Below are 72,089 nucleotides of genomic sequence, written 5' to 3'. Positions count from 1 at the left end.
ATAATATAATAGACCACAAGATACTCATAATTAGAAAACAATCTGTGCAGGTCTATTCCTGCTGTAAAATTATTCATATGAAGAACACCAGAACCTTTCAAACAACTCACCAACGATAGCTAATGCGTAGTGCAATGACAAAATCATCTCACCGTGGTAGTTAATACAATATAATTCTTACAACGAGGGCTAATGCGTACGCAATACAAAATCATCCCTCTGAGGGTAGCTGAAACGGGGGCTAATGCGTACGCAATGCAAAATCATCCCTCCGTTACCAACTACAAAGTCGACTATAATACAATACAATACATCGGGGGCTAGTGCGTGCGTGCAATGCAAAATCATCCCGCCGATGGTAGTTAAAACGGGAGCTAATGCGTACGCAATGCAAAATTATCTCTCCGTTAACTACTAAATCGAACCTCTGAATCCAAATAATTCTATCATAGAATGTAGTTTTGAATATTTGTGTCTACTTTGTCAATCATTTATAAAAGCAGTTCATGTATTCTCAGTTCAAAAATATATCTCAAAAGCATTTAGGAAACAGTTATAAAAACAGCGCATGTATTCTCAGTCCCAAAAATGTAAAGAGTAAAAGGGAATCAAATGAACTCACATATTGTATTTTGTAGTAAAAATGCATATAACGATATTGAATAATGCAGGGTTGGCCTCGGATTCACGAACCTATATCATTCATATATATATATATATATATATATATATATATATATATATATATATATATATATATATATATATATATATTAATACATATACTTGTAATCAAATAACTATGTATATTATTAGTAATATAAGTTTTAATATCCATAACTTATATGTTTCATTATATTTATTTTATTTATTTTAATAAATAAGATCTTAATATAGTTTACTTTTGTTTATTAAATATATTGTTATATGGATATCATTTGTTAGTTAATTTAATGAAAATATTAAGATATGGGTAATAATACTATTAGATTAAATAATAATAATAATAATAATAATAATAATAATAATAATAATAATAATGCAAATTTTATATAATATGACAAGTTTAATAATATTTATAATGTTAACGATAATGATACTACTTAGTTTTTAATAAAATTATAATAATGATACTTATAATGTTAATAATAGTGATTACCTCTAATATTAATGATAATGGTAATAATACTGATATTAATAATAACTATAAAAAAATAACCATTTTGTTACTAAAGATAATAATTTTAGTGGTAGTTCATTAAATAATACTTATGTTAATAATAATAATAATAATAATAATAATAATAATAATAATAATAATAATAATAATAATAATAATAATAACTTGATACTAATACAAATATTAATGATAATAATAATATTTTGCATTATTTTTGTAATAACAATATTCATAACAATCATATTCATAATAATCACGCTTATATCAATGATAATAATAATACTATTAATACTTAATGATATTACATAATAATAACTAAAATGATAATAATAACAATAATCTTATTAATCACATTAATAGTAATTATAATAATATTCATAATAATATTAATAACAAAGATATTAATAATTATAAAATGATATTAACTCTATTAATAATAATAATTTGAGTTTATAATAGTAATTATAACAATTAGCACAACAATAATAATAACTAATAATAATAATAACAATAATAATAATAATAATCAAATTAAAAATTGAAAACTACCTCCAATATTAGGAATAAAAAGAAACTCCTCAGCCGGGTCTCGAACCCGAGACCTCTCGCTTACCCATTCCAACACTTAACCATTACTCTGTTCTTAATTTTTTGATTTAATCTGACTCCATATAATTATAACCCGTAATATTTAACTCCCCATTTCTTCTCCTTCATCAAGCCGTTTGATCAGAGATCCAGAAGGATAAATTCCTTTGTCTTAAACGTTTGTTTTAATATTTATTATTAAAATGGAAAAAACTTATAAAACATAATTTTAATTTAACAGCAATGAAAAAAAAATTAAAAAAAAAATAAACAGATACAACACCTGTTATCTGCTCGATGAACTCTCACATTGATTTTAAATTTAAAACGGTTTTAGCTTATGATTTCTTCATGAATTACATTCTAAATCACTCCTAGAAACTATTTGGATCCTTAGTTTAACTCCAAACATCAAATTGATTTCGAATTTTATCAAGAACAGATTTGTTGACATTTGAAATCGAAACTTTGACTCTAAGATTGAAACTCAATAGGAAAAATTAGACCTTGAAACCTTCCAGATAGTTTAATCACATGATTTCTAACAAAACTGCATTTAAGGATTTTAAATTTTGTTAAGAAATCAAGCCTTTGGAAAGTGGAAGTAAAAACAGGACAGTCGACCTGTTTCTTTAAAAATTGAAACTGAATTTTTATCTTTTTACTCGATTTGTGTTAACAGAAGATCATATATAGGTGAAGTATTATTATTACAGTTTAATTGACTCCATTGACGTTTGTTTTCTAGCTTGATTTGCTCGAAAATATCAGTATTCTGTCAGAACTTAATTAAATAAATAAAGTCGACGAATTTGTTTGGTTCTGATGATTGAGTTCCTAATTTGTATGACTTAAAAGGCATAAAGCAAATTCCCTACAGCAAAGAAAACGATTGAGAACAGAATGTGAATTTTATTTGTATCAATATTTGTATAACACAGTTTTCATATATATAATGAATCGTATTTACGTTTTTATGTATATATATATTCTATATATCTGTATTATATATATATATATATATATATATATATATATATACATACATATATATATATATATACATATATATATACATATATATATATATACATATATATATATACATATATATATACATATATATATATACATATATATATACATATATATATATATGTGTATATATATATCTGTTTATATATATTTGATTATATATATATAATTCATAAATATTAATATTGATAATGTTTTTAATAATAAATATTAATACTAATAATAATAGTAAAAATAATTTATTAAAAATAATATCGAAATACTACTAATAATACTAATAATTATATTGGTAATCAAAATAAATAACAGTAATAATACATATATGGTAATATTAATAAATTTAATAATAACTAATAATAATGTTGACAATAAAAATATAATACTAATCTTATTAATGATACTAATAATAATGTTAATATTATTAATGATAATAATAACATTAAAAATTAATACAACTCAAATTTTATATATGTATATATTTTATATTAGAAGTAATAATTTTACTATTACAAATATTAATATTAATATTAACAATGATAATGAAATTAATGATAATAATATTAATACATCAATTATAATCAAACTTGTAATTTAATATAATATCATTTATTATTTATCTAATATTATACTAAGTGATGACTTTTACTGAATAGTTAATATTTATATATTTTATATATGCTTTATAACAACATATATATATTATTAACAGTAACGTAATTATTCTAATTATTATTTTACATTTTAATTCTAATGATTCATTTATATTATATTATTTCCAATACCCACCTTTATTTTATATATATATATATATATATATATATATATATATATATATATATATATATATATATATATATATATATATATATATATATATATATATATATATATATATATATATATATATATATATATTTATAATCGAGTGTTCGTGAATCGTCGGAACTGGTCGAAGGGCAAATGATTTCATAAAATAGTCCAAAATTTTGAAATTCAATTTACTAGACTTTGCTTATCATGTTGAAATCAATTAAAGATTAAGTTTAAATTTGGTCGAAAATTTCCGGGTCGTCACAGTACCTACCCGTTAAAGAACGTCATGGCTAACAATAAAAATGTTTTCATGATGAATATGAACTGATAAATAGAGTTTTATTACTGTTGAGTAATATGAATATGATAATTCGATTACTCGAAGAGTACAAGTGAAGTTATCACAAAAGAGTGATATAAAGAAGTAAAGATTCTTCTTAGCTTTTGACGTAGTCAGGGTTGAATTTAGAAAATAAGGTGTGTCTTAGCTTTTGACATTGTCTTGGTTGAATTCCGGATTTCAAGGGATTTAAAGAAAATCTTCGAAATCTATAAGATTTGATTCCTCGGCTAATAAGGAAATTAGGATCCCTATAATTAAATACGGTGATCTGCCTTGATTACCCTGTCTGATATTTCCATTATAAATTAAACTCTTCCGTTCCATTATTCTCACCATTCCTATACCTTCTTTCTTAGTTCATACATCCAAAAGATTATGAAAATGCCTAATCCATTCTAATCCTTGATAATTTTCTAATTATCATTTCTGTCATCCTTCTTTTAAATCTTCCACCAGAAAAATCTGTTTACTTCTACTATTACCTTGGGGTGATACTATTCTTAATTCTACCATGTCTTTATATTGCTATTCGTATTAATATCCACGGTTTATAACCTCTGTGTTGTTATTGGGCTTTATATTTTCTCTTATATTTCGAAGTTCTTTACCTTTTTATTCTCCTCTCGACCTCTAGTAAAGCGAGTAATGGTCCAGAATTCGTAAGTATGGAGTTTCGAATGAACTTAATGTTCTAAACAAGAAAGAACGTAATAGCACGATTTGATTTGTCAAACTACCAGAATCACTGAGAATAGAACTATCAAGAATATACTTCCTTGATATGTTCATAAGTTAAGCAGAATGAAAGAGTTATGTAACATGGCACATGTTGACGTTATGATCTGTGAATCATCACGTTCCATTAGAAACTCAGCATGACTTACTGTAATATAATCACGTTGATCAAGTGTCATTATATTATACTAATTCATGCATCAATTTCTTTACATTTCTCTAGAATTCATTCATAAATTAAACTTAAATTTTACAGAAGTTTCCAATATAATGAAACACAGGAAACACGAAGAGGTATATAATTTCGGACGAGAATATTTATGAAAATATCCTCAGAAATATCGAAGATATTTATGATGATATTTGGAATTTCCAAGTTCGAAGGTTGATTAAGAAAAAATTTTCGCAAGATTTTAACATGACTTCGGAGCAAGATATTCTCTAAAGATTTCAACGGATCCAGAATTACTTGGATTCTTTGAATATAGGTTATGGTCCTTGTATTTGTCCTTGGTCTCCTTCGTGGTTAGCTCAATCCGTTTTCCAGTTCCAACTTTATGAACTTTTCCAACATACTATTCTTTATCATCAAACTTCCGATGATTAAGGTCGTTTACGGTTGCCAACAGTTTCTGCTGCTTCATTCATCTTTTTCAGAATTCAGGGTATTGATTCGTAGACTGGGTGCTTTTCAAAATTTCTGAATGGAAGATCATAATTCTAAGAGATAAATGTTATATGTATACATATAACTATTGATGTAGAAACGTTGCGAGATTCAAAAACTTATTGTTGATTTCCGGTAATTGGTATGACAATTCTCGTTACAAGGTGCAGATGAGTATATGATAAGGTTTCTATAAAGATAACGATTTTTCAGAAAGTTAAAGATCAACAAAATTATTGGTAAGTTTATTGCTAATGTGGTGGGATATAAACGGTTTCCCGATAACAATGACATATAGGGCAACATATATATCAAGGTTATATTAAAGTTGTTTCGAACAAAAAGTCGAAGTTGACTTGCTGGAGCTGTGACAAAACTGGCTATCTCGAACAGGAGTTGCAAAGTTATTTTTGGTAATAATAACGCTAAAGGAATTTGCACAGCTACGTGTTAAACGTTTACTCAGGTTCCGAGTGTTTTCAGGTGCATAACTATATGCATATATCTTTCCTTCCGTAGATGAAGTACGGTTGGATCATCCTCTCGATTGAGGTGTTTTCAAGAATCATGAAAGGTTTGAACGCAGATTATAATCGTCAAGATACAAACGAGGTTTAAGATGAAATCAAGTGCCAAACTTGAAGAGATGTTTAGTTTCATATGTTATAATCAATATTTTAATTCATTTTAATTGTCCAATGTCATTAGTCCACAGTTCGTAGTCCACAATTAGTAATTCAACAATTCATATATAGTTTAATATATAATATTCAAATTAATTAGTACGTATTTGTGACCCATTGTATACATGTCTCAGACTCGATCACAACTCAAAGTATATATATTATTATAGAATCAACATCAACCATGTATAGCTAACTCGATCATTACTGCATATAGAGTGTCTATGATTATTCCAAATAATATATATAGATGCGTCGATATGATATGTCAAAACCTTGTATACGTGTCCCGATATTTAAAGTGTGTAAAATAAATAACAGAAATTAAATGACGATAAATAAAATTGCGAGAATATAAATTGCGATAAATAAATTGCGATAAATAAAATGTAATCAGTTAGCTAGGAACAGTTAGCGTGGATTCTTAACAAAATTTTTCTCATAGTTAATTTGTTTGTTTCTAACAAATTTTATTTTGTCCAATGTTTTTTTCTTCATTATGCCACTTGTTGGATTCTTATAGGTCAAAATCCAGATATGGAATTGAATGAAAATGGTTATTGTAGTGACCCGAACTTTTTCATGTTTATATATATTAAATGAAATTGATATTTACATGATTAAGTGTTTCCAACATGTTAAGCAATCAAACTTGTTAAGACTTGATTAATTGAAATAAGTTTCATATAGACAATTGACCACCCAAGTTGACCGGTGATTCACGGACGTTAAAACTTCTAAAAACTATATGATGACATATATATGATTATATATATAATTAACATGATATTATGATAAGTAAGTATCTCATTAGGTATTTTAACAATGAGTTATATACATAAAATTGTGTTTATTGAATTAAGAAACTCGAAACGATATATATAACGATTATCGTTATAACAACGTCTTACTAATTACATATGAATCATATTAAGATATTGTTACACTATGTTTAATAATGATAAATTATAAGTAAACATATCATTAAGTGTATTAACAATGAACTACATATGAAAAATAAGACTACTAACTTAATGATTTCGAAACGAGACATATATGTAACGATTATCGTTGTAACGACATTTAACTGTATATATATCATACTAAGATATATTATATATCATAATATCATGATAATGTAACAATTTAACATCTCTTTAGATATAATAAACAATGGGTTAACAACATTTAACAAGATCGTTAACCTAAAGGTTTCAAAACAACATTTACATGTAACGACTAACGATGACTTAACGACTCAGTTAAAATGTATATACATGTAGTGTTTTAATATGTATTCATACACTTTTGAAAGACTTTAAGACACTTATCAAAATACTTCTACATAACAAAAATGCTTACAATTACATCCTCGTTCAGTTTCATCAACAATTCTACTCGTATGCACCCGTATTCGTACTCGTACAATACACAGCTTTTAGATGTATGTACTATTGGTATATACACTCCAATTATCAGCTCTTAGTAGCCCATGTGAGTCACCTAACACATGTGAGAACCATCATTTGGCAACTAGCATGAAATATCTCATAAAATTACAAAAATATGAGTAATCATTCATGACTTATTTACATGTAAATAAAATTACACATCCTTTATATCTAATCCATATACCAATGACCAAAAACACCTACAAACACTTTCATTCTTCATTTTTCTTCATCTAATTGATCTCTCTCAAGTTCTATCTTCAAGTTCTAAGTGTTCTTCATAAATTCTATAAGTTCTAGTTTCATAAAATCAAGAATACTTCCAAGTTTGCTAGCTTACTTCCAATCTTGTAAAGTGATCATCCAACCTCAAGAAATCTTTCTTATTTACAGTAAGATATCTTTCTAATACAAGGTAATACTCATATTCAAACTTTGATTCAATTTCTATAACTATAACAATCTTATTTCGAGTGGAAATCTTACTTGAACTTGTTTTCGTGTCATGATTCTGCTTCAAGAACTTTCAAGCCATCCAAGGATCCTTTGAATCTAGATCTATTTTTCTCATTTCTAGTACGTTTATCCATAAAACCTGAGATAGTAATGATGTTCATAACATCATTCAATTCATATATATAAAACTACCTAATTCGAAGGTTTAAACTTGAAATCACTAGAACATAGTTTAGTTAATTTTAAACTTGTTCGCAAACAAAAGTTAATCCATATAACTTGACTTTTAAAATTAACTAAACACATGTTCTATATCTATATGATATGCTAACTTACGCCGTAGTAGTAACACCGCGGGCTGTTTTGGGTTAGTTAATTAAAAACTATGTTAAACTTTGATTTAAAAGTTGTTCTTCTGGGAAAATTAATTTTCTTATGAACATAAAACTATATCCAAAAATCATGGTTAAACTCAAAGTGGAAGTATGTTTTCTAAAATGGTCATCTAGACGTCATTTTTTTCGACTGAAATGACTACCTTTACAAAAATGACTTGTAACTTATATTTCCGACTATAAACCTATACTTTTTATATTTTTATTCATAAAATAGAGTTTAATATGAAACCATAGAAATTTGATTCACTCAAAACGGATTTAAAACGAAGAAGTTATGGGTAAAACAAGATTGAATTTTTTTTTTGATTGTTGTAGCTACAGAAAATATTGTAACAATTCTATACAAATCATATCCTAGCTAACTTATATTGTATTATACATGTATTCTAATATATTATGTAATCTTGGGATACCATAGACACGTATGCAAATGTTTTGACATATCATATCGACCCATGTATATATATTATTTAGAACAACCATATACACTCTATATGCAGTAATGTTGGAGTTAGCTATACAGGGTTGAGGTTGATTCCAAAAATATATATACTTTGAGTTGTGATCTAGCCTGAGACGTGTATACACTGGGTCATGGATTGGGTCAAGATAATATATATCAATTTATTTTCTGTACATCTAACTATGGACAACTAGTTGTAGGTTACTAACGAGGACAGCTGACTTAATAAACTTAAAACATTAAAACGTATTAAAAATGTTGTAAATATATTTTGAACATACTTTGATATATATGTACATATTTGTTATAGGTTCGTAAATTGACCAGTGGCCAAGTCTTACTTCCCGACGAAGTAAAAATCTGTGAAAGTGAGTTATAGTCCCACTTTTAAAATCTAATATTTTGGGATGAGAATACATGCAGTTTTATAAATGTTTTACGAAATACACACAAGTAAATGAAACTACATTATATGGGTGAATGATTGAAGCCGAATATGCCCCTTTTGCTTGGTGACCTAAGAATTAGTAAACCGATCTGCTAATTGACGTGAATCCTAAAGATAGATCTATTGGGCCTAACGAACCCCATCCAAAGTACCGGATGCTTTAGTACTTTGAATTCGTTTTTATCATGTCCGAAGGATTTCCCGGAATGATAGGGGATATTCTTATATGCATCTTGTTAATGTCGGTTACCAGGTGTTCACCATATGAATGAATTTTTATCTCTATGTATGGGATGTATATTGAAATATGAAATCTTGTGGTCTATTATTATGATTTGATAATATATAGGTTAAACTTATAACTCACCGACATTTTTGTTGACGTTTTAAGCATGTTTATTCTCAGGTGATTATTAAGAGCTTCCGCTGTTGTATACTAAAATAAGGACAAGATTTGGAGTCCATGCTTGTATGATATTATGTAAAAACTGCATTCAAGAAACTTATTTTTGATGTAATATATTCTTATTGTAAACCATTATGTAATGGTCATGTGTAAATGGTATATTTTAGATTATCATTATTTGATAATCTACGTAATGCTTTTAAACCTTTATAGATAAAATAAAGGTTATGATTGTTTTAAAAAATGAATGCAGTCTTTGAAAAACGTCTCATATAGAGGTCAAAACCTCGCGACGAAATCAATTAATATGGAACGTTTATAATCAATATGAACGGGACATTTCAGTTATTCTGCGGTGAACGGATACGTATATCCATGGATGTAAGTAGGATAGTAAATGACTGTTAAATCAGATTCGAAGAATGTACAGTGTAACTTATTAATGTGAAATCTAAATATTCCTCGGGTATTACCTACCCGTTAAAATATTTTCACCATTAACAGTTTGTACAAAAGAATTTTTAATTGCAATCTTTATGAAAACATATATACATATATATTTTATTCAGATGTAATCATGGATTTAATGAGTTAACATGATATTAATCTCATTTTCTTTTCAGTTTGAGCTAGAATAAATAATATCTAAAACTTTTAAAAACCACATATTCTTTGCATAATATTTCTTCAATGAAGTTATGGATCAATACTTCATCGTTCATTGTTGTTGGTACTCCTTGGTATCTATGGTGCGTAGGACGTTGATGTTCGTGAGACAGATTGTAAAGTTGAGGTTTACGATGCGGTTGTGGTTGGAGGTGGTAATGGTACTGTTGGTGTTGATGATGGTGGTACTGGTTATGCTGCTGGTGCTGCTGCTGTTGTTTGTAACCTTCGCACCATATTCTCCAAAGCCACTACTCGAGCGCGAAGTTCGTTAACTTCTTCTATTACGCTGGGGTGATTGTCGGTTCGGACAAGCGGATAAATAAGATCTAGAATTTGATATAGTATATAATCGTGACGGGATACTCTGGAAATGAGAGAGAAAATGGTGTTTCGGACAGGTTCGCCGGTAAGTGCTTCAGGTTCTTCATTAAGAGGGCAATGTGGTGGATGGAAGGGATCGCCTTATTCTTGTCTCCAATGATTAAGGAGGCTACGAACCCATCCCCAATTCATCCAAAATAGATGATGGCTGATTGGTTGATCCATTCCAGTCACACTGCTTTCGGAACTTGAGTGGGATTCCATTTCGGAATCCGAGGGACTTGAACTAATGACAAATTTCATTTCGTATGATTGATTAAAGGGTTTTTCGATAAAACAGATTTTCGACTATCGGATGGTATTCTAATTACATAGAATATCCATATATATAGAACAAAAGATTTCGTAGATTACAGAGGAATTTAAGGAATATGCCAGACAAAGTTTACAGTAACAGATACGCTAAGATACGAATTAGCAGATACGCTAAGATATGAATTTTATCTATACACTATTCATGCAATCAGAGTAGTAAGATGTGTCTAGAAGGTGAATGATAAGCAGGTAATTTTCGACAAGAAATGATAAGCAAAACTTTTTGACATGCAGCTAAGGTCGAAGTCCAGACTCACTAATGCATCCTAACAACTATCAGTTAACACACTAGTGCAAGACCTGGTTCGCTAAGACCACTGCTCTGATACCAACTTTCATGACCCGTCCTAATCCATCTGGACGAATATATTACATTTGGTTACATCGCGAGGTACTTGACCTCTATATGATACGTTTTACAAACATTGCATTCGTTTTTAAAAGATAAACTTTCATTACATCGACAGTTGACGGCATGCATACCATTCATAATATATCTAACTATAATTGACTTAGTAATAATCTTGATGAACTCGACGACTCGAATGCAACGTCATTTGAAATATGTCATGAATGACTCCCAGTAATACCTCTATAATGAGCGAATGCACAGCGGAAGATTTCTTTAATACCTGTGAATAAACAAGCTTTCAAGTGTCAACTAAAAGGCTGGTGAGTTCATTAGTTTTTTATAATCAATCATTTTCAATAATATAATAGACCACAAGATACTCATAATTAGAAAACAATCTGTGCAGTTCTATTCCTGCTGTAAAATCATTCATATGAAGAACACCAGAACCTTTCAAACAGCTCACCAACGGTAGCTAATGCGTAGTTCAATGACAAAATCATCTCACCGTGGTAGTTAATACAATATAATTCTTACAACGGGGGCTAATGCGTACGCAATGCAAAATCATCCCTCCGAGGGTAGCTGAAACGGGGGCTAATGCGTACGGAATGCAAAATCATCCCTCCGTTACCAACTACAAAGTCGACTATAATACAATACAATACATCGGGGGCTAGTGCGTGCGTGCAATGCAAAATCATCCCGCCGATGGTAGTTAAAACGGGAGCTAATGTGTAAGCAATGCAAAATCATCTCTCCGTTAACTACTAAATCGAACCACTGAATCCAAATAATTTTATCATAGAATGTAGTTTTGAATATTTTTGTCTATTTCGTCAATCATTTATAAAAGCATTTCATGTATTCTCAGTTCAAAAATATATCTCAAAAATATATCTCGTCTAGATTTAAGTACTGCCTATCATCCACAAACTGATGGGCAGAGTGAAAGGACGATTTAGACACTCGAAGACATGCTACGAGCATATGTTATTGATTTTGGAAGCAGTTGGGATCGACATCTACCGTTAGCGGAGTTTTCCTACAACAACAGCTATCATTCTAGTATTGAGGCGGCACCATTCGAGGCACTTTATGGGAGGAAGTGCAGGTCTCCGATTTGTTGGAGTGATGTGGGAGAAAAATAGATTACAGGTCCGAAAATTATCCAGGAAACTACCGACAAGGTCATTTAGATTCAGCAACGAATGAAAACAGCCCGGTGTCGGCAAAAGAGCTACGCGGATGTTAGAAGGAAACCTTTAGAGTTTGAGGAGGGTGATATGGTTATGCTTAAGGTATCACCTTAGAAAGGTGTAATTCATTTTGAAAAGCGAGGGAAATTGAGCCCAATATACATTGGGCCATTCAAGTTCGAAAAACACATTGGGCCGGTGGCCTATCGACTTGAACTACCTCCACAATTAGAAAAGATTCACAACACCTTTCATGTTTCGAATCTGAAGAAATGCTTAGCTACCGAAGATCTTATTATCCCTTTAGACGAAATTAAGATTGACGAGAAACTAAATTTCGTCGAAGAACCCATCTAAATTATGGATCGTGAGGTCAAACGACACAAACAAATTAAGATACCAATCGTTAAGGTTCGGTGGAATGCTCGTATAGGACCTGAATTCACTTGGGAACGAGAAGACCAAATGAAGCTGAAGTACCCACATTTGTTTTCCGATATCGCACGTTAACTAGGTACTATTCTAAATTTCGGGACGAAATATATTTAACGGGTGTGTAAGGTAACGACCCGAATTTTTTTGTTAATATATAGAAGATTAATATTTACATAATTAATGTTTCCAACATGTTAAGCAATCAAACTCATTAAGACTTGGTTATTTGAAATGAATTTTATACAAACATTTGGCCACCCCGTCTGTCTGACGATTCACGAACGTCATAATTCGTAATAATTATTTAATGAAGTATATATGAATATAAATATATACTCATGATTGTTAAATGATATTTAAGTATCTCATTACATATATTAACAATTGGTTATATACATAAAATGAGATTACTAACTTAAAGACTTCAAGACTATATACATATATATAACGATTAACGTTGTAATAACTTCTAAATTAAAATGTATGTATATGTATTGTATTAATATGTATTAATACACTTTTGAAGACTTAAACATATATACTAACATACATATACTCAACAAAGATAGCTATACTCATAATCTCATTCAATTCCATCAAGAATTATATTCGTATTCATTCGGTATTTACACCCGTATCATACCCAGCTTCCATACTTAAATACTATGAGTATATACCAATATGATATACCAATTATAGCCTCCTTAGCAGCCCTATGAGTCACAAGACATGGATAAACATGATGGAGACTTGTGGGAACCAACATTTAACTTCTAGTTTGCATTATTATGCTATATTCCAAATTTTGATAAAGTCTGTTAACCATATACATGAACCACGACTTTTAACACTCTTTTTACTCATTTAAATCAGCTATTTAACTTACCTTCACTCTCATAATACTCACACACAAGAACTCCAAGTATTCTCTTCATTTCTTACTCTTTAAACACTCTTTAAACACACATACTTCAAGTACTAGAAAATCTTCATTCACTTTGATCATAAACTAGCTTCAAGAACACTTTGTTAACTCATCTACTCCTCTTTATCAAGGTAAGAATCATATATAAGCTTTGGTTCAATTCATATACTTATAACTATCTTAATTCAAGATAGAAATCTTATTCGAACTTTTGTTCATTCTATGATTCTACTCCAAGGATTACAAGACATCAAGGATATCTTTGATCACAAGATTATCATCTTATTTTATCAGCAACTTTGTTCATTTAATTTGAGGTAGTCACCTTATTCATAGTCTTTTTTTATTCATATCCGTATAGCTATCTTATTATGAGTTTATAACTTACAACAACAAGAACATAGTTTAGGTTAATTCTAAACTTGTTCACAAACAAACTTAATCCTTCTGACTTGACTTTTAAATACTTCAACACATGTATTATGATAGTATATCAAGCTAACATAAGGATATAAAACATGTAAACACGAAGAACACCTTAAAACTGAACATACGCGGTCATAGATCATCGGGGGCTGTTTTGGGTTTGATTTTAAAAACCTATCTTAAACTTTGAATTAAAAGATTTCCTTTGGTGAAAAATCTTATTTTATATGGATATGAAATATATCCAAAATCCATGGTTAAACTCTAATTGGAAGTATGTTTTTCAAAAGAGTCATCAAGATGTCGTCTTACGACGGATATGACTATCTTCTTGTATTTGACACCTAAGCTGTATTTTAGACTATAAACATATACTTTTTCTATTTAGATTAATAAATAACGATTCGATACAAAACTATGGCTAGTCGAATCACTCAAAACGGATTTGTAACGAAGAAATTATGGGTAAAACAAAATTGGATATTTTTGTTTGTTTTTAGCTACGGTTTTGATTAATAAAAATGGATGCTAACCTTATCCTAGCTAACTTACCTTGTATCCTACATGTATTTATACATGTCTTGTTCCCGAACTTATGGAAATACAATTTATAATAGTCGTGATTAAGTTCTACGACAATATATTATAGTCTTAATAAAGATCGTAAGGCACCATATATATATATATATATATATATATTACTTGATCCCCGTGGATTCGTATACAAAGTTTTGATATATCATTTTGACTTCTTCTATATATATTATTGGAACGAACTATAAGACACCATTGGCAGTAATCTCGAGTTAGCTGTGGGTCGAAGTAGATTCCAACATAATATATATACTTTGAGTTGTGATCGAGCCTGAGACATGTATACAATGGGTCGCGGATTGCTTCAGACAATATACATATTATGTGTCTTATTATATTAAGACAATATATTATAGTGTTAGTAAATTCTAACACAATATACGCATTTATATTTATATTTATATATATATATACTGTTGGACTATCGGACTATTGGACTACGAACATTGGACTACTAACAATGGACAATTAAAATTATCACAAGTATCATAAGTATGGAATATTAATTATATATATATATATATATCTTGACACAAGAATATTATTATTAGGTTCGTGAATTTGTCAAAGGCCAAGTCTTATTACCATCTATTCGGAAATCATCACAAGTGAGTTATAGTCCCATTTTTACTATCTAAATTATTTTGGGATGAGAATACATGCAAATTCATAAATGTTTTACAAAATAAGCACAAGTTCATGAAACTACATTCTACGATTGTTTTGTTATACCAGATATCTGTACTTATTATTATTATTATTATGCTTAGTAACCTAAGAATTAGTGAAAAACACTAATTAACGCGAATCCTAAAGGTAGATCTACGGGCACCAACCACCCCCATTTCCGAATAGTGGAAATGCTTTAGTACTTCGAAGGGTTCTTGTCATACATTTAAATAGTGGAATGTATGATGCCAGATATCTTAAGCGCTCTATGTTAAGGTCGGTTACCAGGAAACTCATCGTATGAATGATTTTTGCAATTGTAATGATCCTGCGCATTTAATTAAATGAAATCTTGTGGCTTATTAAATGTTATGATTATTATATAGAAACTAAACCTATGACTCGCCAACAATTTTGTTGACTTTTTAAGCATGTTTATTCTCAGGTGATTATTAGAAAGCTTCCACTGTTGCAAGTTTACTCAACATCAAGATTTGGAGTCATCATGCTTTTCTAAATAAATAAACTTGCATTCGGGAATTGTATTTGTAATATATTGTTGACAAGTATGTAATGGTGTGTGTAAAATACATGTATTTTGAGGAGATTGTCTTTGATCGACAATCAAAACTTATGCTTTTAAACCTTTATTCAATAATAAAGGTTATGGTTATTTTAAAATGAATGCATGCTTTGAAAACGTCTCATATAGAGGTCAAAACCTCGCAAAGAAATCAATTAATATGAAACGTTTATAATTAATATGAACGAGGCATTTCAGTTGATATCCGAGCGTTGGTTTTAGAGAATTAGAAAATTTTTCATTAGTGTGTCTAACTGATTTTTGATGCATTAGTGAGTCTGGACTTCGACCGTAATTGTTTTAAAAATGATTGCTTAATATAATTGTTGGAAACATAAGATTATTAACATATAAATATTATAAGATATATCATTCTCTTAACGTGCATGCTATTATGTGATAGATGACTTCATCCGATCATATAAGCATCTCTAGTGATTCAGATTTCATTTACTTATCAAGTGATTCGGATGTTAAGTCAAAGCATACGACTTATGAACCAACGAAAAAGTTAACTTTTGGTACTACCATTAAAGAGGAAAATTGTTGGGAAAATTGGGAAGATTCACAATTGCCAGAAGAGGTTCCAGAAGAGGATACAGAAGAAGATCCAGAGGAGGAACCCGAAGAAGTGGATCCTGAAGAAGTTGTGGAAATTACCGAACCACAACGTGATTTGGGAAAATCTTTGGCTGTTATACCCAATCCCAAGCCCGATGAACCTATTATGACCCAAAATGTTTGTGACCATCCACATGAACCATATAAGAAAGCAGTTTACAAAATGACCGCTCGTATAACGACTGGTGGTTTTGTTCCTAAGCAATTAGCCGAAAGAACCAATTGGGAGGAATTGGAAAAAGAACTATCCAAACGTTTGACTGAGAAAGAAACAACGTCAACATCTAAGAAACCTCGTCATTCTTAAACTATCGACGACTACCCTATATTCCATGCATTGTATAATATGTATTATATTGTGTGTTTAAGTTTGTAAGAAAATCCTTAATGTAATTTTCCTTATGATTGTATAATAATAAGAATAAGCATGGAAGGTTTATTATTATTATTACAACTTATTATTACGTAGTAACGTAATAACTTACCATAGTTTTTCATATTAGAATTTTAGTAGTTAATTTGTGTGTTAGCTGCTAAGTATGAACATTATTATAGTTATAAAACGCTAATATGAAGAAAAGGCTTTTATAATAATAAGTTCATATTAAGCTACAAAATACTTTTTGGCTACTTCTAAAATTCTATATGATTAAGTCAGTCGGCTATTTTTGAAGGAAATGGCTCCTCCAGCTACTAGACAACAACAATTGAACACATAAGAACTTCAAGCTTTCGCTGCAAATATGGCTGCAGTGGTGAATGCAATGAACAATAATAACCAATCGGGTTCCAGCAGTGGAGGAAATAATGGCAATCAGGTAGGATGTTCCTACAAAGTTTTTATGGCCTGCAAACCCAATGAGTTTGAAGGAACCGAAGGACCCGTTGGACTAAAGCGATGGACAGAGAAGGTTGAAGCCGTGTTTGAAATCAGCAACTGCGCAGAAGAGGATAAAGTTAAGTATGCCACACATACTTTCAGGGGTACTGCTTTGACATGGTGGAATACCTACATGGATTACGTAGGATAGAATACCGCCTACGCACTTCCATGGTCCGCCTTCAAGCACATGATGAAGGAAGAGTACCGTCCCAGAACTGAAATCAACAAGCTCAAGGAAGAGCTTAAAGCACTGACAACCCAAGGGTTAGACGTCATTACCTACGAGCGACGTTTCAATGAACTGGTTTTAATGTGTCCTGGAGTATTTGAGGATGAAGAGGCAAAAATTGAAGCGTTCATAAAAGGGATGCCGGAACGAATCCAAGAGCATGTAGGTGCTAACGACCCTGCAACAATGCAGAAAGCGAGTCGTATAGCCCACAAATTGATAGGCCAAATTACAGGAAGGATAAAGAAAGAGGCGGCCGAGGAGGCCATAATGAAACAGGGAAAGAGAAAGTGGGAGGAAAGCAGTGATCAGGGTCACCAGTCCAACAACAACAATCAAAACAACAACTACAACAACAATCACAACCACCCCAACGACAACAATAATCGCAACAACAACCGCAACAATAACTGCAACAACCATTCCAATAACAATTACAACAACAACCGCAACTAAAACTACAACAACAACAACCCCAATCCTAACAATAACAACAACAACCATCTCAACAACAATAACCCTAACAACAACAATAACAACAACAATAACAACAACAACAACGACAACAAAAATCAAAGAACTATATGCCCAAGGTGTGATACGTTTCATCCGGAGTGGTTTTGTAGAGAGTTATGTACCATGTGCAATAGGAATGGCCATATTGTGGCAAAGTGTGAAGTCTACGGACCAAATAGAAACAAATGAGCAAATAATGCCGGAACAAATAATAACGGCGTTGTTTGCTATGGATGTGGAAAACTGGGCCATACCATAAACCAGTACCGGAATGGAAATAGGCAAGGTCGTGGGAGAGCCGTCAACATTAATGGGGAGAAAGCACAGGAAGACCCGGAGCTTGTTACGGGTACGTTTCTTATCAACAATACACCTGCTTATGTTTTATTTGATTCGGGTGCCGATAGAAGTTATATGAGTAGAGAATTTTGTGCCAAATTAAATTGCCCATTAACGCCTTTGGATAAAAAGTGTATAGTTGAAGTAGAAAACGGTAAACTAATTAAGGTTGATAAAATTTGCCGAAATCAAAAAATTAGTTTAGTTAGCGAAATGTTTGCAATTGATTTAATACCGGTGGAATTGGGAAGCTTCGACGTAATTATTGGAATGGACTGGATGTCCAGGGTGAAAGCCGAAGTTGTTTGTCATGAGAAGGCGATTCACATTCCGAGGGAAGACGGGTTACCCTTAATGGTGTATGGAGAAAAGGGTAATGCCAAATTAAATCTTATCAGTAGTTTGAAGGCGCGCAAACTAATAAGAAAAGATTGTTATGCCGTACTAGCACACGTCGAGAAGGTTGAAAAAGAAGAAAAGAAAATCGATGACGTTTCCATTGCAAGAGAATTTCCTGAGGTGTTTTCGAATGAATTACCAGGACTACCTCCACACCGATCCGTTAAATTCCAAATAGATCTTGTTCCGGGAGCCGCACCAATAGCTCGTGCTCCATATAGACTTGCGCCCACCGAAATGAAAGAATTACAAAGTCAGCTACAAGAATTATTAGAACGTGGTTTCATCCGACCGAGTACGTCACCATGGGGAGCTCCAATTTTGTTCGTTAAAAAGAAAGATGGGTCTTTTCGCATGTGTATCGATTACCGTGAGCTGAACAAAGTCACCATTAAAAACCGATACCCTTTACCCCGAATCGATGACCTATTCGATCAACTCCAAGGTTCGAGCGTATACTCCAAAATTGACCTAAGGTCGGGTTATCATCAACTAAGGGTTAAAGAAGCCGATATACCGAAAACCGCCTTCAGAACTCGTTATGGCCACTACGAATTCATGGTTATGCCATTCGGTTTAACCAATGCACCCGCAGTTTTCATGGATCTCATGCACCGAGTATGTAGTCCATATTTAGATAAATATGTTATTGTCTTTATTGATGACATCCTTATCTATTCGAAGAATAACCAAGAACACGAACAACACTTGAGACTTGTGTTACAATTGTTAAGAAAAGAACAACTTTATGCTAAGTTCTCTAAATGTGCTTTTTGGTTAAATGAAGTACAATTTCTTGGCCACGTAGTCAGTAGTAATGGAATCAAAGTTGATCCCGCCAAGATTGAAGCCATCAAAAATTGGGAGACCCCAAAAACTCCAAAGCAAATACGTCAATTTTTGGGTTTAGCCGGTTACTATAGGAGGTTTATTCAAGATTTCTCCCAAGTAGCCAAACCTTTAACCGCATTGACACATAAGGGGAAGAAGTATGAATGGACTTCCGAATAAGAGAGTGCCTTCCAATTGTTGAAAAAGAAGTTGACTACGACACCTATTTTATCGTTACCTGACGGAATAGAAGATTTTGTTATCTACTGCGATGCATCAAGAATGGGTTTTGGGTGTGTTCTTATGCAACGGAAGAAGGTGATTGCATATGCTTCTCCACAACTCAAAATTCATGAACAAAACTACACCACACACGATCTGGAATTGAGCGCTGTTATTTTTGCATTAAAGATGTGGAGACATTATCTATATGGGGTCAAGTTCATCATATACACTGACCACAAAAGTCTCCAACATATTTTAAATCAAAAGCAACTAAATATGAGGCAGCGTAGGTGGGTTGAGCTGCTAAATGATTATGATTGTGAAATCCGTTACCACCCGGGGAAAGCAAATGTGGTAGCCGATGCCTTGAGTCGAAAGGAAAGAGAATCTATTCGAGTAAAAGCTATGAACATGATTATTCATACTAATCTTACTACTCGAATAAAAGAGGCACAACATGAGGTTTTGAAGGAAGGAATTTTTGGAAGGGAAATACCCAAAGGATTAGAAAAACAGCTTAATATTCGGGAAGACGGAACCAGGTATTTAGCTGAAAGAATTTGGGTACCAAGGAATGGGGATTTGAGAAAAGTGGTACTAGATGAAGCACATAAAACCAGATATTCAATACATCCCGGAGCGGAAAAAATGTACCAAGACCTCAAGAGAAACTTTTGGTGGCCAGGAATGAAGGCCGATATAGCCATATATGTAGGAGCATGTTTGACTTGTTCTAAAGTCAAAGCTGAGCATCAGAAACCATCGGGTCTACTCCAACAACCTGAAATCCCAGAATAGAAATGGGAAAACATTACCATGGATTTCATTGCTAAGTTACCGAGAACCGCAGGTGGTTATGATATGATTTGGGTAATAGTCGATCGTCTTACTAAGTCAGCACACTTTCTGCCAATAAAAGAAGAGGATGGTATAGAGAAATTAGCACGATTATATCTGAAAGAAGTTATTTCTAGACATGGTATACCAATATCTATTATCTCTGATCGTGATAGCAGATTTACTTCTAGATTCTGGAAGGTATTACACGAAGCGTTGGGAACTCGTCAAGATTTAAGTACTGCCTATCATCCACAAACTGATGGGTAGAGTGAAAGGACAATTCAGACACTCAAAGACATGCTACGAGCATGTGTTATTGATTTTGGAAGCAGTTGGGATCGACATCTACCGTTAGCTGAGTTTTCCTACAATAACAGCTATCATTATAGTATTGAGGCGGCACCATTCGAGGCACTTTATGGGAGGAAGTGCAGGTCTCCGATTTGTTGGAGTGATGTGGGGGAAAAATAGATTACAGGTCCGAAAATTATTCAGGAAACTACCGACAAGGTCATTCAGATTCAGCAACGATTGAAAACAGCTCGGAGTCGGCAAAAGAGCTACGCGGATATTAGAAGGAAACCTTTAGAGTTTGAGGAGGGTGATATGGTTATGCTTAAGGTATCACCTTGGAAAGGTGTTATTCATTTTGGAAAGTGAGGGAAATTGAGCCCAAGATACATTGGGCCATTCAAGATCGAAAAACTCATTGGGCCGGTGGCCTATCGACTTGAACTACCTCCACAATTAGAAAAGATTCACAACACCTTTCATGTTTCGAACCTGAAGAAATGCCTAGCTACCAAAGATCTCATTATCCCTTTAGATGAAATTAAGATTGACGAGAAACTAAATGTCGTTGAAGAACCCATCGAAATTATGGATCGTGAGGTCAAACGACTCAAACAATGTAAGATACCAATCGTTAAGGTTCGGTGGAATGCTCGTAGAGGACCTGAATTCACTTGGGAACGAGAAGACCAAATGAAGCTGAAGTACCCACATTTGTTTTCCGATATCGCACGTTAACTAGGTACTATTCTAAATTTCGGGACGAAATTTAATTTAACGGGTGTGTAATGTAATGACCCGAATTTTTCCGTTAATATATAGAAGATTAATATTTACATAATTAATGTTTCCAACATGTTAAGCAATCAAACTCATTAAGACTTGGTTATTTGAAATGAATTTTATACAAACATTAGGCCACCGCGTCTGTCTGACGATTCACGAACGTCATAATTCGTAATAATTATTTAATGACGTATATATGAATATAAATACGTACTCATGATTGTTAAATGATATTTAAATATCTCATTACATATTTAAATAAAATGAGATTACTAACTCAAAGACTTCAAGACTATATACATATATATAACGATTAACGTTGTAATAACTTCTAAATTAAAATGTATGTATATGTATTGTATTAATATGTATTAATACACTTTTTAAGGACTTAAACATATATACTAACATACTTATACTCAACAAAGATAGCTATACTCATAATCTCATTCAATTCCATCAAGAATTCTATTCGTATTCATTCGGTATTTACACCCGTATCAAACCCAGCTTCCATACTTAAATACTATGAGTATATACCAATATGAAATACCAATTATAGCCTCCTTAGCAGCCCTATGAGTCAAAAGACAAGGATAAACATGATGGAGACTTGTGGGAACCAACATTTAACTTCTAGTTTGCATTATTATGCTATATTCCAAATTTTGATAAAGTATGTTAACCATATACATGAACCACGACTTTTAACACTCTTTTTACTCATTCATATCAGCTATTTAACTTACCTTCACTCTCATAATACTCACACACAAGAACTCCAAGTATTCTCTCCATTTCTTACTCTTTAAACACTCTTTAAACACACATACTTCAAGTACTAGAAAATCTTCATTCACTTTGATCATAAACTAGCTTCAAGAACACTTTGTTAACTCATCTACTCCTCTTTATCAAGGTAAGAATCATATATAATCTTTGGTTCAATTCATATACTTATAACTATCTTAATTCAAGATAGAAATCTTATTCGAACTTTTGTTCATTCTATGATTCTACTCCAAGGATTACAAGCCATCAAGGATATCTTTGATCACAAGATTATCATCTTATTTTATCAGGAACTTTGTTCATTTAATTTGAGGTAGTCACCTTATTCATAATCTTTTTCGATTCATATCCATATAGCTATCTTATTATGAGTTTATAACTTACAACAACAAGAACATAGTTTAGGTTAATTCTAAACTTGTTCACAAACAAACTTAATCCTTCTAACTTGACTTTTAAAATACTTTAACACATGTATTATGACAGTATTTCAAGCTAACATAAGGATATAAAACTTGTAAACACGAAGAACACCTTAAAACAGAACATACGCCGTCATAGATCATCGGGGGCTGTTTTGGGTTTGATTTTAAAAACCTATCTTAAACTTTGAATTAAAAGATTTCCTTTGGTGAAAAATCTTATTTTATATGGATATGTAATATATCCAAAATCCATGGTTAAACTCTAATTGGAAGTATGTTTTTCAAAAGAGTCATCAAGATGTCGTTCTTACGATGGATATGACTATCTTCTTGTATTTGACACCTAAGCTGTATTTTTGACTATAAACATATACTTTTTCTGTTTAGATTAATAAATAACGATTCGATACAAAACTATGACAAGTCGAATCACTCAAAACGGATTTGTAACGAAGAAATTATGGGTAAAACAAAATTGGATATTTTTGTTTGTTTTTAGCTACGGTTTTGATTAATAAAAATGGATGATAACCTTATCCTAGCTAACTTACCTTGTATCCTACATGTATTTATACATGTCTTGTTCCCGAACTTATGGAAATACAATTTATAATAGTCATGTTTAAGTTCTACGACAATATATTATAGTCTTAATAAAGATCGTAAGGCACCATATATATATATATATATATATATATATATATATATATATATATATATATATATATATATATATATATATATATATATATATATATATATATATATATATAACTTGATCACCGTGGATTCGTATACAAAGTTTTGACATATCATTTTGACTTCTTCTTTATATATTATTGGAACGAACTATAAGACACCGTTGGCAGTAATCTCGAGTTAGCTGTGGGTCGAAGTGGATTCTAACATAATATATATACTTTGAGTTGTGATCGAGCCTGAGACATGTATACAATGGGTCGCGGATTTCTTCAGACAATATACATATTATGTGTCTTATTATATTAAGACAATATATTATAGTGTTAGTAAATTCTAACACAATATACGCATTTATATTTATATATATATTTATACAGTTGAACTATCGGACTATTGGACTACGAACATTAGACTACTAACAATGGACAATTAAAATTATCACAAGTATCATAAGTATGGAATATTAATTATAAATATATATCTTGACACAAGAATATTATTATTAGGTTCATGAATTTGTCAAAGGCCAAGTCTTATTACCATCTATTCGGAAATCATCACAAGTGAGTTATAGTCCCATTTTTACTATCTAAATTAATTTGGGATGAGAATACATGCAAATTCATAAATGTTTTACAAAATAAGTACAAGTTCATGAAACTACATTCTACGATTGTTTTGTTATACCGGATATCTGTACTTATTATTATTATTATTATTATGCTTGGTAACCTAAGAATTAGTGAAAAACACTAATTGACGTGAATCCTAAAGGTAGATCTACGGGCACCAACCACCCCCATTTTCGAATAGTGGAAATGCTTTAGTACTTCGAAGGGTTCTTGTCATACATTTGAATAGTGGAATGTATGATGCCAGATATCTTAAGCGCTCTATGTTAAGGTCGGTTACCAGGCGACTCATCGTATAAATGATTTTTGCAGTTGTAATGATCCTGCGCATTTAATTAAATGAAATCTTGTGGCTTATTAAATGTTATGATTATTATATAGAAACTAAACCTATGACTCGCCAACAATTTTGTTGACTTTTTAAGCATGTTTATTCTCAGGTGATTATTAGAAAGCTTCCGCTGTTGCATGTTTACTCAACGTCAAGATTGGAGTCATCATGCTTTTCTAAATAAATAAACTTGCATTCGGGAATTGTATTTGTAATATATTATTGACAAGTATGTAATGGTGTGTGTAAAATACATATATTTTGAGGAGATTGTCTTTGATCGACAATCAAAACTTATGCTTTTAAACCTTTATTCAATAATAAAGGTTATGGTTATTTTAAAATGAATGCAAGCTTTGAAAACGTCTCATATAGAGGTCAAAACCTCGCAAAGAAATCAATTAATATGAAACGTTTATAATTAATATGAACGGGGCATTTCATCACGCCTTTGGAAAGTGGAAGTAAAAACAGGACAGTCGACCTGTTTCTTGAAAAATTGAAATTGAATTTTTATCTTTTTACTCGATTTGTGTTAACAGAAGATCATATATAGGTTAAGTATTGTTATTACAGTTTAATTGACTCCATTGACGTTTGTTTTCTAGCTTGATTTGCTCGACAATATCAATATTCTGTCAGAACTTAATTAAATAAATAAATTCGATGAATTTGTTTGGTTCTGATGATTGAGTTCCTAATTTGTACGACTTAAAAGGCATAAAGCAAATTCCCTACAACAAAGAAAACGATTGAGAATAGAATGTGAATTTTATTTGTATCAATATTTGTATAACACAGTTTTCATATATATAATGAATCGTTTTTACATTTTTATGTATATATATATATATATATATATATATATATATATATATATATATATATATATATATATTCTATATATCTGTATTATTTATATATATATGTGTGTGTGTATCTATATATATCTGTTTATATATATTTGATTATATATATATATATATATATATATATATAAAATTCATAAATTTTAATATTGATAATGTTTTTAATAATAAATATTAATACTAATAATAATAGTAAAAATAATATCGAAATACTACTAATAATACTAATAATTATATTAGTAATCAAAATAAATAACAGTAATAATACATATATGGTAATATTAATAAGTTTAATAATAACTAATAATAATGTTGACAATAAAAATATAATACTAATCTTATTAATGATACTAATAATAATGTTAATATTATTAATGATAATAATAACATTAAAAATTAATACAACTCAAATTTTATATATGTATATATTTTATTTTAGAAGTAATAATTTTACTATTACAAATATTAATATTAATATTAACAATGATAATGATAATGAAATTAATGATAATAATATTAATACATCAATTATAATCTAACTTGTAATTTAATATAATATCATTTATTATTTATGTAATATTATACTAAGTGACGACTTTTACTGAATAGTTAATATTTATATATTTTATATATGCTTTATAACAACATATATATTATTAACAGTAACGTAATTATTCTAATTATTATTTTACATTTTAATTCTAATGATTCATTTATATTATTTTATTTTCAATACCCACCTTTATTTTATATATAAGTATATATATATATATATATATATATATATATATATATATATATATATATATATATATATATATATATATATATATAATCGATTGTTCGTGAATCGTTGGAACTGGTCGAAGGGCAAATGATTTCATAAAATTGTTCAAAATTTTGAAATTCAATTTACTAGACTTTGCTTATCATGTTGAAATCAATTAAAGATTAAGTTTAAATTTGGTCGAAAATTTTCGGGTCGTCACAATAACAATGGCACAGCCACGAGTTTCTGCATCCCATTCAGCATTAAGGGAGCATAAAGATAGCATATGTTCTGGATATTAACGGTTTGGAATCTTCTCTTTTTTAATTGAATTTAATAATTTTCGTTCATTAGGAGTTATCCTTGGATGAATAACTTTGGGAGGATCAAGTGATGTACACCAATAACGAGCTTTCAGGCAATCGTTGGGAATAACTTCATTAATAATAAAGAAGAAAGTACTCTGCCAGTTTTCATTTATATCACCAGAACTAAGCAAAAACCCATCCAGAGTAATACAAAACCATTCTTTATCATAAGGTTTTATGGTCGCAAGATAAGAAAAAAGACGTACAGAAGGGGTAATATTTCGAGCCATACAATACATCTCGAAAAGCATAATTTTGTGAATAGACATCGGTTCAAACTGTCCAACACTAACGCCATAAAAGCAGCAAACGTCTACGTAAAACTTTCTAAAAGGAATCCGAAGATGAAAAAAGTATAAAGCACGGCCATAAATAGCTACTTTTCCAGAGGGAGGTCGAGATGCACCATCATTAGGGCTAGGAAGAACAGCATCGGCACCAAAAAATTTAGGAAAAGCAACTCTGACACGATCAAGATAGATTGAGGAAATTCTGCTGCGAATATTTTCAACATTAAAGATGGCCATTAATTAAGTAGTTAAGAAAGGAATTCTTGACAGATGTTTAAGGTAGATGAAGGAAATAAATTCATATCGAGTAAATACGACGCAATAGAAATTGGGTAATAAATAGCGAGTAGAAGATGAACAGTTGACGGTTAATCGCATTGTTAATATGCTGCCACGTGTTGGGTATACAAAAATGCGGGAGAAGTAAATTTAATTGAAAATTAAATTCAAATTTTGAAAAGGCACTTTCTGCAGGTCATGATCAAAAAGTAGCTGCTGTAGCAGGGAAACAGGACGGCTGTGACAGGTTTATGTTCCCGATAAAAAGGCAATATTCATATTTTAGTTTAATGACTTTATTTTTTATAAAAATAAAGACATTAAAATGGAGAGACTTAATGGTGTATCATAGGGGATACACACATAAAAACACCATTTTTATATAGAAAAATGGATTAAAGAGCATAAAAGATAACAAAATTTGGCGGTTTTTAGTATTTGCCGCCCAGCGTTCAGCAGGCCGCCCAGCGTCAAGTGTAAGCCCTGCAGGCAGCTTCTATGCTTAAGCCCTTTAACTCAGAGCGTGAGCGGCACGCAGCCACGTCAGCACACGCCACCGACCTTCTGGATATTTCGTGTAACAGAACCACTCAGTATTGACACGTGTATCTCGAAAATTTCGGACATTCTACGCCTATAAATAGACCCCCTGGGTCACCACATTTCATATCATCATTCTGATCTGAACTTCAGTCAGAGAGAAGTATACTTTCTCTCTCACACAGTTCTTTCTCACTCTAAATGCACATTAGCCGCTTAACAGCATTACACTATACGGATCAATTTCAGATCGATCCTCAGATTGATTGAGGCCACGCCACCCCACGGATCATACATCCGTGTTCCGGGTCTGCAGAGATTATTTCTCGAGCGCAAACAACAATCAACATTATACGCCACATGCTGAGCAGCTATTGTCTTGTACTGGTACCTTATAGCCGCTATACGGAAAATCGTACCAACAAGAAATTCCAAGTATTAAACATAGTACAACCTAAAATGGAATATGAACACCAATCGCATTGCTTACACCAGCTAGATCTACAATGTATATAACATCAACATCAACAACAAAAAAGTCACCTTGCAAGCGCCTTCATTGTGCAGCCTCACACATAGCTTTTAACTCCAACTAAAAAAGAGAAACCAGTCTGGTCAAAATCCATAAAAGTATAACACCACCTTGATTGTTTGGCGATGTCCGATGTTACTGCTGTTGTACGTCCTCTGTACGTTTAAGTAAAATATTTTCTGAAGAATCGGGAACTTGTAAAGTTTTGGGAACTTGTAAAGTACTCCGTACATTATATACTTTGAAAAGCCAAACAATTGTATTAAGTTCACATAAACTCTATTAGTATTATTAGGAAAAAAAAAAGAATATATTAATTAAACACCCTTTATAGTATAGAATCTACCATACCTATATATATCACTTGGATATTTTTTTTTAAAGTGCAAATATAATTTCATTCCAACTTGTTATAAACAGCCTGTGTAAATCGACGGGTTTGAAAAAAATAATCTTTTTGTTTATCTCTTGACACAAAAATACCAAAACACACTCGAAAATAATAACCTGATCTGGGTCTTTAACGTCAGTCAGATATTGCCCATATGGTGAAACACTAGCAACCGAATTCAATAAGTTCTGTCTAGGTATCCGTAGATTGTCAAACCTGCAACATACCGAAGTTTAACGTTACCATGAGTATCCTATAAATAAAATAAACAAACATTCTATATATTTTAATCCATACCAACCATTCAGATCGATTTTGTGAACCCAATCAGCAATACGAACATTTGGACACACATTTGCATCTGCATCTCTGATCTGGGCTATAAAAGCATGCACTCCTTGATTCACACCATTGATTTCAAGTTGTGAGAAAACAACTATGTGTGTAGCATGCTGAAAACACAAAACATATAACGTAGTTCAATTTCTAACCACGGTGGTAACAAAAATTATACAAAAATTAGCAAATCAATGGATAAATAATTGAAATGAGTTCTTGTTACATTAGCTGTACCTCCGATCCAATACTTCAGAGCAGATTCACAAGGAGTACTAACGATAAATTTTTGAGTGCTTGCATCGTATCTAGTGATTGTTTCAACGCCTCTGACCTAAAAATAACTCATGAAACAACATATTAATTGTGTGGCATCATAATTGTATACATCCTTAAATTTGAAACATTGATAGCCTTGACATACATGGCTTGTACCATTTATCATGATGGCGTTTTGTGCCCATAAAACGAATTGTACCACACCTGAATTTTTTATACCATTAATATGATTATGTCTACATATAACTAAAAAGTTAAAAATATAGCTTTCAAAAGTAAAAAAATAGCACAACAAAGTATCTAAAATCTAGAATCTGATGCAGAGAAAACGAAAAAAAACCAAAATACAAGCAACAACAAATTATACATGAGCAATTGATATAATTTATTAGTCTCAAAGCCTGGCCTTCCTTGACAGCTTAATAGGTTCAAATATAACTCACACTTGATCTTCTTTGCTCCATTTTGGTTCTCCGGAGTGCAGGGTAAATTTTACTTTGATACTCTCTATTGATTATTAATTTCAAATTTTAATTTAATTAATGCTATTTATTTATAGTGCTTTTTATAACTAAAACAAAGGTTAACCACATTATGATCATTATTTCTGGAAATTTCTAAAGATACTGAAATGCGTACCATAATGATCCATACACGATTCATCACATAACATATCATAAAATGGAGAACAAATAACCAAAATGTTAACTTACAGAAAAATACAAATAAACCAAAATGATAACTCACTAATTGAATGGAGGACAGTCGGATTTGTTCATCACATAACAGATTCATCACATAACATAGCACCTGCAATTCAATTCATTATAATACCTACAAACATTAAAAATCAAAACCTAAAGAAAAACAAAAATATAATATCAAAAATTGAAAATAAATAATACAAAACTATTACAAATCAAAATCTAAAGAAAAACAAAAACATTAACTTTTTTTATTAGAGGATGAGAAAACAGAAATCTGGCTATCTTCTGCGCATCATCCTACCAAAAATCACAAAATACTGTCATGAAATAGATTATAAATTGGGAAAACAACATTACAGAGAGATGTAACAGACTAACAAATGATCTATTTCGAATTTCGAAGCAAATGAAAACGAAAGGAGAAAAGGAAACTTACCTTGTAATATCCGTATTTTTAAATGTATATTAAATATAAAACAAATAGGTGGATAGTGAGTGTTTAGCTTACTAACTCTTAATCATTTGTAGTCTTTAAATTTTTTAATAAAAAAGGACCGAAAGTATGTAAATGATGGATATGTGAATAAACCTAAAAGATATAGATATATTAATTAATTATAAAAAGGGTATGTTTATTATTTTGGTGAGCTAGTGAGTGGGTTCAGTGGGATGTAAAAATAAAATAAAACCATAGGGAGTATTATTTTAATGTAGGTGCAGGTATGTATTAAAAAGTGACAGATCACAATTCTTGTTTCTTTTGCCTTAATTTTCGGATGTATGTTTCTTTTCACATATTATATTTAAATAAATAAATCTTTATATAAACAACAAACTATAGCAATGAAACACACCTAATGACATACTCACTATACTGAAAGCTCTCGTCAAGTCGTCTGTTCTAATAAATTGATAATAGGATATCAATTGATAAGAAGTGATTGATCAAATTCTTATAATTTAAGGTACGGATTCTGTTCGAAAATTAATTTGTACGAATTCTTGTTTAGCAAACTAAATTAATATCATTTTTAATTCCTATAATTCTTTCAGCGTTATTCGATTATAGATTTTTAAGTTGTGTTTTATAAGCTTCAAAATTTGATTTATGCTTCTAAAATGATTATGTTATTTGTTCTTATTTGTGGCAACAAAAGTATGATTTATGAAACTATTTTTATCGGTTGTGAAATGGTTTTGATTCGTGTTGTTTCGAGCTATTACTCACATATTTTGGGGGCACCGGGGATGTGACATTGTGGAATTGACGGATTTGTAGGATTTGTTGGATTCGGTAGGGTGAGTGGTTGTGTCGTGCCTGCACACCATCTCGCATTGGAGGGTGCACATTTGTAGGGTATATTTGGATCTGCAGGTCCTATGTACAAAATTGTCTGGCGGTTGTATGTGGGTCATTGTGATTTGACATGCAAACGTATGCGTTCTGTAAGAGTTCGATATGATATTTTTTAAATTATGGATTTGTCGGCTTTATACGATTTGGTTTTGGTTGATATGAAAATACGAATTTTAAGGTCTTATTAGAAAATATATTTTGTGTCACAACTATATGGGTTTAAAGATGAAAATATTTTTAAACTTTAATATATTATCCGTTCACTGGGCAATTGGCTCAGCCGTATTTTTTTTTTCTTTCTTCTACGGCAGGTAACCAGAGTTGATTCGGGGACTGAGAGTGTGACTTAGATGACCTTAAAGATTATGCTTTAGTTATATTTGTAATGGAAATTATAGTTGTTTTTCGACTCATTCAATTATTTGTATTTTAAGACTAAATAGTATTAGTGTTGAATTATTAAGAATTAACACCGTTCAATTCCATGCCGAGTTGGGGTGTTACATACCTGGTCACAAACCCTAATTTTGGGCCAGATTACATGTTAGTAGGTTAATGGTAATGAAAATTTAATTGAAAAAATCAGAAAAATGAACCTCTTTGATGGGTGTCAACGGATGAGAGAAATATCGTGGATTTGATCTGTGGAGTTGCTGAGAATTGAAGGGAGTAGAAGGTGAGATGATTGAAGAAGTATGGGTTGTCATACAGGAGGCATCGCAGCCTCGCAGTTATGATAGAAGAAGTATTCTTCACGCCATGTAATTCAGTTTTTTTTTTTTAAGAAACCCAAGTGCCCAATGGTGAATAGTATGAGTTTGTGAGTTGGAGAGAGACACGTGGACCAATCAAAGTAAAGAAAACCCACTTGAATTTAGAATGTGGTTAATACTAGTAGTATTATCCGGTCTGTGTTTGAAGAGGTCATTATACTGTTTCATCAACATCTAATCGTAAAAAAATACTCTAAAATAAAGTAAATATTGGATGGATGTAAATATACTTAACAATGTTATAAATACAAAACCAAAACTTCATATTTCAAACATAAATATGTACCTTACTTTTTTTTTAAAAAGTTCAGTTCTAATTCTAAGAAGACTATTTATTCGGATTTAATTAACCACATATTTTAAACTTTTAACAACTAAAAATTTTATTATCATCAACACCATCAACAATAACAAACTTTTAATGCTAACAACACCTACAAGACTACAACAAAATCAACAATTTTTTTTTGGATTAAATGATTTTACCAGGTAAATATTATTTAAAAAATAATAAAAAGTACAAATAAAAACAACGACCACAAACGCACGTTGCGGCATCACAAACAACCACAAACCAAGCTAGAACCTACAAACCAAAAACATGATTAGCGAAACCAAAAACAACCTACGACATCCCTAGATCAAAACATAGAACCAAAAACATGATTAGCGAAACTAAAAACAACCTACGACATCCCTAGATCAAAACATAGAACAACTAGGGCCTTCCAATCAGGAGTATTAATACCAACCGATTTCATCGGTCATGCCTATTAATTATGCAGTTTCATCTACATTTTCTTCAACATCACTTTCCTAATCTACTAAGATTCTCTTATTTGAGTCCCTTCAATATTGAGCATTTTCCCCCTACCCAATGTTATCATCCAATTCATCTAGAGCCTCGAAAGTATTATCCACCTTTACATTACTAGTTGCACCAACACTAGCGATTGCGCCTGCTACGACCACTTTTTCCTTTAATATAGGTCCATAGACTTATTTGCTTCATTTTCTTTCGCATGGCAAACCCATCTATATGTTGCACTTGTTTCCCACCCCCTGTAGCATTGGATTTATTCCTATTTACCACTTCAAACTCATCATTTTGGGTTCAGTTTAAGCAATAGACACAAGCTGATGAACATGTTGATCAATCAATTTGGGGCATTGAATATCGTAATGTCCAAAAATTGCACAACATGTACACCTAAGGGGTTCCCACTCGTACTCCACTTTGACATTACAAATAACTTTCTCCCACCTTCAATCCTAGGAATAGCCACTCTCACATTTTCTTTAAGAGTTGTCGTAGTGGAGATCCTAATCATAGTACGAGCATAATTTGGACGGTCCCTGTGACAACCCGGAAATTTCCGACCAAATTTAAACCTTACTCTCTATATGACTTCGACACGATAAGCAAAGTCTGTAATATTGATTCTCAAAAAAAAAATTAAACTGTTTACATGAATTCATTTATCCTTCGACTATTCTCGACGATTCATGAACCATTGTGTATAACAAATATGTGAATATATATATAAATATAAATATAAATATAATATTTTAAATTAATAAAATATTTTAGTCAATTAGAATTAAAAATATAAAAATAATAAATAGAATGATTATGTTACTAATATATATATATATATATATATATATATATATATATATATATATATATATATATATATATATATATATATATATATATATATATATATATATATATATATATATATATATATGGTTATTATCAATAATTATTATATTGTAAATTAAATATCCAATAAATAATATCATGTAACATATGTTATAATTATTAAATATTATCTAATTAATAAATTATAATATTAATAGAAATTACAAGTTAAAATATAGCTATTATAATTACTTTTAGTATTATAAAAAAATATTAATATTAATATCAGTATTAATAATAGTAGGATAAATATGAAACCAAATATGTGTAAATTATTAGATTATTATTATTATTACTATCATTTAATAATATCTATATTATTAGAATTGGTATTATTATTATTAATGTTATTAATCAGATTATTATTATTGAAATCATCATTAATATTATTAACAGTATTAATATATTATTATCTTTATCAATATTATTATTATTATTATTAATATCATTTATATTTTAGATATTATTATTAGAAAATAATTCATCTTTTCATTTTTAACACTTATAATATAATTACTATCATTTGTATAGTTATTAGTTGTATTATTAATTAGTATTATTAATTATAATTTTAGTTATAAATATTAATTAAATTCAAAAACAGAGACAGGTAACAAGAAACGTTCCTATCCCTATCACTTTAATTCTCTACTATTTTAAATTGATTCCTATCTCTGCATTTTATTAAATTATCGAAACCAGTTGGCCAAAAGAGTCCAAATTCTGTTAAAAGTAATTATCAACTTTTTATTTAATTTCTGTTATATTTTTTTCTTTTCTCGTGACTGATTGCAGGTCGATACATCACAACAGGATATATAAATCTAGCAGCTCTAATATTAACGACACATTAAAATTCTTCTTTATCTTTATCAACTACAACTAATTTTAAACAGGTTTTAATTATAAATTTATTTACATTTTCTTTTATATATCTATATACCTCTGTTCTTGTTAGTATGAGTCAAAAATTTGAATTCAAGCTGCATTTAAAAATCTATAAATGCGAAGTTGTTATGAATATTTCATTCAAACGATCTCCAAAATCCCAGATTCCAATTCAATCTATTGAGTTTCAATTTTCAAAGTCAAATTTAAAGTTCAAAAGTCAAACGATTCTTTAATCTTCGAATTCGTCCACTGTGTTTTGTTTTAGGTTGAATTGATAATTTCTAAAGTTTCTAAACATGATTTAAAATCTTTTTCATATTATAAATATAATCTGAGGATGCCTAGATTTTTAAAATGCGAAATGAGTTTATAAATGTTCTTCGCGAATTTTTTTTACTGCAGCAACCATTTAATTTTTTTTTCTTCTTTTCCCTTTCTGTTCTGATAACCCAATTCAATCTCAATAAACCATTTTCTGTTTTATGTGTAAATCCGAAGACCAACTCAAATATCGTGATAAGGATTTACAGACAATTTGGTATCTTGAAGAAGAAAGAAAAAGAAAATAGAAAATAATACGAGTTATATAAATTTCGGTTAAGGTTAATAATAGAAAAACAGAAATGGAACGATGGTCATGGGTGTTTAGCTATGTTCGAGAGGTCGCGAGTTCGAGTCCCGGCTTGGGCGGTTTGATATTTTTTTTGGAGCTTTTAAGGTAGTAACCATTTTTTATTTATTATTATTATTATTATTATTATTATTATTATTATTATTATTATTATTATTATTATTATTATTATTATTATTATTATTATTATTATTCTTATTATTATTATGATTAATTGATTAAAACTTTGCTAGGATTATGATTTAATTATAATTACTTTGTGATGTAATTAAATTATTGATATAATTATTATTATTATCCTTATTGATATATATAATTAAGTATTATTAATACAAATGTTATTAATATAACTTAAATTTTGATTACATACAAATATATTCATATGTATAAATATGTACGAAAATGAATATGGTTATGATAATAAAAATATGATATTATTATAATTATTTAAAACATATCTATGTATATAAATAAAGTATATTAAATATATATTTTGTGATTTTGAATCTATTTAGTAAATGAAGGTAAAGCTCAATTGTCATTCGATCGATAATTAAAACGAGTTAAAAGGAACTTATGTGATTTTAATAATAAACGGGGATCCAAAAATGAGTTTTATAAATTATAAGCTTATTTATTATTATTATTATTATTATTATTATTATTATTATTATTATTATTATTATTATTATTATTATTATTATTATTCTTATTATTATGATTAATTGATTAAAACTTTGCTAGGATTATGATTTAATTATAATTACTTTGTGATGTAATTGAATTATTGATATAATTATTATTATTATCCTTATTGATATATATAATTAAGTATTATTAATACAAATGTTATTAATACAACTTAAATTTTAATTACATACAAATATATTCATATGTATAAATATGTACGAAAATGAATATGGTTATGATTACGAATATGTTTAAGTATAAATTGATAAAATATAATAATAAGTATGATTTAGTTTATAGTATAATATAAACATAAGTATAATTATAAGTATTGATAAAAGATAATATTATGAAATTCAGATGAAATTAGAAAAGGGTTAAGATATAACATGATAATGATAATGATATAATTCGATTTATTACTAAGTTTTACCATTAATTAATATTATTATTAGTAGTAGTAGATCATTATTATCTAAACTATCATTTTAACAAATAAATCTTTGGTACATTATATATACTTATTACATATATTAGGATTATAGTAATATTTAATATAACAAACTAATGATATTTCATAAATGAAACACTAATTGCATATATATGTATATAGATATATTAATATAACTAAATATATATAAATATTAATCATTATAAATCTATATACACAAAATCAATATATATATATATATATATATATATATATATATATATATATATATATATATATATATATATATATATATATATATATATATATATCTATAGAATATAATTTAAGATATAATATAAGTATACGTTTTAAAATGGAATTTAGTATAAATTCTATATAACTATAAACATATAAATAATATATATTAATAAATGAAAGTTTGTGATTTACATTATATGTATTAATAGATATACAATTGTTATAGGTTCGTGAATCCGAGGTCAACCCTATACTTGTTCAATGTCGTTCTATGTATTTTTACTACAAAATACAGTATGGTGAGTTTCATTTGCCTTTTTACCCTTTATATTTTTTGGGCTGAGAATACATGCGCAATTTTTATAAATGTTTTACGAAATAGACAAAAGTAATTGAAACTACATTATATGGGTGAAAGATCGAAGCCGAATATGCCCCTTTTTCTTGGTAACCTAAGAATTAGTAAACCGATCTACTAATTGACGCGAATCCTAAAGATAGATCTATTGGGCCTAACGAACCCCATCCAAAGTACCGGATGCTTTAGTAATTCGATGTTGTTTTTATCATGTCCGAAGGATTTCCCGGAATGATTGGGGATATTCTTATATGCATCTTGTTAATGTCGGTTACCAGGTGTTCACCATATGAATGATTTTTGTCTCTATGCATGGGACGTATATTTATGAGAACTGGAAATGAAATTCTTGTGGTCTATTAAAATGATAAAAATGAATGATTATGATAAACTAATGAACTCACCAACCTTTTAATTGACACTTTAAAGCATGTTTATTCTCAGGTATGAAAGAAATCTTCCGATGTGCATTTGCTCATTTTAAAGATATTACTTGGAGTCATTCATGACATATTTCAAAAGATGTTGCATTCGAGTCGTTGAGTTCATCAAGATTATTATTAAGTCAATTATAGTTGGATATATTATGAAATGGTATGCATGCCGTCAACTTTCGATGTAATGAACGTTTGTCTTTTAAAAACGAATGCAATGTTTGTAAAATGTATCATATAGAGGTCTAGTACCTCGCGATGTAATCAATTGTAATGTATTCGTCCAGATGGATTAGGACGGGTCATGAAAGTTGGTATCAGAGCGGTGGTCCTAGTGAACCAGGTCTTGCATTAGTGTGTCTAACTGATAGTTGTTTAGATGCATTAGTGAGTCTGGACTTCGACCGTGTCTGCATGTCAAAAGTTTTACTTATCATTTAGTGTTGAAAATTATTTGCTTATCATCCTTAAAGTCTAGACACGTCTTACTGCCTTTATTGCATAGATAGTGTATAGACAAATTCATATCTTAGCGTATCTGTTACTATAGACTTTACCCGATAGCTTCCGTAGATTCCTCCGTAACTTATGGGATTTTAGTATTATATATGCATATGTAAATTATGTATTGCAGGGTACTAATCTAAATCCTATAATCTATTTCTTATCAAAAATCCTTCATCTGATCGTACAAGATGAATCCCTCAACCAGCTCGAATTCCTCGGATTCTGACAGCTATTCCGATATGGAGTTTCACCTAAGCTCCGAAAGCAGTGTCACCAGAATGAATCAACCAATCATCCATCCCCAATTCATCTAATGAGTTCGTAGTCTACTTAATCATTAGAGACAAGAAGAAGCGATCCCTTCCATCCACCACATTGCCCTCTTGGCGAAGAACCTGAAGCACTTACCGACGAACCTATCCGAAACACCATTTTCAGCCTCATTTCCAGGGTAGCTCGTCACGATTATATTCTATCCAAAATTCTAAACCTTATTCAGCCGCTCGTTCTGACCGACAATCATCCCGGAATAATGGAAGAAGTCAACGAGCTTCGCGCTCGAGTAATCAATTTGGAAACGTGGTGCAAAACCTACCAGCTTCAACAACAGCACCGGCAACACCAGTACCACCAACAACAACATCCGCAGCACAAGCCTCAACACTACACGCCTCAAACTCACAGTCGGTACCCCAAGAATGATCTTCGTTCTACGTATCGTTCTACATTATCTATCCTCGTTCGACATGGCGATTATGTAATCTCTAATGTTTTAAAGATTATATATTCTAGTTCTAATGGTAAATCAAATGAGATTAATATCATATTAACTCATTAAATCCATGATTACATCTGAAGAAAATATACATGTATATATGTTTTCATAAAGGTTGTAATTAAAAAAAATTCTATTGTACAAACTGTTAATGGTGAAAATATTTTAACGGGTAGTAATACCCGAGGAATATTTAGATTTCACATTAATAAGTTACACTGTACATTCTTCGAATTTGATTCAACGATCATTTACTATCCTATTTACAACCACCGATATACGTATCCGTTCACAAAAGAATAACTATTTTCATTCAAATTCAATTTCATATTTAGATTTTGGCCTATCAGAATCTAACAAGTGGCATAATGAATAAATAATGGACACAATAAAAATTGATTAGAAACAGACTAATTAACAATATGAAATTTTGTTAAGAAACCACGCTAACAAGATCATAGCTAACTGTTCCTAGCTAACTGATTACATTTTATTTATCGCAATTTAATTATCGCAATTTTATTTATCATCATTTAATTTCTGTTATTTACTTTACGCATTTTATTTACCGTCATTTAATTTCTGTTATTTATTTTACGCACTTTAAATATCGGGACACGTATACAAGGTTTTGACATATCATATCGACGCATCTATATATATTATTTGGAATAACCATAGACACTCTATATGCAGTAATGCTGGAGTAAGCTATAAAGGGTTGAGGTTGATTCTCAAATAATATATATACTTTGAGTTGTGATCGAGTCTGAGACATGTACACGGGTCACGATACTTATTAATTAATTCGAATATTATATATGAATTATTGAATTGCTAAATGTGGACTATCAACTGAGGACTACCAACATTGGACAATTAAAATGAATTAAAATATTGATTATAACATATGAAACTAAACAATTCTTCAAGTTTGCCACTTGATTTCATCTTAAACCTCATTTGTATCTTAACGATTACAATCTGCGTTCAAACCTTTCATGATTTTTGAAAGCACCTCAATTGAGAGGATGAATCAACCGCACTTCATCTATGTAAGAAGAGGTTGATGCATATAGCTATGCACTTGAAAACACTCGGAACTTTAGTAAACGTTTAATACGTATCTGTGTTAATTCCTTTAGGGTTATTATTACCCAAAATAACTTAGTAATCCCTTTCAAAGTAGACAACTTTGTCACAGCTTCAGTAAATCAATTTCGACTTTTCATAACCTTGATATATAACTTTGCTTTCGTCATCGTTACCGAAGAACCATATATATATATATTTCGCCATAAAAGCAGTAAACTTAACAGCAACTTCATTGATCTCTGACTTTCTGAAGAACCATTATATATGTTCATTAAAACCCTATCATATACTCACCCGCATCTTATAACAAGAATTGTTATACCAATTACCGAGAATCAGCAATCAGTATTTTGAAGTCTTTCAGCATGTCTACAACAACAGTTATATGTATACATATAACAATTATCTCTCAGAATTATGATGTTCCATTCCGAAATTATGAAAAGCACCCAGTTTACGAATCAATATTCCAAAGTTTTGAAAAAGCTGATGAAACAGTGAAAACTGAAGACTGCCTTAACAGTCAAAAGTTTAATGCCCCTCAACTTTACACTTTTTCAGGGGTAAAAAGTGTAAATATATAATTTTATTAAAATAAAAAAACTTACTCCACCCGAATTTATAACGGTCCCCATCTTCTTGCTCGGTGCGAGTTAAATTTTTCCGAGGCCACCGTTCAACTCAAAAAAATCTCACGAACCCAACGGGACTAACTATATGCGAAACGGACATCGTTAAAAAAACACTAAATAACGGGCCCTATATAGCTCTATCCCGTTCGAAAAATCCATTTTTGAAATAATACGCTCATGACCTCGTCGTAGTATTTTACATCTCTATAATTTGAAGTATCCACATATTCTAAGTGTTTTTAGATTATTTGTTGTGTGCTTAATATTCTCAAATTAATTAAGATAGTTTCATGTTAAATTAATGAAAGTAATCGATATAGTATAATTCAGGTGTGCTTAATTTATAATTTAAAATTCAAACTGTTTACGTATTTTTTTTATCATCCTACTAATCTCTACTATATATAATAACAAACACAAAAATAGATCATCTAATCTTATAACAACTAATCCTAGCCTTCTATTTCAAATTATATTATACTATATACTAATTGTGGACAACCGAGTGTTGGAAACACTCAATGGAAAATCTAGAACTGGAAAACGAATTAAGTAAACCATGAAGGAGACCGAGGACAAATACAAGAACCAAACTGATAATGCTAAAAACGAACATATATTTCATAGCATTATTCCTCAAGAAAGACAAGCTTTTAGTTGCAATTGTTCTATTTACAAGTGATATTCGTTTAAATAATAAAAGGTGAAGACAAAAGACAGATTTGACGAATTGAAGACGCAAACGACCAAAAAGCTCAAAAGTACAAAAGACAATCAAAGAGGTTCCAATTATTGATAAGAAACGTCTCGAAATTACAAGAGTACAAGATTCAAAACGCAAAGTACAAGATATTAAATTGTACGCAAGGACGTTCGAAAATCCGGAACCGGGACCAGAGTCAACTCTCAACGCTCGACGCAACGGACTAAAAATTACAAGTTAACTATGCACATAAATATAATATAATATTTAAATAATTCTTATAATTATTTAATATATTATATTTATTTAAAACCGTCGGTAAACAAAGAGCCAAACTCCTCTGAGCTGTAATTTCAAACTCCGCGACTCGCAGAGTTTGAAGGCAAAAATGCCGCGAGTCGCGGAGCCCCAAGTTTTGAAACTCCCTATAAAGCCAACCGAATTCTGAGCATTTTTTCATCATCTTTTTCTTCTTCTCCTCATTCATACGTAAAATATATATATATATTTTTAATTTATATTTTAATTTTAATTATAATTCTAATAATAAGGGTATGTTAGCGAATGTTGTAAGGGTGTAAGTCGAAATTCTGTCCGTGTAACACTACGCTATTTTTAATCATTGTAAGTTATGTTCAACCTTTTTACATTAATGTCTCGTAGCTAAGTTATTATTATGCTTATTTAAAACGAAGTAATCATGATGTTGGGCTAATTACTAAAATTGGGTAATTGGGCTTTGTACCATAATTGGGGTTTGGACAAAAGAACGACACTTGTGGAAATTAGACTATGGGCTATTAATGGGCTTTATATTTGTTTAACTAAATGATAGTTTGTTAATGTTAATATAAAGATTTACAATTGGGTGTCCCTATAAATTACCATATACACTCAATCGGACACGATGGGCGGGGTATTTATATGTACGAATAATCGTTCATTTACCCGGACACGGGAATTGATTAATAACCACTAGAATAATTAAAACAGGGGTGAAATTATGTACAAGGACACTTGGTATAATTGATAACAAAATATTAAAACCTTGGGTTACACTCAGTCGACATCCTGGTGTAATTATTAAACAAAGTATTAAAATCTTGTTACAGTTTAAGTCCTCAATTAGTTGGAATATTTAACTTCGGGTATAAGAATAATTTGACGAGGACACTCGCACTTTATATTTATGACTGATGGACTGTTATGGACAAAAACCAGACGGACATATTAAATAATCCAGGACAATTAACCCATGGGCATAAAACTAAAATCAACACATCAAACATCATGATTACGGAAGTTTAAATAAGCATAATTCTTTTATTTCATATTTAATTTCCTTTATTTTATATTTAATTGCACTTCTAATTATCGCATTTTTATTGTTATTGTATTTAATTGCACTTTTAATTATCGTACTTTTTAATTATCGCAAGTTTATTTTATCGCACTTTTATTATTCGCAATTTCATTATCGTTATTTACTTTATGATTTAATTTAAGTCTTGTATTTATTTTTAATATTTTACATTTGGTTTTAACTGCGACTAAAGTTTTAAAATCGACAAACCGGTCATTAAACGGTAAAAACCCCCCTTTATAATAATAATATTACTTATATATATATATTTGTATTTTTATAAAAGTAAACTAATATAGCGTTAAGCTTTGTTTAAAAAGATTCCCCGTGGAACGAACCGGACTTACTAAAAACTACACTACTGTACGATTAGGTACACTGCCTATAAGTGTTGTAGCAAGGTTTAAGTATATCCATTCTATAAATAAATAAATATCTTGTGTAAAATTGTATCGTATTTAATAGTATTTTCCTAGCAAAAATATAAGCTATTTTATATACTACTCTGCTAAAACATCACAAACCCTATATTCAAAGAATCCAGATGATTCTATATTCGGTGAAATCTTTAGAAAATATCTTGCTCCATACTCATGTTAAATCTTGTGGAAAAATCTTTCTTCATCAACCTTCGATCTTAGAAATTCCAAAATATCATCATAAATATCTTCGATATTTTTGAGGATATTTTCATAAATATTCTTGTCCGAAATTATTCATCTCTTCGTTCTATCTATATTACATCAGAAAGGAAACTGTTTTAGCTTCTAAATTCTGAAAAATTCAAATTTAAATTATAAATGTTTTTGAAGTAGTGTTGGGGACTGAAGCATGAGTTAGTATAATATAATGACACTTGATCAACGTGATTATATTACAGTAAGTCATGCTGAGTTTCTAATGGAACATGATGATTCACAGATTATAACGTCATCATGTGCCATGTCACACGACTCTTACATTCTACCAAATCTTTACACATATCAAGAACATATCTTCCTGATAGTTCCATCTGTTCTTTTTAATTCTGGTAATTTAACCAATCAAGATTGTGCTATTACCATTTCTTTCTTAGAACATTAACTCTGTTTATTCCAAAATTCATATCTACTAATTCTGGACCATTATTAGTTTGACTTAAAGTCGGGAAGAGAAGACAAAAGTATGGAACTCCAAAATAGAAAGGAAATATGAATTGAAGTATATAAAAGATGAGAAGTTGTGAAAATAAGGAAACGAAGAGAGTAGATTTATAGTGAAATATCCGACAGAGCAATCGTAATAGGATATCGCATTTAATCAAAGCGGATCCTAATTTCCTTAATTCCAGAAGAATAAAATCTTATACGAATATTTTCTCTAAATCTCTTGAATTCCGAAAATCAACCGTGACCACGTCACCAGTTAAGTCAAATCTTCATTTACTCATTTTCACTCTTTTGTGATAGCTTCATTCGTACTCTTCGAATAATCGAATTATTTCATCCTTATTACTCAATGGTAATGAAACTCTATTTATCAGCTTATATGAGTCATGAAAACATACTTATTATTATTCATGACCATCCCACTCAAATTTCAGGACGAAATTTCTTTAACGGGTAGGTACTGTGACAACCCAGAAATTTCCAACCAAATTTAAACCTTACTCTCTATATGATTTCGACACCATAAGCAAAGTCTGTAATATTGATTCTCAAAAAAAATAAACTGTTTACATGAATTCATTTGTCCTTCGACTATTCCCGACGATTCACGAACCATTGTGTATAACAAATATGTGAATATATATATAAATATAAATATAAATATAATATTTTGAATTAATAAAATATTTTAGTCAATTAGAATTAAAAATAAAAAAATAATAAATAGAATGATTATGTTACTAATATATATATACATATATATATATATATATACATATATATATATATATACATATATATATATATATATATATATGGTTATTATCAATAATTATTATATTGTAAATTAAATATCCAATAAATAATATCATGTAACATATGTTATAATTATTAAATATTATCTAATTAATAAATTATAATGTTAATAGAAATTACAAGTTAAAATATAGTTATTATAATTACTTTTAGTATTATAAAAAATATATTGATATTAATATCATTATTAATAATAGTAGGATAAATATGAAACCAAATATGTGTAAATTATTAGATTATTATTATTATTACTATCATTTAATAATATCTATATTATTAGAATTGGTATTATTATTATTAATGTTATTAATCAGATTATTATTATTGAAATCATCATTAATATTATTAACAGTATTAATATATTATTATCTTTATCAATATTATTATTATTATTAATATCATTAATATTTTAGATATTATTATTAGAAAATAATTCATCTTTTCATTTTTAACACTTATAATATAATTACTATCATTTGTATGGTTATTAGTTGTATTATTAATTAGTATTATTAATTATTATTTTAGTTATAAATATTAATTAAATTCAAAAACAGAGACAGGTAACAAGAAACGTTCCTATCCATATCACTTTAATTCTCTACTATTTTAAATTGATTCCTATCTCTGCATTTTGTTAAATTATCGAAACCAGCTGGCCAAAAGAGTCCAAATTCTGTTAAAAGTAATTATCAACTTTTTATTTAATGTCTGTTATATTTTTTTTCTTTTCTCGTGACTGATTGCAGGTCGATACATCACAACAGGATATATAAATCTAGCAGCTCTAATATTAACGACACATTAAAGTTCTTCTATATCTTTATCAATTACAACTAATTTTAAACAGGTTTTAATTATAAATTTAGTTACATTTTCTTTTATATATCGATATACCTCTGTTCTTGTTAGTATGAGTCAAAAATTTGAATTCGAGCTGCATTTAAAAATCTATAAATGCGAAGTTGTTATGAATATTTCATTCAAACGATCTCCAAAATCCCAGATTCCAATTCAATCTATTGAGTTTCAATTTTCGAAGTCAAATTTAAAGTTCAAAAGTCAAACGATTCTTTAATCTTCGAATTCGTCCACTGTGTTTTGTTTTAGGTTGAATTGATAATTTCTAAAGTTTCTAAACATGATTTAAAATCTTTTTCATATTATAAATATAATCTGAGGATGCCTAGATTTTTAAAATGCAAATTGAGTTTATAAATGTTCTTTGCGAATTTTTTTTACTGCAGCAACCATTTAAATTTTTTTTCTTCTTTTCCCTTTCTGTTCTGATAACCCAATTCAATCTCAATAAACCGTTTTCTGTTTTATGTGTAAATCCAAAGACCAACTCAAATATTGTGATAAGGATTTACAGACAATTTGGTATCTTGAAGAAGAAAGAAAAAGAAAATAGAAAATAATACTAGTTATATAAATTTCGGTTAAGGTTAATAATAGAAAAACAGAAATGGAATGATGGTCATGGGTGTTTAGCTGTGTTCGAGAGGTCACGAGTTCGAGTCCCGGCTTGGGCGGTTTGATATTTTTTTGGAGCTTTTAAGGTAGTAACCATTTTTTTATTTTTATTTTATTATTATTATTATTATTATTATGATTAATTGATTAAAACTTTGCTAGGATTATGATTTAATTATAATTACTTTGTGATGTAATTGAATTATTGATATAATTATTATTATTATTATTATCCTTATTGATATATATAATTAAGTATTATTAATACAAATGTTATTAATACAACTTAAATTTTGATTACATACAAATATATTCATATGTATAAATATGTACGAAAAAGAATATGGTTATGATTATGAATATGTTTAAGTATAAATTGATAAAATATAATAATAAGTATGATTTAGTTTATAGTATAATATAAACATAATTATAATTATAAGTATTGATAAAAGATAATATTATGAAATTCAGATGAAATTAGAAAAGGGTTAAGATATAAACATGATAATGATAATGATATAATTTGATTTATTACTAAGTTTTAATATTAATTAATATTATTATTATTAGTAGTAGATCATTATTATCTAAATTATCATTTTAACAAATAAATCTTTGGTACATTATATATACTTATTACATATATTAGGATTATAGTAATATTTAATAATTACAAACTAATGATATTTCATAAATGAAACACTAATTGCATATATATGTATATGGATATATTAATATAACTAAATATATATAAATATTAATCATTATAAATCTATACACACAAAATCAATATATATATATATATATATATATATATATATATATATATATATATATTTATATATATATATAATTTAAGATATAATATAAGTATACGTTGTAAAATGGAATTTAGTATAAATTCTATATAACTATAAACATATAAATAATATATATTAATAAATGAAAGTTTGTGATTTACATTATATGTATTAATAGATATACAATTGTTATAGGTTCGTGAATCCGAGGCCAACCCTATACTTGTTCAATGTCGTTCTATGTATTTTTACTACAAAATACAGTATGGTGAGTTTCAAGGTATTCTGGCAATTTGACAAGTCAAGATCGTGCCATCACAATTTCCTTCCTAGAACATTAACAATGTTCATTCCGAAATTCATATCTGCGAATTCTAGACCATTACAAGCGGCGCTTAATCGCAAGAGGAAGAAACGAAAGGACAAAACTCCGAAATAGAAATTGGGGTATAAATTGCAGCAAATAAAAGAGAGCATTAACTGTGGATGACAATAATTATAGAAGACAGAAGCAGAGACTTTGAAATATAAGGGAAGATATAAAGGCCAACGACAAACCAGAAATTATAAACCATATATATCGATGCATATAGCAATATAAAGACACGGGAGAACTAGAAACACTATAAACCCAAGAGTATAGTAGAAGTAAATAGATTCTTCCGACGGTAGATGAAAAAGAAGAATGACCGATATAAAAGTTAGAAGTATATCGAGAATCAGAACTGGATGGAGCATATTGATGAATACTTTAAAATATGAGTTGAGGGGGAAAGAATAGAAGGTGATGAAACATGACTAGGAACTTAGAAATCAATAGATTTAACTCACACAATTACAGAATAAGTGAATCAAACCCTCTAGTGAATAGGTTAAACTTTTTGGGATTAATTTAGTCAAACCACAACTAAATCAAGTATGATTAGATCAACACCTAGAGCTATTATTCACCACCTGGGTGATTTGAGTTGAGATAGAATTGGAGGAGCTCACCAGATCTGAGTGTGTATAACAAATGATAGGCTTAACCCAAAATGAAGAACATAAGACTTTATATACCTCTGCTGTTGACTCACCTGTACGATTCATCCATCACATGTACGAGTTGGCTTCATCAGCCGTACGGGTGATCACTCACTCGTGTCTTCTCATTTAGGTTGTAATTGTGAACATCAGAATCAACAACACCTATAACACCACAAACTCCGTCAGTTCAAGAATCACTGTGGACATCATTACGAATCAATAACGCGTATATTGTATCAACGATTTATGAAGAATTAACTCATTCCTTCTGAAGAAATTATATGTATATTTTATATATATATATATATATATATATATATATATATATATATATATATATATATATATATATATATTGAAATAAAAAAAAATCTTTCCGTGCTAAGCTATTGTGTATGAATCTTAACTAATTGGTTAATTCATATTACAAATATGCAATAATGTACGTCCTTCGGCCGCAACTTAACCAGCGTTAACTACAATCTCTGTCTCAATTCAACAAATTCCAATTCCTAATAAATCAAGTATATATTTGATTTTACACTCCATCATTGATGTAACCGAAACTTTTCAAATAACATCATTCGTACTTTGCGAAGTTCACAAGAATTTAACGAAAACCAACATAACATCTCAACAAATAACGAAGTATTGATTCATAATTTCAATATTATTGAAGAAATACTTATGTAATCTCTAAAGCCTTCAAGGGATTATTCAATTCTAGTTCCAACCGTAAATCAAATGAGTTTAATTTAGTATTAACTCATTAAAATCTATGTTACATCTGAGGAGAATATATACATATATATTTTCATAAAGACTGTAATAAAAATTCTTATGTACAAAATATTAATTGTGAATTTTTTTTTAACGGGTAGGTAATACTTGAGATATATATATATATATATATATATATATATATATATATATATATATATATATATATATATATATATATATATATATATATATATTCACAATTAATATGTTACATTCTTCGAATCAGATTAAGCAAATTATCAACTATACTTCCTACTTTCACAATAATATACATTCTTTCATAGAAATCAAAACAACCATACTCATTCAAACTCAATTACATATTTTGATTTTGAAACCTCAGAATTAAATTCGAGATATAACTGGTACCATCACTTTTAGATTCCTACATCTTTCAAAGCTATATTTTGACTTCAAAACTGTGTTAGAACATCAAATGTATGTTAACGATTACAATCTGTGTTCAAACCCTTCGAAAATTTCTGAAGACACTTCGAATGATGAGCAATCGAGATGATGATCCAACCACATGTTACCCACAGTTATGTACCCAAAAAACTCTTTAAACCAAAGTAAAAGTTTAAACAACGTATCCGCGTCAGATTCTTTGGCATTTATTAGCAAAAAATAACTTTGCGACTCCTTTTCAAAGTAGCCAGTTTTGTCACAACTCCAGCAAGTTAACTTCGACTTTTCAGTCAGACTAACCTTATTATAACCTTGAGATATACACCATCATTACTGGGGAACCTTTCACATTCCACCACATTATTAGCAGATGTACCAACAACTTCATTACCCTTTGACTTTAGCCTCTCTAAAAAGTCATTATAATTATTCATTGAAACCCCATCATTTACTCGTTCGCATCTTGTAACGAGAATTTCCATACGAATCATTGGGAATTAGCAATCAGTATTTTGAAATCTCGCAGCATGTCTACGCCAACAGTTATATGTGTATATATAACGTCTATTTTCTGGACTTAATTTGAATGTGAAGTTTCTGAAAAACACTTCGAACTACGAATTGGTTCTTCGAAAATGGAAAATGCTGATGAGGCAGCAAAAACTATAAACGACTTTAAACGGTAAAAGCTGGATGATAATGAAGAAGTGTACTGGCAAAGCGCAGAAAAAGAGAAGTTTTGAAACAGGAAAACGGATTGAACAAAGTATGAAGGAGGCTGTGGACAAATCACAAAGACTGAACCTGACTTCAAAGGATCCAAATGATTCAGTACCTGCTGAAGTCATTAACGAATACCTTGCTCCTGACTCTAAACCCCTGCGGACAATATTCTTCATCATCCTCTGATATTAGAAATTCTAAAATATCATCGTATCTTTCATTATAAATATCCTCCATTTTTCTGAAGATATTTTCATAATTATTCTTATCTGAAATCATTTATCTCTTCGCGCTATCTGTATTACATCATAAAAGAAACTATTTTAGTTTCTAAATTCTGAAACATTCAAGTTTAAAATAGGAATATTTTTGAAGTAGTGTTGGGAGCTGAAGCATGAGTTAATATAATATAATGACACTTGATCAACGTGATTATATTACAGTAAGTCATGCTGAGTTTCTAAATGGAATGTGATGATTCACAGATCATAACATCATCATGTGCCATGTTATACGACTCTTGTATTCTATTTAACCTCTAAAATATCAAGAAAATATTTCTTGATGATTCGGCCTTTTCCAAGGTATTCTGGTAATTTGACAAGTCAAGATCGTGCCATCACAATTTCCTTCCTAGAACATTAACAATGTTCATTTCGAAATTCATATCTGCGAATTCTGGACCATTACAAGCGGTGCTTAATCGCAAGAAGAAGAAACGAAAGGACAAAACTCTGAAATAAAAATTGGGGTATAAATTGCAGCAAATAAAAGAGAGCATTAACTGTGGATGACAATGATTATAGAAGACAGAAGCAGAGACTTTGAAATATAAGGGAAGATATAAAGACCAACGACAAACCAGAAATTATAAACCATATATATCGATGCATATAGTAATATAAAGACACGGGAGAACTAGAAACACTATAAACCCAAGAGTATAGTAGAAGTAAATAGATTCTTCCGGAGGTAGATGAAAAAGAAGAATGGCCGATATAAAAGTTAGAAGTTTATCGAGAATCAGAACTGGATGGAGCATATTGATGAATACTTTAAAATATGAGTTGAGGGGGAAAGAATAGAAGGTGATGAAACATGACTAGGAACTTAGAAATCAACAGATTTAACTCACACAATGACGGAATAACTGAATCAAACCCTCTAGTGAATAGGTTAAACTTTTTGGGATTAATTTAGTCAAACCACAACTAAATCAAGTATGATTAGATCAACACCTAGAGCTATTATTCATCACCTGGGTGATTTGGGTTGAGAGAGAATCGGAGGAGCTCACCAGATCTGAGTGTGTATAACAAATGAGAGGCTTAACCTAAAATGAAGAACATAAGACTTTATATACCTCTGCTGTTGACTCACCCGTACGATTCATCCATCACACGTACGAGTTGGCTTCATCAGCCGTACGGGTGATCACTCACTCGTGTCTTCTCATTTAAGTTGTAATTGTGACTTAGCTCAGCATCAACCGTGCGTATGAGCCTGTCAGCCGTACGAGTGAGGCTTCACTCGTACGTCTGACCTAGTCTAACATAGTCAAACATCCAAATCTCGTTCCTGCAGTTCCTGTAACCACATACAAACACGGATAGGATAATAACGAGCGATCATGGTGGCCTGTAAACTGTTGTACCTGCAATGGACGTGGGTAGATGTCTAGGGACTTGCATAAAATGCATCAACAGAAGGTGTGAGTTGTAAGGAAACGAAGGAGGTGAATTTATAAGAAAATCTCTGACAGAATAATTAAAATGGACGATCGCATTTAAAGCGGATCCTAATTCCCTTGGTTACCGGAGAATCAAATCTTATTACGAAGATTTTCTTCAAATGCCTTGAAATCTGGGAATCAATCATATCTACGTCAAATGATAAGATGAATCTACACTTACTCATTTCACTCTTCTATGTTAGCTTCATTCGTACTATTCATATAAAATGATTGTTTATCTAAATTATTCGCTGATGATAAAACTCTAATTTTCAGCCCGTATGCATCATGAAAACATACTTATTATCATTCACAACCTTTCCACTCAAATTTCGGGACGAAATTTCTTTAACGGGTAGGTACTGTGACAACCCGGAAATTTCCAACCAAATTTAAACTTTAAATCTTTATATATTCCTGACACGATAAGCAAAGTTTGTAAGTTGAATCTCAAGAATTTTAAACTGTGTTCATACATTCATTTAACCTCGACCAAATTCCAAAGATTTACGAACCATTATAGGAACGGATATGATTATATATGTATATATGTATATATTATAACTTGAAAACATTAACAAAGTATTAGACGTATAATACTTTACATAAACGTATTTGTTTCGAAATATATATATTCAAATAGTTATCGATGGGATTAGAAGATGTTATCAAATGATTGACTTAACATATACATTGAATTAGGATTACGAGTCTCTATTAAGAGGCCCACTTTGATTTAGAAAACCTTTCCTTTTTAACGATATCCGGAATATTTGATAAAAGTGATTTACAAAAGTGTCATTAACGTGAGTTAGTCAAAAGTTAGTAATCATTTCCATTTAAATTTCAAAAATATACTTTACTTGATTAACTCGTGTCCCTAGATAAAGCAACCCTTTAGTTTTCACATTAAAAACATTATTTGGTGAAATAACTACTATTATTTAAAAACGAGTTAAAATGAACATTTAAATCTATTTGGTTTTGAAAGGCTAAATATTATATCATTAGTTAAAATATTTCAAATATATTTATTAGGTACAAATTTACAATTTTAAATATATATATATATATATATATATATATATATATATATATATATATATATATATATATATATATATATATATATATATATATATATATATATATATATATATATATATATATATATATATTTTAACTTAGTCATAAAAACGTCCCAATTTAGAATAATGAAAACAACGAGTCACTAATTTATAGAAGCAAATGACCACAACACTCAAATTTTATAAGATACATTTTTACAAGGTAATTTATTGTTGAATAAATCAAACTATTATTAAAGGTACACATCGCATAACGTAAAAGGCTAGTTTTCTAAACGTACGAAAGTGCGCCCGAAAAACCGAAAGTGGTACATGGGTCGTGAGACCACGTCCGTGTCATTTTAGTAAAAATTATATTTTTACCAAGAGCGTAAATATAATATAATATATAATTAATTATATAGATTAAATAATAATTTATAATTAATATATATAATAATATATAGAGTGTCGGCAAACGAGATTGGCTAATTGTGTTGTGCACTTTGTAACCATGCGACCGCATGGATAAACCAAGCAAACCCCATGCGATCGCATGGGGTGTTTGGTGAGTTTCCATTTGCTTTAAAAACGTGTTTTGATCTGATGAAATTCATTCTATCTATCTCTCTTTCTCACACATATACGGAGTATATATTATCTATTATTATTATTATTAAAAATTAAGATTATTATTATTAATCTTAATATTATTATTGTTATTAAGAGCGATATTATTATTAGTATTATACATAAAATACTACAACGAGGTTCTGCTCGCGTGATTTCAAAATAAGTTTTCCGAGTAGGATAGGGCTAAGGAAATTATGGGTTATAGCTATGGAGGTGATGGGTATGGTTCATGGGTATGCTCAAGAGGTCAATCCAGTATTTATCATCTCCGTTGCGTCTATGTACCTTTCCTGCAATATTGAATCTCAATATTGATACGTGAGCACTCATAACTTAACTTTTATATACTAATAGTGTATCCCTGACTAGTGCTCGAGTATATAGGATTATGCATGCTTGTACTTTTGATATTGCCATTAGATAGGATATGTTGAATCTTGAATTAGTTACATATGCGGTTGAGATAAGGTATAAGATATGCATGTCGTTGGAAAGATATCGAAAAATTAAGAACTTTTCATTTAGAACTCGAATGATTTCGATGAACAGATTAGAAATTATAGTCAATTGAATTTTAGTATTATTGTTAAAATGATTATTATTACTATCGTCGTTATTATCGTCGTCATTTTTTTTATCTATTAATTATTATTATTATAACATTATCATTTTTAACATAAGTATAATTATTAAAAGAATTGTTATTGTTATTATTATTATTATTATTATTATTATCATTATTAATAATATCATCATGATTAATATTTTTATTATTATTATCATTAAAATAGTTATTAGTATTATCATTAATGTTATTATTATAATTATTATTATTAGTATGATTATCATTAAAAATTGATATTAGTATCATCTAACTATTATGACTAATATTATCATCATTTTTATGAATGCGATATAAAGACGACTAAAAGATATTTTACAAATTGATTAGGAAATAATGAGTATGAGTATCATGATGAAATTAAAATATTAGAAAATATTGATTTAGATAAAATTATCGTTCTTATTATTTTTATTATTACTATTATTATTAAAAGTATCGTTAGTATTAAAACTATCATTTTAACAAAAAATATTATTTTAATAGAAATGTCATTGTTACTATAAAATATTATTATTATTATCATTTTAAATAGAATTATTATTTTAAAAATAATATTAAAAAGTATTGTAAATATTAAAGTTATCATAATTAGAATTATCGTTTTACCATAATGTCATCTTAGTAATTATAAATATTGATATTTTATGTTAATAATTATTATTACAAAATAATACAACTTTTACTTACTATTATTATAGATATTATTTTATCAAATAAATATGTAATACAAATAATATAATTACCTTAATAAGATTTATCATAATATTTTTATGAACTTTATAAATTTTATTACTTAAGATATATAAAAGTATATTTTTTTTATATAAAGTTTTATTTATTAATAAATGAATTATATTATTTACTTTATTAGATCTTTTAAAAATATAAAACGACGATATAATAATCATGTATAAATTTTGGAAATCATTTTTGAGTCAAATTGATTTTTGTTGACTTTTGCACATTAGTCTCGAGCATTAGGATTGTGGTACACTATGACTTGACCTAATTTGTTAGACAAATATTGACCAACATATATATATATATATATATATATATATATATATATATATATATATATATATATATATATATATAAATAAATATATATATATATATATATATATATATATATATATATATATATATATATATATATATAATTAATTTAGGTTCGTGAATTCGAGGCCAACCTTGCACTTGTTCAATGACGTTATATTTATTTTTACTATGAAATACAATAGGTGAGTTTCATTTGCCTTTTTACCCTTTATATTTTTGGGCTGAGAATACATGCGCAATTTTTATAAATGTTTTACGAAATAGACACAAGTAATCGAAACTACATTATATGGTTGAATGATCGAAGTCGAATATGCCCCTTTTTACTTGGTAACCTAAGAATTAGTAAAGCAGTCTACTAATTGACGCGAATCCTAAAGATAGATCTATTGGGCCTAACGAACCCCATCCAAAGTACCGGATGCTTTAGTACTTCGATGTTGTTTTATATCATGTCCGATGGATTTCCCAGAATGATAGGGGATATTCTTATATGCATCTTGTTAATGTCGGTTACCAGGTGTTCAATCCATATGAATGATTATTTTTGTCTCTATGCATGGGACGTATATTTATGAGAAATGAAAATCTTGTGGTCTATTAAAATGATGAAAATGAATGATTATGATAAACTAATGAACTCACCAACCTTTTGGTTGACACTTTAAAGCATGTTTATTCTCAGGTGTTAAAGAAATCTTCCGCTGTGCATTTGCTCATTTTAAAGATATTACTTGGAGTCATTCATGGCATATTTCAAAAGACGTTGCATTCAAGTCATTGAGTTCAGTAGAGATCATTATTAAGTAAAGGACGGATTAGGTCATTTATAGTTGGACATTATGAAATGGTATGCATGCCTGTTAATTTTCGATGTAAAGAGAGTTTATCTTTTAAAAACGAATGCAATGTCTGAAAAATGTATCATATAGAGGTCAAATACCTCGCGATGTAATCAACTATTGAGAATCGTTTATAATGTATATGAACGGGTCCTTTCAACTGTCAAATATTTTAACCATCAAATTTACGTTTAAAAATGATTTAGAAAATCATTATTATATGGCACATTTCAGTTTGTACTAATAACATATACAATTAGAGATGTACATTAATATTATTGTTAACAATCATTTTTAAAACAATTTTTTACAGACTCATGTTTAGTATTTTTTTTTCTTTTTACGGCCAAAATTGAAAATATAACACACGCTCTTTAGCAAGTTGCTAAAGGAGAAAAACGAAAGTTACAAAATGATTACAATGGCATAGCAAGCCATGAATTCCAATTGGAGACACCATGACCTCTACTTTTAAGCCAACGAAAAGCAAATAACTTAGTTACATCAAAAATGTTATTTCTATTAAAAAAAAAAAACTTCGCTAAAGACTAAATCGTTCATGAACCTCCAAAGGATCCATAGAAGAGAAACAACAATTGCAATGATCCGATCTTTTTTAGAGCTTGGCGCTTGAAGACCCTCGATCCAACTTGAAAAGTCATCCCATGTAACAAAACAAGGCATATTGCAATCTGTCCAAATCGTAACATTACGCCAAATACCCGCAGCTAAAACGAATACAAAGAACAAATGAGATATCGACTCAATACCATTGTTGTAAACTAGACAAAGAATAGAATTGATCTCTAAACCTTTCGCGCAAAGATTCCAACGAAGAGGCAACACATCCAACCTAAATATCCATAAGAAAACATTGACTTTCCTCAGAAGAAACTTGTGCCAAACGGTCGAAATCTGCATAGAACCAAGAAGCTCTCGGTTATTTGTCAATTGAAGTTAAAATGGTTTCAACGGACGTGCTCATAATCTACGCGTTAGTATTCAATATTAATGTTTTCGATACAAATGTTATCAGTAACAATATATTTTTTTAATTTTAATTGTATTATACATTTGATAAGTATCGATACTAATTTATAACACCGTCGTGCAACGCACGGGCTCATAAAACTAGTGTAATACATACTATATTAAGAATGAAAAAAACAATAATCAAAAGAAAATTAAAACTATACGTGTGTTTATATTTTTTCAATATTATAAAGGTTAAAAAATACGAATGTATATGATACGTTTCTGTACCAGACGGAACCCTAATTCGTTTGCGAGGAGAAGAGAATGAATAATCCTTGTGGTCTTCATTATCAATCAGGTATGTATACAATTGCCAGGTCATTGTGTATTTATACTAGACGGAACCCTAAATGTATATAGTATGTATACATTGTGTCTGCTGTGTTAATTACTAGTATTAGTTTTAATTTTACCTTAATTATCACAAGATTAAGTTGAGTCATAGCGTAGCAGAGGTCTTAAGTAAAGCACAAAAGAATAAAAGCTCTAATCTTTCATCTCCATAAGCATGTATGTAAGGAGTACATATGTATTGTTTAAAATAATTTTTGGAGATATAAAGTTGAGCCATAGCATAGGAGAGGTCTTAATTAAAACACAAAAGGATAAAAGCAGAGGTGTTTAGTTAGTAATATTAGTCCTCACTCGCTCACTTTCGAAGCAGTTAATTCAGACAATGAAGAATCAGACTCTCTTTGAGTGTAATAAACTGAATAATAATAATACTAATAATTATAAGACAAAATTACGTTCGTCGTCCCTGAACTTGTATTCAGCCTTCTCAGGTCATCCTTAAACCTTTTTTTTTTTGCTGCCGTCATCCCTGAACTTATACTTGGTAACTTCGTTTCATTTTTCCGTTATCTCATCCAATGTGCGAAGCAGATGAGGGTATTTTAGTCTTTTTATCATTTGTTTACCGATTAATGTATTCAATACTCGGAGTTGTAGGTTATTAAACAACGACGGACGGATCTCCGATTCAAAACTCGGAGTTGCAAGTTATTGCCGTTTCTTCCACCATTGGTGAGTGGTAACCGGAGAACTAGATAAAACCATAGTGACCTTTTTATTTTCCGATTCAACACTTCCACCCAATTTGTTATTTTCACCAAATGGAAGGTGATGTGCTTTCTGTGGATATGAAAATCTTCCACTCTCTTTTAATTGTTGCTGTAAATTAGGGTTTTTGCAGGTTATTGAACGAAGTCATTTCTTCCACCATTGGTGAGTGGTGACCGGAGAACTAGATAAAATCATAGTGACTGGTGGTTGATGGTTGCTTGCGGTGGTAGAAGGATTTTCAAAAAAAAAAAAAAAAAAAAAAAAAAAAATTTAAATTGTTTTTGACTAAGAAATTGTTCATAGATCTAGTGAGATTGTTTTTTTAATTTGTTGGAGAAATTATTTTTTTATTTGTAATTGATTAGGGTTTATAATTTGGGATAAAATGAAATGGGGAATGTCAATTAGGAATAAGAAGGTGAATGAAGTGGTAGGGATGAGAAAGGAGGTGATTAAAGTTTAAAAGACCGGAGTTATAAAGTACAAGTTCAGAGACGACACCAACAAAAAAAAAGTTTAAGGATGACCTGAGAAGGCTGGATACAAATTCAGGGACGACGAGCGTAATTTTAATTATAATTATGTTACTTGTGTTTCTGCCTGCAGCTTGTAGTCAGTTGTTTCTATCTTTGAGGACAAAGTGTTCACGTGTTACTTTTTCTAAAGCGGCTACAATAACAAATGATGATGAGGATATTATTATGCCAAAGGTAATCTACAGTTTAGCTCCTGCTTTGGGTCACCACAAGCGATTTTCTAATAACGACGAGAATACCAGAATCCCTCATATTCTCAATGCCCTTGAATATGCTAAACTCACTCCACAGGTTAATCAAATCAGACTTGTTTGCTCCATCACATTCGTTTTATATCAGTCAATCTGCCTAACTACAGTAGTACTTATTTATATGTAGTTATTTAACTGATGTTAATCTCGTGATCCATATAACAATTTTTGTTATATATGTGTGCAGTTTCGAGGATCTGAGATCAATCAAATTATAGATATTAGAAAAGCTACAATGGAAGATATAACAAGTATCCATTCAACATCTTATTATTCTTTCCTTGAGAAGGTAATTAATACTACATGTTTTATATTATTACTATTATTGTATTATGGGTGTGTTAATATTAATTATTAATATTATTTGTGGTATTAATATTATTACTATTGCTTTTAACTATTTTGTACTAACAATAGTACTAGTATTAGTATTTTTATTTTTTAGCCGCTTAGAGCCTAAATTGATTTTCAGGGAGACTTTTAAACCCATGAAATTTTGATTCTATCATTTTCATGGCGTCTCAATATATATATATATATATATATATTTTTTTTTTTTTTTTTTTTTTTTTTTTTTATTTTATTTTACTATTTTTATAAATAAATAAAAAAGGCCGGAGGTCCACTCGGAAGCAATCTCTTTATCCGCCGAATAAAGAGAGGGATGACTTTCTCTACTTTTCTGGGTGGAGAAATGACTTGTTTTTATTCTCGGATAAGGGAAGGATTGTCTACATCTCACCTCCCCCATACACCATTCAAGTGGTATTGGGTACTGTTGTTGCTGTTGTTGTAAATGAGAGGGTGACACGTGGCTATTTGTGCATATACACCACTCCCATGTGTGAAGATTGATCCCACTAATTCTAGGGAACTCGAGAATAATATTACCTTCTTCCACTGGAATTCGTTTTGTCACAACAAACCTTGTTATTATAGGTTATGTTATTTTGGTTAGAGAATATCACACAATGATCACTTTCGAATCTTGTTATTATAAAATGGGTTTGTATCAAATATCTAATCTAATACGTATATTATTATTACTAGTGGGATTGTTTGATTGATTGATTGATGCCTCGCTTGTTAATTGTTACTAATTAACGGTCTTTTGTTTCTTGTAAATCTTCTGTGTATGTATAGACAGTGAAAGATGCTAAGGCTTCAAAAGATGGCGTGTTAGAAATTGAAACTTCTAAATTCCCCACTTATGTAACTCGCACAGTAAGAGCATTCCTCTTTTTGTTTCTTGAATCTGCTCAATATGCAAGAGTTTGAATCTTAATTACAATTACAAATTACAATTTTGGTAATCAATTATTTAAAGGGAGAGATCAAGAGATGGGATCATTATTTTTAGAGGGAAAGGAGGGAATTACATAACATACATCAATCAATATATATATATATATATATATATATATATATATATATATATATATATATATATATATATATATATATATATATATATATATATATATATATATACAGTATTATTATTTATTATTATTAATTATTATTAATTATTATTTCAATGATGATTGTTATTCAGATCCTGCTCATTAACTATAATTATGTAAATGAATCCACGCAGACACTTAATGATGCATTGATTGGTGCTGGAGCAGGCTTATCGTTGGTTGATGCTGTGGTAAGCTATCCTAACCTAAATTATAGGTCTGTATGTGCTAGCTAGTTTATTTATTTTTTTATATTATATTATAGGCCACATAATATGATATATGAATTTCAATTTTATTTATTTATAATGTGAAGGTGGCAGCATCAAGAATGAGTGAGAACCCTCCAATTGGTTTTTCCTTAATACGACCTCCGGGACATCATGCCCTTCGAGACGGGGCCATGGGAGGTTGCATTTTTAATAATGTATCTATTGCTGCACGATATGCCCAACGCACCCATGGACGTAAACGTGTTTTCATAATCGATTTTGATGCGCATCATGGGAATGGAACTAGTGATGCGTTTTATGATGACCCTGACGTATTCTTTCTTTCGACTCACCAAGTAAGCAACAAACCAACCAACCCAGAAATCTTGCTATGAATAAAATAATAATAGATAATAATGTTTCATCTTACCAAGTAACATGTGTATGTTCTCAATATTGATTTATATCTAAATAATAATTAATTAATGTTGTCAATTTAATTAGGACGGATTCTACCCGGTTGATAGTGGCAAGTTTGATGATATTGGATGTGAGAATGGTGAAGGGGCAACACTCAATTTGCCATTACCTGAACTTTCCGGTGATATTGCAATGCAAACTGCCTTCGATCAAGTTATTGTACCTTGTGCACAAAGATTCAAGCCCGATATAATTCTTGTTTCCGCAGGGTGGGTCATCATTTTCTTTCGTCTACCTAAACCCTACACACACGAGCGTTGTGTTATATATATATATATATATATATATATATATATATATATATATATATATATATATATATATATATATATATATATATATATTGGGTAGAATCAATGGTGAAGTAACCAATCGGGGGGAGCGGAGGGAAGCAAAAAAAAATTATTTATATCGTTTTTTTTGGAATTTTTTTTTCAGGCATCAAGATAACACAACGAAAATATGAACATTTAAAAAAGACACTTCGTGATGAATGTTATTATTTAGGCGGGAAAACGATCGACAAAAATAACATTCAAGATTATATTGATCGTGAAGAATGTTAACGTTTTTTTTTCATTTTTGTGAAGTAAAATTTAGCCCGATTTAGAGTTTAGGGTTTAGGGTTTGGTGTTTTGGGTTTACTCCCTAAACCCAAAATCCCAAACCCTAAACCCTAAACTCTAAACCGTTCGTGTTAAAAACTCAATCTAAATCCTAAATCTAAATCCTAAATCTAAACCCTAAATCTAAACCCTAAACCCTAAATTTCTAAACCCTCTAAACCCTAATATCTAAAACCTCGACATAAGCTCGAAAAACACGATAATTGTTATATATTACTTCTTCGAGCGTTTTCCCGCCAAAATAAAAACATTTATCACAAAGTGTCTCTACTAAATGTTCATAGTGTCATCCAATCTATAATGTTCGTGAACAAAGTTTTTTCAAAAAACGAAAAAAAAAAAGTTTTTGCTTCCCCCGATTGGTTACTTCCCCTTTATCCTACCACTATATATATATATATATATATATATATATATATATATATATATATATATATATATATATAGTGGTAGGATAAAGGGGAAGTAACCAATCGGGGGAAGCAAAAACTTTTTTTTTTTCGTTTTTTGAAAAAACTTTGTTCACGAACATTATAGATTGGATGACACTATGAACATTTAGTAGAGACACTTTGTGATAAATGTTTTTATTTTGGCGGGAAAACGCTCGAAGAAGTAATATATAACAATTATCGTGTTTTTCGAGCTTATGTCGAGGTTTTAGATATTAGGGTTTAGATATTAGAGTTTATAGGGTTTAGAAATTTAGGGTTTAGGGTTTAGATTTAGGGTTTAGATTTAGGATTTAGATCGAGTTTTTAACACTAACGGTTTAGAGTTTAGGGTTTGGTGTTTTGGGTTTGCTTCTCCCCGATTGATTACTTCCCCATTGATCCTGCCCCTATATATATATATATATATATATATATATATATATATATATATATATATATATATATGATTATATTTGTTTATGTTTGTTCAGATACACTGGACATTTTATGGAGATATCAACAAGCAAGTGGCAGATGACTACCCGAATGTCTTACGTGTTAGCAGATGGGATTAAACAGCTTGCAAAATATTTGTGTGGTGGTCGATGTGTGTTCTTCTTGGAAGGAGGATGGTTTACGGATACTCTAAAGTTTTGTATTGAAGAATCTTTCCGTGGTTTTATTGGGGAACCGAGCATGCCAGACGAATACGCAAAAATGTTTCCTAACTTGTTGAAGGATGAACCATCTAGTCAGGTTAAACAAGCCATTCAGAGGGTCAAGAATTTGCATTCTCTTTAACTAAACTATCTCTTTCTTTTTAATTCCGCACTTCTAACTTCTATCTACAAGCTAGTTTATATCGTGGTTTTGGGATGAAGAAAAAAAAAAAACTTTTGAATATTTCAAGTCATTGTCTCCTCGGTTGGATCTATATTTAATAAGTCACTGAGATGCACCAAGTATGCTTTTCTTCTTTTACTTTTTTCAACACTTACAAACCATGCCAATGCCTCATTTATTTAGATATGTTTGAATTTAAGCATCCAGACTAAATATTTCCGAGTGCTAGGCATTAGCAAAAAAGTCAAAAAATGGAAACTGAAATCGTACCTTTTTAGACAATGCGGTTTTTCTACCAATTTCGCCTTGACTTATTGATTTTGCCTTTGCCCGTAATAAATTTCTCATTATTGTATTTGTATAAACATAGAAAATAAATACTGTTAATGTTATGTCATAAAGTTAAGCAAAAAAAAAAAAACACACATAAGGCCGGTCAATGTCGATCGTTACCCATCATGTGAATCCTCGCCACCCATTAACAATGATGGGTAGTCACTGGTTAAAGCATCTGTGAGTCACTACTGCAACGATTATTTGTCGAATGAATTATGGGACCCAGTATTACTTTGTTTGTATAATTTAGTGGTAGAGTATAATTTTAGGGGAGTGATATGTATACAACCAATTTTTATATGTACACAACCAAACATGCTTTACAGGTTGTCTTGTACAACACTGTATAGCAAATTTGGTTGCGGTACAACACTATATAGCAAATTTGGTTGCCTACATATAAAAATTGGTTGTGTACATATCATCACCCATAATTTTAGGTAGTCACTATTTTTATGGGACCCACTATTAATTTGTTTGTATAATTTAGGTAGTCACATTTTAGAGGTACAATTTTAGGTAATATTTTAGTGTACGGTAGGGATAAATTAGTGAACTGAATTTAGAAGGGCTTTTTGTTGATGTGACGCTGGTGTGGAGGAAAGAAGTTACCTTAAAAGGGTGAACGATATGGAGTGGTCTAAAGAAGGTTTTACTAAGTCTGAATCCGTACTCTGATAATAATTTGAAATATATATATATAATTGATTAAAGATCCGTACACTACTAGATTTTAGTCATACACCACCAATCGCGCATCAAAATATTCTACTCTAAAACACACTAATGCACATTTAGTGGTGTATGACTAAAATATTTGATGTACGAATCACCTCTTTTTATATATGATACATTTTACAAACATTGCATTCGTAAAAGACAAACTTTCTTTACATCAAAAATTGACAGGCATGCATACCATTTCATAATATCCACTATCCAACTATAAATTGACTTAATAATAATCTTTGATGAACTCAATGACTCGAATGCAACGTGTAACGACCCGACTTTTTCGACTAGCTTTTATGCCTTGTATTTTTGCGAAACTGCGTATTTGTGCGTACTGTGTTACTTTATTACTCCGGAACCTTGGAATACGTGTTTTATATTCATATATACTTTAAAACGTACCTTAGTGTATGTAGAATGCTTAACTTGTCCACCGGATGCTTTATAACCGTTAGTGTTACTTGCCATTACGAATAAACCGCGGACTGCGCGCACGTTTGACTTTTGTCGGAACCGGAACTTTTGGACTGCGAAATATTAATTATTATTTTATAATAATAATTACTTGGGCCTTTGGATGCTTAATTTTATTTATTTAATTGCTAAAGCCCAATTGTTAGTCTTGTTGGACTTTCTACCTTGTTGGGCTCAAGCCCACCATACTCTAGCTAGTGACCCAATTAATTAGCCCAAACATAATTACTAGTGGTCCATAATAATAAATAAATAATAAATTAATTAATTAGTGAGTCATACTAGCATAATGAATAAGGTTTATCTAATTGTCACATGAGATTCTAGCAAAAGGACACACTTTAGACACCATTAGCCAAAAAGTAAAGTTTTGTCTCCCCCTCCCCTCCCTCAAAATTTCGGCCACCAAGGAGGCCTCATGGCCACCTCATCAATCCATGTGAATCTCTAATGCTTATAAATACTAGCCTTTAGTCTCTCATTCCAACACTTGATCATTTTGATTTTTCACACACTTGTTCTTTCTTTCTTTCCATACTTGTAAGTTTTCTTTTTCTTCCTCTTTTCCTTCAATATTTTCGTGTATCATCATCATTCATCTATGGAGATCAAGTTCCTTTTAGCTTGATCTTACTTATATCTTGTTGATTCAAGCATGAATCTTTCAAGAACAACAAAGATTCAAGCTTTCTAGCTTGAATCTTCATATCTTTTGTAGATCTACTTCTTTTATACTTTAATCTTTCTATTTTGTAATAAAGATTCAAACTTTTGTTTGTAATCTTCATGCATCTTCAAGATCCAAGCTTTATGCTTCAAGATCTTCAAGAACAAACAAGATGCAAACTTTCTAGCTTGAATCTTCATATCTTTTTGTTAGATCTAAGTTCTTTTTGCTTTGATCTTGTTTTTTTGTTAAAAGATTCAAACTTGTGTTTGTTATCTTCAAATATCTTAAAGATCCAAGCTTTATGCTTCAAGATCTTCAAGAACATCAAAGGTTCAAGCTTTCTAGCTTTGCAACCTTGTAACTTGTGTGAAATGGATCCAAGCTCTCTAGCTTAGGGTTCCATCACCTCTTTAGACTTGGATTGTGCTTATACTTGTTAAATTAATATAAAGTTTGTAACTTTAGTTGTTATTGTGAATTGAAATTGTGTTAAGACTAAGGATATGATGTAACCTTGGTTCATCATCCATCTAAGACTCATGAATGAGTTGTGTTCTTACTTGGTCTTAACATATTGTGTATTGATGGTGAATCTTGGTCAAAAGTGATACTAAACCATCAACGAGTTGTACACTTGAAGCTACAAGCATCAAGGATGAGAACCGTGATGAGCATCAAGCACCAAGAACCCCACCGGAGCAATTACCTACTGTTTTTCGTATCTGATCAGGCCACCTGGGCTACTGGAAAGTTGATTTTCAGTTAGTTCGGTTCGAGTAGATGATTTTCCATTTCGGCCTCGTCTTAATTCGAGTTACGGTTTAGGATTTATGGCCCTCCGAGAGTCACTACACCCTATTAACGTTGTGCTGAAATTTCTGACCTACTCGCACTTAAACCGTCTCCACGGTCAAACGAAGACGAGTTAGATTCTGAAAATTGGTCAGCTGTTAGGGGACTCACATACGGAGCCATATCCACTGACTATGCATCTTTTCGATTTACGTAGAGGTCGTAGCAGCTGACCGAAGTCAGCCTATTGTTTCGATCTCTATTCTTGTCGAATTTACTTAGCTTTTATGATGATGAACGATGATGATGATGACACTTAAACTTATTTTATGCACTATTAGAATTTATAAAAACAGCCTACTGACCTAGTAACCTTTGATTTAGGTTGACGACCTTTCGAACCGACTTACTACTTGCGTACTTTCATTACCAACTTTACCGCTTTTATCACTGTGAGTTATATCATCCCTTTTTACTTTAACTATTTTGGGACTGAAAATACATGCGCTTTTTACGTTTTACATACTAGACACGAGTACTTAAACTTTATATGTGTGTGGGTCATATAACGGCATAAACATTCCCTTTAGTACGGTAACGTTTAGTCATTGGTCTTTGAACCGGTGAACGCGAATCTTAGATATGGATCCATAGGGTTTGACATCACCACTCGGGCTAGTCGCGCTAGCATTTAACGGGTGTTTAATACTTCGTGAACATATGTATAACAACTCTCATATTTCCATACCTGAATCGACTAATTTGACTATAGGGTTGTTATCCATACGTAATATATAATTAAATTTGACATTGATCAAATATTTATTTTTTGTCGACACTTTTTGTTAACTAAAGTTTACACTAATTATATAAAATAACTTTAGTTAATATTAATATTAATGCGTATTATATTTAAAACTATATGAAACATGATTATTAATTAAAAGATAAGTTATTTTAATCATTATATATATATATATATATATATATATATATATATATATATATATATATATATATATATATATATATATATATATATATATATATATATATATTTAGCTTATAAAAAAAGAGATTTTTTTTATAAATTAAATAATGAGCCCATGAATTTTGACTAAATATTTTCAAAAATAAAAACTTATTAAAAACATTTTTAACATGTTTTTATTTTTTTGTCAAAATTGGCAACTTTATTTTATTTATATTTTTTCTTTTCACCAACAAAATTTTTTTCCTATAAATACCCACTTCCATTTCATAAAAACTTGTATCAAATCTTTGGAAAAACTCTCTCACAAACTTGGGAAAATACTTAAGGTATTTTCTATTTTTTTATCGAATTGCTTTTATTTTTTGTATATTCTTTAAAAATTCAAATTTAATATACATAAATTATTTTTACATGTTATAATTAGTATTATAAGTATTATGATGTATAAAAATAATTTTGATAATTTATGGAATATTATTTATAATTAAATACGAATTATGTAGTATTTAAACATAAAAACAATATAAAATTCGTAATAAAATATTAAATAGTAATAAAAATAATTATAAATTTTTTTGAGATTATTATAATTTTATAAACAAGTGAAAATTATAAAACTTAAATAAATGGGACTATTAGTATTTAAAATGAATTTACATTTGCATTATTCTAAACCGAGAGAAATAATAAAGAAAATACAAAATAAATACAAACGTGTATTAAATATTTTTATAAAATTTTTATATGATTAGTAGCATCACTAGATACTTTAAAAAAAATATAAAAATTAATTTTAATTTATTTTTCCTATTTATTTAATTATAGGCCGATTACAATGGTAAAATAATTAGAAAACATTAAATAAATAATATTTTGATATAAAATTTGATTAATAATTTTTATAATATTTTTACATAATATAGAACCTGTAAAAAATATAAAATTATTTATTTAGGACGATTTAATATTTATTACCTAATTAAATTTGAATAATATAAACCGAGTATATATATAAAGAAAAGTGGGAAATAAATACAAAAACTTGATAAAATTATTTTTATAAAATATCCTACTGAATTGTATAATTAACTAAGTTTATAAAAATTATAAATATAATATTTAATGAATTAATATTCGAATTAACATATATTAGTATGATTTTCGATTAACATAAGTATATTACATATACTAAATTAATATTATTATTATAACTTACGGTTAATAACTAAGTATACTATATAATAAAGTATAATACTTATAATGTAAGTTAATAACAATACATTATTAATAAACACTTATTTTATAACTATACTAATTTAATAATAATAACTTATAGTATATAATATAAGATAATCAAATTGTTAATACATTAATAAATATAATATAACATATATAATAACATATAAACCTAAAGTGAAGGTTAATCAAAGATAATGTACAATTCATGTGAACTTCATCGCTACTCACGGTCGTAAGTGAATGATGTCTAGGTTGCCATTTATGGGTAAGCTTGTGGATCTCGAATGCCATGACTTAGATTCCGGTCAAGAGTCCTGGCCCCCCGGTTACATCTGGTCATTCCTGACTTATTTGATAGGAACGAAGTTTGAGTAAAGTTGTACAACGTCTTGCTAAAGATTAACCCGAACTTTCTAAAATTGAAAAATTACTATAAGTGGAAACTTTCCATAAATAGTAACCTTCCGAAAATGGAAATTCTTTAGTGAACCATTACTATCAATATAGTACTATATACTATTGTCTGTTAGGCAATGTCTGATCATACGTTCTATCTCTAGGTTGAGATCTTGATCACGTCCTTCCGTTCAATTCTTTCGTGGAATACTCTTTTGTGCTACTAAGGTGAACTTCATAGCCCTACTTTTTACTGTTTCATAAATGTTTTATAACTTTTGGGGTGAGACACATGCTTGCTTTATAACTGTTTTACGCTTAGACACAAGTACTAAATTGTTAACTATGCTGTCATGCTTTGATTCATGCTAAATCCCTACCGTAATATCGTTAATTGCTACGTTTAAATGCAAACTTAATTATTGTGAGTAGGCCTATTGAGAGTAACGTCTCTAACCATTCGATCGTTGGTCTTTGGTTACATAATAATGATTCCACGACACTGACAGTACAAGGTGTCATAGGGTAAACTTGTTTAGTAGCGATATTACAAAATGCATCAACACTTTTAGATTGATATTTCTATATCAATCAACTTTAAACTAAATCTTGTGGTCTAAAACTTTGGATATTATTTATAAACCTATGAATTTCACTCAACCTTTTTGGTTGACACTTTAAGCGTGTTTTGTCTCAGGTGATGATTGAGCTAGCTGCTACTTGCTACTAGATGATTGATGTATGCTTTGCTGCTTGCATGGAGTCCATCATTCATATTTATCATTTTGTTTAAGACATTTTCCATTTACTGTACTCTTATGATGTAAAACTTTGAATAATGCTTCTGCTGTTTATTTAATAAATAAAACGTCTCATTTAGAGTCGTTCTCGCTTATACAACTGTGTTATGATATGATTGATCACAATTACCCCTGGTCCATTTTGGGGGTGTGACAGATTGGTATCAGAGCCATGCTGTTGTAGAGAACCAGGATTGCATTTTAAGTGTGCCTTATACAATTAGGTACCTTAGCAATGTAGGACTACAACTTTCCTTGACTATAGTGCCTTAAATTGTTGCCTTTAATTGTTAAATGCTACACTATACTTTAGAAACTTTACTTATCTTAGAATGTCAAGTCAATCTAAGAACTCTGTTCACTTTTCTAAGTACTATCCAATTACGCCACCGCGTTTAAATGCGACACTACGATTTCTGAAATTCTTGACATTCCTAAGTCATCTATCATGGTTTGTGTATTACATATGTATTACATGAAATATTATCCATGAATTTTGAAACTCCTATATTTGTTACTATTCATACTCAAACGTATATAACTCCCTGTTATATCACGTACCTATATGCCTTATGCCTTTATGCATCGGTTTGCGAACTAGAAAATGTTATTAAGTTATCGAGAATCTCAAAGACATTATAATGTCATCACTATTCATATTCATTACTTTCTTTGCTTTCTTGTTGTTTTGATCATTGAATTTTCCTGACAGATGACGTCTACGAAACTATAGATTAGAAAGCGTTTGGATTACTGATTTATAGGATCCTATAGCTCAAGCCCCTGGACCTGAATAAGACATTACTAATTGAAAATCTTTAATCAAAAGATTATCAGATTACATACTTATCATCTAGACACGTCATACTACCATTATTAGAGTATAGACACATCATATCTTATTATATCTTATCGTATCTATCCCAATAATCTTTGTCTAACACTTTTCCTAAATTTCCTCCGTAAATTATGGAAATCTTTTTGCTACATATACATATTCAAGGAGATGAATATATCATCCAGTATTCAACACTAATCTCATATCAAACCCTAAATCAAATCACATAATATGGATTTCTCAACCGATTCCTCGAGCTCCAATGGCAGCGTAACCGGAATAAACGAACCAATCAGCCATCATCTATTTTGGATGAATTGGGGATGGGTTCGTAGTAAACTTAATCAATGGAGACAAGAAGAAGGTAATCCCTTCCACCAACCGAATTCACCTCTTGGTGAAGAACCTGAAGCACTTACCGGCGAACCCGTTCGGAACACTATTTTCACCCTCATTTCCAGGATATCCAGTCACGAATATATAATATCTAAAATTCTAGATCTTATTCATCCACTTGTCCGAACCGCCAATCACCCCAGAATAATAGAAGAAGTCAATGAGCTTCGCGCTCGAGTGGTGGCTCTGAAGAATATGGTGCGAAACCTACGAGTACCAGCAGCAGCACCAGCAGCATAACCAGCATCACCACCAGTACCAACAGCATCACCACCAACAACATCAGCTTCACCAATAACAAACACCATAATTTGTACCTCGGATATCAACATCATACGCCCTATAGATACCAAGGAATATTAGTAATAATGAGTTAAGATGTATTAACTCATTCTTCCTGAAAATTATATATGTATACTTTATATATATATATATATGGTTTGGAACAATAATAAATCTTTTCGTATTAAGCTATTACATGTGAATCTTAAATAGTATGTACTACTTGGTTAATTCATATCACTAATATGCTATGATATACATTCCTCGTTAATCACTGCTTCATCACAATAAACTCCATTTCATAATAAACTAAGTGTATTATTCAAATACATGTTTGGTTTTACACTTTCATTTTCGATGTACTCAAAACTCTTTAGAAAACATCATTCGTGCCTTGTGAATTTCACAAGAATTCCACGAGCATCAACATCATATACCGAGGTATATCAATAACAATGAACGATGGAGTATTGCTTCATGACTTCATTAAAGAAAGATTCTGCGATGATTATGTAATCTCTCAAGTTTTGAAGATTATTTATTCTCGCTTCAACCGCAAATCAAATGATTTTAATATTATATTAACTCATTAAATCTATATTATATTTGAAGAATACATATATGAACGTATATCTACATAAAGATTGTAATTAAAGTTCTTTTGTACAAACTGTTAATTGTGAAAATATTTTAACGGGTAGGTAATACCCGCGAAATATTTATATCTCACATTAATATGTTGCATTGTACATTCTTCAATTCTGCTTCAATAATCAGTAACTATACTACTTACGTTCACAAGATATATGTATCCGTTCACTAAAGAACAACCATTTTCGTACAAATTCAATTACATATTCTAATTTTGACATATCAGAATCTAAGTAAAGCTTTAGCAGGTGTTATCTTCCTAAAGATTACTAAATTCATATATATATATATATATTCATTCGTATTCTATGATGAATTATCACATCAAATCACCGAAATTATCGTTCATTTCTTTTGAAATCAACAACGCCTATTC

General features: G+C 29.9%; 2 protein-coding genes and 1 long non-coding RNA gene across 5 annotated transcripts; 2 read left to right on the top strand and 1 right to left on the bottom strand.

The window, feature by feature from the left end:
• Window positions 1–28,727: 28,727 nt before the first annotated feature.
• On the bottom strand, window positions 28,728–30,173 carry LOC139868762 (acyl-coenzyme A oxidase 3, peroxisomal-like). Its single transcript, XM_071857102.1, has 6 exons — window positions 30,155–30,173; window positions 29,855–29,913; window positions 29,657–29,764; window positions 29,392–29,546; window positions 29,211–29,310; window positions 28,728–28,763 (listed from the first exon to the last, which is right to left on the bottom strand). The coding sequence occupies exons 1-6, from the start codon at window positions 30,171–30,173 to the stop codon at window positions 28,728–28,730; spliced, it is 477 nt and encodes a 158-aa protein (XP_071713203.1).
• A 27,198-nt stretch (window positions 30,174–57,371) lies between these two features.
• LOC139866946 (histone deacetylase 14, chloroplastic-like) lies at window positions 57,372–63,190 on the top strand. Of its 3 annotated transcripts, XM_071855249.1 has the most exons (10): window positions 57,381–57,501; window positions 58,155–58,229; window positions 58,388–58,430; window positions 58,875–59,095; window positions 59,243–59,344; window positions 60,199–60,279; window positions 60,653–60,709; window positions 60,835–61,086; window positions 61,235–61,419; window positions 62,762–63,190. In XM_071855249.1, the coding sequence occupies exons 4-10, from the start codon at window positions 58,970–58,972 to the stop codon at window positions 63,069–63,071; spliced, it is 1,113 nt and encodes a 370-aa protein (XP_071711350.1). In that variant the 5' UTR covers window positions 57,381–57,501; window positions 58,155–58,229; window positions 58,388–58,430; window positions 58,875–58,969; the 3' UTR covers window positions 63,072–63,190. The 3 variants fall into 3 exon arrangements, with proteins under 3 accessions (XP_071711349.1, XP_071711350.1, XP_071711351.1); XM_071855250.1 differs by lacking the exon at window positions 58,388–58,430; XM_071855248.1 differs by lacking the exons at window positions 58,155–58,229; window positions 58,388–58,430 and having other exon boundaries at window positions 57,372–57,501.
• Window positions 63,191–68,926: 5,736 nt separating this feature from the next.
• Window positions 68,927–69,646, top strand: LOC139865946 (uncharacterized). Its single transcript, XR_011765170.1, has 2 exons — window positions 68,927–68,974; window positions 69,444–69,646. It is a non-coding gene; the product is annotated as an uncharacterized lncRNA (long non-coding RNA).
• Window positions 69,647–72,089: the final 2,443 nt, after the last annotated feature.

This window comes from Rutidosis leptorrhynchoides, chromosome 9 (assembly GCF_046630445.1).
Source record: "Rutidosis leptorrhynchoides isolate AG116_Rl617_1_P2 chromosome 9, CSIRO_AGI_Rlap_v1, whole genome shotgun sequence".
In the NCBI taxonomy this organism is placed as follows: domain Eukaryota; kingdom Viridiplantae; phylum Streptophyta; class Magnoliopsida; order Asterales; family Asteraceae; genus Rutidosis; species Rutidosis leptorrhynchoides.
This window is presented reverse-complemented; position numbering and strand designations above follow the sequence as displayed.

Bases quoted from the DNA above. Each gene is read 5' to 3' on its own strand.
- LOC139866946 (XM_071855248.1), top strand. From the start codon at position 57,468: ATGAATAATCCTTGTGGTCTTCATTATCAATCAG. The intron at 57,502-58,874 runs GTATGTATACAA...TTCTGCCTGCAG, and splicing joins TGGTCTTCATTATCAATCAG to CTTGTAGTCAGTTGTTTCTA. The intron at 59,096-59,242 runs GTTAATCAAATC...ATATGTGTGCAG, and splicing joins ATGCTAAACTCACTCCACAG to TTTCGAGGATCTGAGATCAA.
- LOC139868762 (XM_071857102.1), bottom strand. The intron at 29,765-29,854 runs GTATGTCAAGGC...AGTTATTTTTAG, and splicing joins TGATAAATGGTACAAGCCAT to GTCAGAGGCGTTGAAACAAT. The intron at 28,764-29,210 runs GTTATTATTTTC...TCTCTTTTTTAG, and splicing joins ACGTTAAAGACCCAGATCAG to TTGGAGTTAAAAGCTATGTG.